This window comes from Triticum aestivum, chromosome 5D (assembly GCF_018294505.1).
Source record: "Triticum aestivum cultivar Chinese Spring chromosome 5D, IWGSC CS RefSeq v2.1, whole genome shotgun sequence".
NCBI classification, from domain to species: Eukaryota; Viridiplantae; Streptophyta; class Magnoliopsida; order Poales; family Poaceae; genus Triticum; species Triticum aestivum.
Window position 1 is genome coordinate 443693561 of NC_057808.1, and position 72067 is coordinate 443765627.

Below are 72067 nucleotides of genomic sequence, written 5' to 3' on the forward strand. Positions count from 1 at the left end.
CGCTATGTGAGTTTCTCAAACATAGTTAATTATTAACTAATCTATATTGTTTATTTCAAAATAGTTGACAACTTATTTCCATTGACAGCTTATTTTGATTGTTCAAAAATGTGCGGAAAATGGTAGACAAAACCCACTACACCGATGGCTCTGAGTTAACTTATCAGGAGAAAAATCATCTGGTCGGATTTTGTACTGATCTTGAGAATTACAATATCTACAATCAAACTCCTCAACATTATGGTCAATACGTGCCACTAGTGCACGTGTTGAACTACGGTAACTATCATGGAGATACCCTGGTAAGATTTTGTACTATTACGACATTCGTGCATCTTTTGCATACTTCTAAAACTAGTACATCATTGCTAACTATGAAGTTATTACTATGTTTTTCAACAGAGAATCCCAGAGGATTGTGTGCCTCATTTGATGTATCAGAATGGCAGCCTTCAAGTTTTGAACTTATATCCAGGTCATCCTACAAATCTCAACTGTCCATACCGGATTTCTAGAAGAAGTGGAGACATGCTAATCAGAGAATGGAAAAATGTATGGGCAGTCGTAAGGAGGTTCTTGGAAGCAAAAGGAAGCGCCGCGCAAGAATTGGAGACAGGATGATCTCCATTCTCCATAATGGAGAGTCAGGGTCTATATTGTTTTATGCTATTTTACCTTAAATAGGGTATTTTAGGTCCTGCCTAATACTGATGATCATGTGCTAAAAACAATTAAGTAGGGTTGGTTCGATGACTATCAGGATGATGATTGTATGACTTGTTATTAATAACGAGTAGAAGTTGTATGATGATGATTAGTATGACTTGTTAGGATTAGTATTAATTTCGACAAAGTCGCTACTCGCGGTCTTGAGACTTGTAATGTTCTATCTTTGTTCGGTCTTTTGATTTCGGAGACTAATATGATGAATTGTATTCGGAGACTAATCTTCTATTGTATTCGATGAATCTGCTGTTGCTGTGTGGTGCTGTTTATATTCTGTCCAATAATATATTTTGTAATCTGTGCAAATATCAGAAAAGAAAAAATCCCTAATATACATACTAATGGCGCATCACCCAGACGTGCGCCATTAGTATGCCAAAGGATACTAATGGCGCATCACCCACCAGTGCGCCATTAGGATGGCAAAGCACATGCCCACTGGGAGGCATACTAATGGCGCACCGAGGCCTATACTAATGGCGCACTGCCTGGTGCGCCATTAGAGTACCAGATACTAATTACTAATGGCGCACCAGCGATGCGCCATTAGTAAAAATTACTAGTGGCGTGATGCTAGTGGCGCACCAGTAGTGCGCCATTAGTAGGCAAAACTGGTGCGCCACTAGTAAGCCTTTTTCTAGTAGTGGTGATTTCTTTTTAAGATAATGAGAACTTTTATTATCCACGTCATCTATGTCATAGATGCATATAATTAAATTTATTACAGATTTACCAAAGGTAATGTTATATGGCATCACATATTGCTAGCTTCAAGAGTACTTTTTTTCCTTTTACTATGCTCCACCAATGTTGCTATGTGCGATCCGGTTGTTTGTCGACAAGACTAGCCTCTCTCTTTAGATGCATCCACGTTGAAGATAGTGTTGCTTCCTTGTTCACATAAATGGGGTGGATACAAGAATGAGTTGATTCGCCTCGATGTACATTATCGAAGAAAGGAGTGTCTGAATACGTGGTTGGTTTATGCATAGTATTACCTTGCAACACAATATCGATGTGTGTGCCCCTTCTTCGTCTTGAAAACATAGCTTTGTAATGACAACTTATTACGAAAGTTGCTTTTTGGTTTGATAATCATTGTTCAGACCATTGTTAAACAGTGTCATATATGTCCGTCACCACTTATTTTGATCGCCTCGTGGTAGGCTACCTTCTCAGTCAATGTTGGTCAATGTGTTCGGCGGGCATTGCCCCTCTCTTTTGGTGCATCAAAGTTGAAGGTAGTGCTACTTTCCCGGGCACGCGGACATGGTGGACACAATTGTAAGATTGCTCGAACTTGTGTGAATGCGCGGTTGGTTTATGCACACAAAATATTATCTTCCAAGGTGTTGCTCTGGACAAAACATGTTTTTTTTGTTTGATAATCACCAACCAGGCCGTTCATCCATTTATGGTCCCCCTTTGTTTTTCGTAGTAGTTGATCCCGCCATCGGTGGCCATACCCCAAATGTTACAAATTGTGGTTGCTTGCATCATGCAGTTGTAGAGGCCACAAATAGTTTTGTCCTTCAAAGTAAAAACACGTGACCTCCAGACGCAATCTGCGCTGTCGATATATAGTAACATGGCGGGCATGCCGATGAGAAGAGATGGTAGGCTTCGTGACCGAACGGTGAAGGTCCTCCAAACCCAATGCCATTATATTTATTTTATAAGTTTTGGCATCGCGACCGAACGGTCAATTTTTTCATTATTTTTATAAAATGTATATATTGTTTTATCTTAACAGGTAATTCAAACATCACTAGTTCATTTTTCTATAGAAACTTTCATTTGTTTTTTAATTCATTTTCATTCTTTTTAAGTGTAATATCAATGCCACTAATTTATTCCTTCTTAGAAAACGTCTTTTGCGAGAATTCCACTATTATATGTTTATTCTTGCATATTGATAAATGTATTTTTGTGTAAATTGTGGGCATTTTCATTATTTATTTGTTTCATTCTTTTTCCCATAAAGTGCAATACCAATGGCACTAATTCATTTCTATCAACACTATTCCTAGAGAGCTAGATTTTTTGTTCATTATTCTTTAAGTCTATAATAGGTTCATTCTTGCATATTATATGTTTATTGTTGCATATTATAAAAGCGTCATTTCCTTGTAAATTGTGTGCAAGATTTTTTTTGTTTTACGTTTTGGCCATGTTCTTTCTTCTTTATGTGTAAAATACCAATGCCACTTATTCATTCTTCTTTGGAAAATTTAATTCTATGATTGTTTCTTGTTTTAACTTCAGTGTTAACATAGTGGGAAGAAGAATGAAGAAGCCAACTAGGCCTTTGGATCTAGATCAAATGGTGGAGACTAATTTTATTGAACGCCAACAAAAATCAGTCACGCGACACACAATCACCCCATTTTTCATTTTCTTTCTTCTTTTAGGTAATATAACTGCGCTTAATTCATTTGTTCTTAAATACTTTTTTTTTACTTTTTAAGAACACGCAAGCTATAGAAAAATCGCGACAATTAAGTGCAGTTATAGGATGAGCGCGCGGGCGGGCATGCAGATGAGAAGAGACATGAGGCATCGCGACCGAACAGTGACGCTCGTCCAGACCCAATGCCGGCAGGACAGCACCAAAGCCCCCGTGCCGCCACCGTCGGCCCCACGTACCACGAATGATGCCCATTTGAGTAGCATTTGACCACCCGGGCATGCAAAGTGCAACGCCGGACGGGGCACCAACTTTCGCTCCGAATCGATTCGAGTGTCCCTTGACCTCTCGTGCCCCGTACCCCCGAAGTACTATTCCTACTCCGGCCCCCGCCGGCGGCAGCCCCGATCAATCCAATCCACGTCGATCCGCCGGTAAATTAAAGAGCAAGCTTTCCTGGCTAACCAGTCAGCAAAGGATGATTTGGGCGTTTGACCATGAAAGGGTTAGATATACAATCTTATCCTGCGCCCTGGGTGGGTGTGGTGTGGGCGATCGATCGGCCCGATCGAGTCGCCACTTAAATTTTTTTTGAAAGATCCGGTTTGGCCGGCTTCATTGATTTAGGAGAAAGCAGTGGGAAATACATGGAGGATCAAGTGATCATGGTTGCAAAAAGGAGATGAAAAAATTGGAAAGGGAAACTAGAGCTCACAAGGAGCGATCGTGGAGATGCTATCTCGCAGGATAGACCCCGAACGGGGGCTCTAGGCAGGCTGCACCGGCGGCGTGCCACTGGTCGCAATCCAGCCTGATGGCGCGGGCGACGTCATTGCGGCATGGTAGCTTCCCCCTGAAGACGTAGGCGTTTCTCTCCTTCCATAAATTCCAGGCAATCAAGATTAGCATCATTCTGAAGCCCTTTCGCGCCCCCGCTGGCGTGCGACGTATCATTTGCAGGTAGTGCTGCATGGAAGAGTGGAGCGGCGATTTGGCGGCGGCCATTTCCTCGCAGCTAGCTCCAACGGAGAAGGTTGCCCAAATTTGGTGGAAGAACGGGCACTCCCAGAAGAGATGGACCGCAGACTCCAGGTTTCGGAGGCACAGGCTGCAGAAATATCCGTTTGGCCAACCTCGCCTTTGCAGCCGATCGTTGCACCAGATCCTGTTCCTGAACATGAGCCAAGAGAACACCTTGGCAGATCCCGGCGCCCAGCTTTTCCAGATCACTTTGTCATTAGTCGTGCTCGGCCTGGACTGAAAGAGCATGCGGTACGCCGCCTTTGCCGAATAGCGATCACCGCCGCCCGCTGTCCACTGAATCCGATCTGGAACGAGACTGTCAAGGATCACTCCAGCTTGTTGAATTTGCCTCCAGAGTTGCAGATACTCGACGACGATAAGCGACGTGTTGCCGTGATGAAGGTCTCTGATCCATTGGTCATTGGCGTGCGCGGCGGCCACTGTGCGGTTCTTGCGCCTGGAGTGGTTGTAGAGGCTCGGGAAGGCGGCAGCCAAAGAGGCCGCACCCAACCAATGGCTCGTCCAAAAGCACGCCTGCTGGCCGTTTCCGACCAGTACTTGCGTGGACTTCTAGAATGCCGTGATGTCCATCTTATCGCAGGGAAGAGGAAAGGCCGCCCATGGCCGCTGTGGGCGTTGCCATGCCAGCCAGAGCCATCTTGTCGCCACTTAATTTACCTCTCCATAATATGAGCTCAGTTCATCTGGCCGGTCTCCTTTGCTCTTTGCTTTACATTGATTGCCCGGCCTTTCGATCCCCATTAGTCTAACCACCATGATTGCCATCTGGGTAGATAACAAGTGGCGGAAAAAGAAACGTGGTCCAGTAGTAGCCAAGGGCCAAAGGCAGAGCAGTGGGGTGTCCGGTGTCCCGACGCTCGCAGAGTGGCCGGGTCGCCGTCCCAACCCCGGCAGCCGGCGTCCGTCCGTCCGTCCATCCATGCATGGCGTCGGGATGGGGCCGCCACTAGCTATGGCATGGCCACTTGTATCGGTCGTGAGTGGCGGTTTTTAGGCCAGCGCCGGAGCACGTGTTGCCGGGCAATTTGCGCCGTGCCGTGTGCTACGCACGCCGGCCGTCCATTCCTCCCCGTCAACGGTTCTTTGCTTAGTTTCCGCTGGACATGGTCCTGTGTTCACCGATGAACCCTCAAGGAAGCATGCATGCATGCATTGAACCAAGACGGTTTCTCTATGTGAACACCGTGGACTATAGGACGCGCTAGTAGTACAGGTGACCAAGTGTACGTCGGTCCTTGGGATCGATCACAAGCTACTCCTGGCAGGCGGGCATGTGCATGCGTACGGCGCCTATGTTATCCGGATCGACTTTTGGTTTTGGTTTGGCTTGACACACGTACCTGACGTGGCGGACCATCCTACACATGGGTCTGCTGACTCTGGTCGGTCTCGTCTCACTCTCACATCACGTTGCTCCTCCTCTATGCTACGTGGGCGCCACGCGCGAGGCTACTTTTCTTCTTTCTCCAGTTGTCCGTCCCTTCGATCATCGGCGTTTTGTTTGTCTTCTGCTCCGGCCTTTGGCCGTGGAATCTCTCCTACTCGTGCCCCTCTTTCAGACGACAGCATATGGTCATTTCCACGTCTGATAGATCGGTTCACTACACTTAAGATGCATGCATGGCTGTCGCATGCACTGTGACTAGGAGCAAAGTGATAGTGAAACTGTAACGTCTGCAGCTCCGCTTGAAGCTGCAGCATTACTGATTCGGTATTATTATACAAAAATTAAGAAAAGAAAGACTAGGAGTGGCATGGATTTATTAGTCCAGACCGGTCGCACCTAATTTGGAAGGTGACATGTGCCCAGTTGTAGCAAAAAAGAGAGCCAGGGAATGAGGCTAGCAATGAAAACATGCCACAAGAAAGTGGTAGTGCCACTAAGCATGAGCTTCATTATGAATCATATCCCTCCACCCTAAGCCACTTGGAGTATGAGCCAATCCCAGACCCTATAAAACGCGGTACCAGCACCCAGCTCTTCCCTCCTCCTCCCACTTCCTACTTCCCACTCCACACAGAGACCTCCCTGCTCTCGTCTTTATCTCCTGTCACACACAGAGAAGAGAACGAACGAGAAAAATGCCGCGCCACCTGCTGCAGCAGTCCGTCGACCGCCTCGCCGCGCTGGCCGCGCCTCCGGCGGCCGCCATGGCACGCGGCGGGACGAGCGTGCATACGGACACGCTGCTCATCCTGGCGGCGGTGCTCTGCTTCCTGCTCTGCGTGCTCGGGCTGGCCATGGTGGCCCGGTGCTCCCGCCTGTGCAACCCCTCCGCCTTCTCCGTGGACGCGCCGGGGCCAGTCGCGGCGCCATGCAAGGGGATCAAGAAGAAGGCGCTGCAAGCGCTGCCGACCGTGTCCTGGCGGCGACAGCAGAGCACGGAGGCGGACGAGGAGGAGGGGGAGCGGGCGGAGTGCGCCATCTGCCTGGCGGAGTTCGCGCCCGGGGACGAGGTGCGCGTGCTCCCGACGTGCGGCCACGGCTTCCACGCCGCCTGCGTCGACGTCTGGCTGCTTTCCAACTCCACCTGCCCCTCCTGCCGCCGCGCCCTCGTCGTCGCGGCTGCCCAATTGCCAGCGGTCACCGAGTCTCCCCCTCCTCAAACGTGCTGTGCGCGCGCCGACGCCGTCGCGGCTGCACAGGCCTCGGTCGTATGGTAGTATGCAGTATGCTCGCAACGTACATATACGACATACGCATGTATATATATGGTCGCACACGTACACCCGTAGAAAATGCAAACTGTACAGCGTGCGACGATGCATCACTTGATTAGTGTCTGTAACATTTTCGTCGATGTGTAAATACTTGTACATCACCTTCAGTTAATTTCGACGGTTTTTATACGGTCTCTGACAAATGCTGGTCAAAGGTACGCCTGTGCTCTTGCATATACAGCGCACGTACGGCACCTACGCTTTTTTGAGCTAAACAAAAATATCATCGTCCGTCGTCACCAAGATGCATGCATGCCGATCCATCGCTTTGGCGCAAGAGGGGTGGGTAAAGTAAAGCGTGGTCAAGTGGAGGGAGGCGTCGATCACGGCGGCGGCGCGGCGGTCGTGCTCACTCCCGTCGCGTCGCGTGGTGGCCGGCATTCGGCAAAAGTGGTGGCGCCGGGTGGGATATTTTAGGCCGTGATTTGATGTGATGTGATGAGTACAGTACGTACGCCGGGCTGCACGGACGCGTGTCCGTGTGCGTACGGACGGAGGACGCCGGGCCGTCGCCATGAACGATCGAGGAAGGGCTCTCGTCCGGTTCATGGCGACGTGCAACAAATGCAACGACCGGTCGGCGTACGCGCCATCAACTATGCGCGTGTTTGCCTTTGTGCATTCGTATCTGGTTGTTTGTGCGGAAAATACATGGATGAACCTGGGTACATATGCATCCATTTTGAAAAAAAAGCCAAAAAAATCTGAAAAAAGTTGCACGGTTACATCTTCACGTTCTATGTAGCCACAAGAAGATTCGTGGAAAAAAAGACTTTTTTTGGCATGTGCTAAAAAGACAAAGAAAATCCCTCGTGGAATGCTATTTTCTAGCACTAAATTTGTCTTTTTTGCAGAGACAAAATAAAAGAATAGCTTTTCACAAAACTTTGTGCCATGCACATATTTTTGCGGAGAAGTATGGATGAATTTTGTTTCAGAATTTGTTGACAATTTTTTTTCGAGAAACTGGCAGGAGCACTGCCTTTCAATTAGAAGAAGAGAGGGTGTTACAAACGGTTTACACAAGGCATTTTCCTATATAAGAGTCGGTAGACGGGGTAGCCTCTCAAACATCAGCGGCATGCGGACTACTCGCGAATGAGAAAGCAACTAGAACTGTGCAAGCAAATATCTGTCAATGCTAGGTGGGCGACTTCTTGGTAGGTCATCCTCGTGCCGATGAAAACCCGACGATTCCTCTCCTTCCAGATGTTCTAGAGCGTGTAGATCATGGCACCTCTAAGCTCCCGCACGTTCCGAGCTGGAACACCGGCAAGGAAGCCCTCCCACCACGTGTTGATGGAGCTTGGATCATCCGATGGGCTCGCGTCAGGTGTTCCATCGGCGGAATTGACTGTCCTCTACACCGCCTGCGAGAAGGGGCAATCTCTGCAGAGATGAGCGACAGTCTCATCGGATGCCATGCAAAGGCGGCACGTCGAACTATGTGGCCAACACGAATTACCATGTTTTCGGCCGTGAGGATTCTTCCATGCAGGACAAGCCTGTCGAAGAGCTTGCATTTGGGGGTGTCCTGTCCTTTCCAAACATTAGTAGAGCGGAAAGGCACCAGACGACCACAGAACTGCATATGGTAGGCAGACTTGGTGGAGTACTCCCCTGAACCCGTCCAGTTCCAGCGGATGGAGTCTCGACGGGAGGGGTCAATATCGGCGGTCTGCAGAAGCTGCCAAATGTCAAGGAATGCACAGAGCTGAACGGTAGTGCTCAACCGGGCAATGGTGGTAATCAACGATCCTGGAAACCCCACGTAGCAAGCAGTGACAGCTCCTGGAAACCCAATGCCGGCAGGACAGCACCAAAGCTCCCGTGCCGTCACCCTCGACCCCACGTACGAATTGAGTAGCATTTGACTACTCGATCGCCATGCAAGTGCAACGCGGGACATGGCACCAACTTCCCCTTGGAATCGATTCGAGCTAGTGTTCCTTGACCTCTCGCGCCCTGTACCCCCTGTAGAGAATGGTTTGATGCTCGATAATTGATTGATCGTGCACTAGGCACATATATATATAGGTACAAGGGGTGCGATCGGTATCTTGTCTCCTAAGATATACGTACATACAGAGGGAGACAGATACTACAGGTACTGCATACAGAACCCGGACCTACGTACATGTACACATGTTCAACCCCCCCCCCCCCCCCCCCCCGCGCAGTCCAAGCGTCGCCGGTGACGCAAAGACTGGACCGAAAGCCCTCGAAAGTCGAGGTGGGTAGTCCCTTCGTCATCACATCGGCGAACTGCTGATCGGTGGGCACATGGAGAACACGAACACGACCAAGTGCGACGTGCTCCCGGACGAAGTGGATGTCGAGCTCAATGTGCTCCGTCCGTCGGTGATGGACAGGGTTGGCAGCGAGGTACACCGCGGAGACGTTATCACAGTAGACGAGCGTCGCCTTGGTGACCTCACATAGCAACTCCTGGAGTAGCTGTCGTAGCCAGGAACACTCCGCGACGGCGTTAGCCACGGCCCGATACTCGGCCTCGACGCTCGATCGTGAGACCGTGGGTTGTCGTTTAGACGACCACGAAATCAGAGAGGGTCCGAGGTAGACGCAGTAGCCGGAAGTGGAGCGTCGAGTGTCGGGACACCCAACCCAGTCGGCGTCGGAGTAGGCGAGGCCGTCAGGGTGAGACCCATGGCTGTGGTGCCACATATGTACCGAAGTATACGTTTCACGAGAGCCCAATTGTCACGAGGAGCATGCATGTGAAGGCACACATGCTGGACAGCATACTGAATGTCCGGACGCGTCAGTGTGAGGTACTGAAGCGCACCGACGATGGAGCGGTAGAAGGGAGCGTCGGACGCCGGAGAGCCCTCGACGGCGGACACCTTAGCCTTCGTATCGACAGGCGTGGAAGCAGGCTTGCAGTTATGCATGCCCGCTCGCTCCAGAAGCTGGTAGGCGTACTTCTGCTGGTGCAGGAAGAAGCCAGTAGCCCGGCGCACTACCTCGATGCCGAGGAAGTAGTGGAGAGCCCCCAAGTCCTTGAGGGCGAACTCTGTGCCGAGGCGAGCTGTGATCTGCTGAAGAAGCGCTGGCGAGGACGCAGTAAGGATGATGTCGTCGACGTACAGTAGGAGGTACGCGGTGGCGGGGCCCTGGTGGTAGACAGACATGGAGGCATCGGACCGTGTGGACCGGAACCCCTGTTGCTGAAGGAAGGCCGCGATCCGCTGGTACCAGGCCCGATGTGCCTGCTTCAACCCGTAAAGAGAACGGGAGAGCAAGCACACGTGGTCCGGATAGTCGGTGTCGACGAAACCAGTCGGTTGCTGACAGAACACCTGCTCGTCGAGATGGCCATGCAAGAAAGCATTAGACACATCGAGCTGGTGGACAGGCCAAGCGCGAGAAACAGCAAGCTGGAGAACAGCGCGAATCGTGCCCGGTTTAACGACCGGGGCGAAGGTGTCGGTGAAGTCCACGCCGGCGCGCTGGCGAAAGCCGCGCACCACCCAACGCGCCTTGTAGCGCTCGAGAGAACCATCGGGGCGAGTCTTGTGGCGGAAGACCCACTTGCCAGTGATGACATTGGCACGGGGTGGCCGCGGGACAAGCTGCCACGTACGGTTGCGCTGCAGGGTGTCAAACTCCTCACGCATCGCAGCTAGCCAGTTCGGATTCCGAAGGGCTGCGCGAGCGGAGGTGGGGAGCGGGGACGGCGTCGAGGTAGAAGCCGCGCATGCGTACTCGTCCGATGAGTAGCGCGTGCTGGGACGCAGGGTCCCAGTCCGAGCCCGAGTGACCACACCGGTGAGGGGTGCGGCCGCGGCGACGGGAGCCGCCGAGGGAGCCACGGCGACGGGGGCCGCGGCGGGGCCGACCGAGGGGGCCACGGCGACGGGGGCCGCGGCGGGGGCGGCCGAGGAGGCCGCTGCAAGGGCGGCAGCGCCAGGGGCCGCCGGCGCGGGGAGCGCGGGCAGGGCCGAACCCGGGGCGCGGCTGGGCGGTCCACCAGAAGACTCCGAAGGTGATGGTACCTGCTGAAACGGAACACGAGCCCATCAAAGTACACATGCCGCGAAGTGAAAACGAGGTGGGAGACTGGATCATAGCACCGGTAACCTTTGATGTTGGGAGGATAGCCAAGGAAGATGCAAGGGAGTGACCGGGGCGCGAGTTTGTGAGGAGCAGTGGACGCGGTGCTAGGATAACAGAGACACCCGAAAATGCGAAGACCATCATAAAATGGAACCACACCGAAGAGGAGTTGGTGAGGGGTGTAGTTCCAGCGGGAACGACATGGGCGAATGTTAATGAGGAGGCTGGCGGTCGCGAGCGCGTCCGGCCAGAACCGAGTAGGCACGTAGGAGTGGAAGAGCAACGTGCAGACACAGTCATTAAGCGTGCGAAGGACACACTCAGCGCGACCATTCTGCTGAGACGTGTAGGGGCAGGTGAGGCGAAAGATGGTGCCGTGGGACGCAAGTAAATTGCGGACGGCAACGTTGACAAACTCCTTGCCGTTGTCAGTTTGCAAGGCGAGAATGGGACGACCGAACTGTGTGGTGACATATGAATAAAAAACGGTGAGTGTGGCAAGAGCGTCGGACTTGCGATGGAGAGGAAAGGTCCACACATAATGAGTAAAATCATCCAATATCACCAAATAGTATAAGTAGCCCGTGTTGCTAGCAACCGGGGACGTCCAAACGTCACTATGCAATAACTGAAACGGAAAGGTGGAAATGTTTATAGACTCGCTAAAGGGAAGACGAACGTGCTTGCCAAGACGGCAAGCCTCAGAAGTGTGATCGTCGACCTTATTACATGAGAAGGAAAAACTCTGAAGAATCTGACGCATAATGGTGGAGTTGGGATGACCGAGACAGGCATGCCAAAGATCGACACTGGCGGCGAAGGCGGCGGGGCGACGGGTGGTGGTGGCGCCGGAGGGATGCACTGGATAAAGCTCGTCCAGGCTATCACATCGGTGGAGCACCATCCGTGTACGGGCGTCCTTCACAGAAAAACCGATATCGTCAAATTCAACAGTTATAGGATTCTCACGAGCAAGGCGACGAACGGAAACAAAATTAGTGACTAAGTCAGGAGACACAAGAACATTAGACATATGCACAGGAGTGGAAGTAGAAGGAAAATATATATGACCGACGTGAGTAATGGGTAGGGAGGAACCGTTACCAACGGTGATACGGGTGGGAGTATGAACAGGAGTGGCAGATGTGAGGTTACCGGGATGAGCAGTCATGTGAGCACTGGCGCCCGAGTCCATGTACCAGTCACCACCGCCACCATAGGAGCTCGGTGACGGGGCGGAGTGCAGTGCAGCGAGCAAGGCCGGGTCCCACGGCGGCGGCACCTGAGGAGGGTAGCACCCTCCGTAGGCCGGCGCGGGAGCAGCCCCAAAGGCCGGAGCGGCGGCGGCGGCGCCGTAGGCGGCCGCGGCCCCATAGGCCGGCGCGGCGGCGGTGCCATAGGCCGGCACGGACCCGTAGGCGGGCGCCGGGGGGGGGGGGGGGCACCATAGCCTCTGTAGGGAGCGGCGTTCTGCGCGGCGAAGAGGGCCTAGTGACCCGCCGGGCGGGGCCCAAGGATGCCCGGAGCCGGAGCCCGAGGGACCGGCATGGAGTACGCTTGGACGACGCCGCTCCACGGGTTAGTGCCGTACGTCCATGGGGGAGTCACCTGCTGGTGCTGCTGACGAGGCCCCCCCCGGCGCCTGTTGCTGCTTGCGGGAGGCGCGGGCGGGAGGCGCGGGCGGGAGGGGGAAGTACCCTGGAGGCGCTGGTGGCGGCGGCTGCTGGCGCGGCGCGGGTGGGGCGGTCAGTGGAGGGACGCCACGGGAAGTGCCGGCGGCGAGGGCGTGGTGCTGCACACGCTTCTTGAGCCCCTTCATCCGGCGCTCCTCCAACCTGAAGTACGCCACAAACTTGGGGAAGGAGGGCTCCGGCATCAAGGTGAGGTTAGAGGCGGCATTGCCGAAGTCCTCGTTGAGGCCGGCGGAGAGCGTGCTGAGGAGGAGGTCGTCGTCCACCTTGGCTCCAATGTCACGGAGCTCATCCGCCAACGTCTACAGGCGGCGGCAGTAGTCATCAATGGACTGTTCATCCTGGTGACAGTCAAAAAATTCCTGCTGCAAAAAAACGCGACGCTGAAGCTTGTTGTCGGTGAAGAGGCCGTTCAGCTTGACCCACAGGGCGCGGGCGTCGTCGCCGGCGCTCACGAAGGTGTGGAATAAGTCCTTGGAGATGGTGGTGAAGAACCACCGGATGATCGTGGCGTCGATCGCGGTCCACTCGGCGTCGTCCACCATGGCGCGGGAGTCCACGGTGCCATCCACGTGATCCACGAGATTGTTCTCGCGGAAGAGCAGCGTGAAGTACGTCTTCCACGCGAAATACGTGGAGTTGGAGGCGTCGAGGATCACGGGGACGCGTGCATGAACGTTGATGTCGCGGATCTCGGCAGGGTCGACGGCGAAGGGGTTGGAGTAGGTGGAGGCGTTGGATGACATGGCGAGGAGATCGTGGGGAGGGAGGCGGCGGCGCGGCTGAGGAGAGGCGGCGCGGCGGCGGGAGGTAGGCGGCGCGGCGGGAAGGGGCGGCGCGGCGTGGAGGGGAAGGCGCGCGGTGGGAAGGCGGCGCGCGGGGAGGAGGGGTGGTGGCGGCGGCTTGGGGCGGCGGCGGCGGTGGCCCGAGGCGGCGGCTAGGGTTAGCGGAAGCTGGAAAATCGACTTGCGATAGATACCATGTAGAGAATGATTTGGTGCTCGATAATTGATTGATCGTGCACTAGGCACATATATAGATATATGTACAAGGGTGCGACCGGTATCTTGTCTCGTAAAATACACGTACATACAGAGGGAGACAGATACTACAGGTATTGCATACAGAACCTGCCCGAAGTACTATTTCTCTCCGGCCCCCGCCGGCGGCAGCGCCACCGATCAAATCCACGTCGATCGTCCGGTAAACTAAAGAGCAAAGCTTTGCTGGCTAACCAGTCAGCAGAGGATGATCTGGGCGACGAACAAATTACGCCAATCATGCCGGCGTTTGACCGTGTATGGTTTAGATAGATATACAATCTTATCCTGCGCCCCGGGTGAGGTGTGGTGCTCGATCGAGTAGACCATTCATTCTCTTTTACGCTTTGCTTTGCCAATTTGCCTGCCTTTCCATCCCGTTGGTTAGTTCTAACCACACATGATTGCCGATTGACATCCAGATAACAAGTGGGGAAAAGGGGCTTGGAGAAAACGTGATCGGTGATCCAGTTAAAAGCCAAAGGGCAAAGGTGGCAGCTGGGGGGAGGGTGTCCCAACTCGCGCGGAGTGGCCGGGCGGGCCGCCGTCCGTCCGCCCGTCCATGCATGGCGTCGGCATGGGGCCGCCACTAGCTACGGCAACACCAATTATCTCGGTCGTGAGTGGCGGTTTTAGGCCAGCGCCGGAGCGCAGCGGAGCACGTGTTGCCGGGCAATTTGCGCCGTGCCGTGTGCTACGCAGGCCGGCCGGCCAATCCTCCCCGTCAAGGGCTCTTTGATTTAGTTTCCGGTGGACATGGCATGGGCCTGTATTTACCAATGAAGTCTCATTGGCATGGCCTGTATTCACCAATGAACTCTCAAAGAAGCACGCATGCACTGAACCAAGACGGTTTCTCTATGTGAACAGAGTGGACTATACTCGGGAATGAAAATGGCAGAGAGAATGGGGCTAGCCAGCAATGAAAACATGCCACAGGAATTTTTCAAGGCAGGACAATGCATGGCTCATTCGAAAGTGATACTCCCACTTAGCATGAGCTTCATTATGGATCATATCTCTCCACCTGATTAAGCCACTTGGAGTATCCCAGACCCTATAAAACCGCAGCACCCAGCTCTTCCCTCCTCCCTCCCTAGCTCCCACTCCACACAGAGACCAGAGGCGCCCCTGCTCTCATCTCATCTTGTCCCACAGAGAACCAACGAGGAAAATGCCGCGCCACCTGCTGCAGCAGTCCGTCGACCGCCTCGCCGCGCTGGCCGCGCCTCCGGCGGCCGCCATGGCGCGCGGCGGGACGAGCGTGCACACGGACACGCTGCTCATCCTGGCGGCGGTGCTCTGCTTCCTGCTCTGCGTGGTCGGGCTGGCCATGGTGGCCCGGTGCTCCCGCCTGTGCAACCCCTCCGCCTTCTCCGTCGACGCGCCGGGGGCAGTCGCCGCGCCGTGCAAGGGGATCAAGAAGAAGGCGCTGCAAGCGCTGCCCACCGTGTCGTGGCGGCCACAGCAGGAGAAGAATGATGAGGAGGCGGGGGAGCGGCCGGAGTGCGCCATCTGCCTGGCGGAGTTCGCGGGCGGCGACGAGGTGCGCGTGCTCCCGACGTGCGGACACGGTTTCCACGCCGCCTGCGTCGACGTCTGGCTGCTCTCCAGCTCCACCTGCCCCTCCTGCCGGCGCGCCCTCGTCGTGTCGCCGGCGCCGTTGGCAACCGAGTCGCCCCCTCCCCAAACATGTTGCGAGCGCGCCGACGTCCTTGCGGCGCAGGCCTCGGCCGCCGTCTCTGGCTCCGGCCGCTGCCGGCCGTTGGCACAGTAGCGTCTCCGCCGCAGCAACTTAGTATGCTCGCAACGTGCATACGACACACACACACGTGACACGTATATAGCCGCTCTTTGTCAATGGATCTTGGCCAGCAGGTAGTACGTACGTATACGTACAAAATGCAACTGTACAGTGTGCGAGATGGCGCATCTCGCTTGACTTGTGTTGGTAACATTATCACCCATCGGTAAATAGTTTCAAATCACCTTCTTTTTTCCGACGGTACTTTCAAATCAATTTCATCAGTTCACAAAAAGAGTAGGAACTCAGAAAAGTGAAAAAGGAATATACAGACGTGGGTGCCGTAGGTCGTGGCATACATAAAGCGCGCGTACGGCAGCTACGCTTTAGGTAAAGATCATCGTCGTCACTCGTCACCAGGACGTGTTCATGTGGACCGACCGGTCGCTTTACCGCAAGAGGGGCGGCGAAGTGTGATCAAGTGCCGATCATGGCGGCGGCGCCGCGGTCGTGCTCACCCCCGTCGCGTCGTGGCCGGCATTCGGCAAGGTGGTGGCGCCGGGCACGCACGCACGCCGGATATTTTAGGCCGTGATGTGATGTGCCGCGATGCGGTGGGCACAGTACGTACTCCGGGCTGCACGGACACGTGTGCGTACGGACGGAGGACGGCGGCCCCATCGCTGGTCGAGGGAGGTGCTCTCGTGCGGTTCATCGCCATCCGTCGACGGTCGACCCCGCCGAGGAATGATGATGGGCTACCCATGCAAGCAGATGCAACAACTCTGCACCTAATTTCCACGTCAAATCAAACCGCTTCGACTGTTTCCTCCACCTCCGGCGCTCCATACCTTGGCTACAATGTTTCTTCTCTGGCCCCGGCGGCGGCGGCATGCATGGATCCACGTCGGCCGGTAGAAGAGCGAGCCTTTTCCGATTACGGCGGCGAGCGAGGAGCTACCAATCAGGAGGGAGGGTTTATGGTAGGAGTAAAATTTTGTGATGGGTCTAGTAGGCACTGCGCTTTACAAATCGGCTTATCGTCTCCTTTTCACGTACGCATTGCTTTGTACGTAGTATTGTTTGTTCCCTTTTCGATGCCATTAGTTCTACTCACCATGATTGTCATCTAGATAACAAGTGGGCAAAGAGTAAAAGAAACGTGACCCAATTAGACCCAAAGCGCAAAGGCAGAGGGGAGGTGGAAACTCGGGGAGGGGGCATGTCCCAACTCCCAACTCGACCGGTAGAACGGGCCGCCGGCCAGCCGGCGGGGGCGTCCATCCATGGCTAGCTGGGGTCGCCTCGCCACTAGGCTACACTAGCTCCACCTGATCGCCGTCGATCGTCAGTGGCGGTTTTAGGCCGCACGCCAATCTCGACGAACCAATTTCTCCCGTCAGCTTTGTTTGCTTGTTTGTAGCTTTTGATTGATTAGAGCATCTCTAGCGGATACTGCAAAATGGCCTCTGGAAAATCCATTTTAAGGCTCTCCCAAAAATGATTTTTCGGTACCACCAAGGCTCTGGCGAAACATATTCGCAAAACCGTTTTCGGGGTTTTAGGCAAATTCATACAATACAATAATCATCTTAATTACAACAAATGTTTAAATGCGAATAAATTAAACAATAACAAATCGGTGGCAAAGCTCTCTCCCCGGAGCTCATTACTGTTCCAGCCTCTTTTCGGGAACGGCCAATCAGATAGCTGCTTTTCGGGAAGTGGTGCAAGATTGTGAACTGCATGACCTTGGTTTTTCTGGGGCACCGTTCACGTTTGATAATAAGAGGAGAGGTGGAGCTAATGTGAAAGTAAGATTGGACAGGGCCTTGGCTGATGAGAGATGGCGAGATATCTTCTCTGGTGCTCACGTGGTACACCTAGTATCGCCGTGCTCGGATCACTTGCCAATTTTAGTGCACATGCAAAGGGAAGAGCGCACCTCGGTGCGTCGGCGAACAAGCCAATACGAGATACTCTGGGAACGTGCTGGAGAGCTACCTGAGCTAGTGGAGAAAATGTGGGAAGCCACCCAGACTAATGGCAATCTAGCATCTGTTACGGCTGGTCTGCATGCGGTCACGCAAAATCTACAAGGTTGGAGCCGAAGGAGATTTGGTAATGTAATGCGTGAGCTTGAGAAAACACGTACGAAACTGGATCATCTGTTGCAAACTGATGGTGACCAACATGAAATAAGAAAATTGTCTGATAACATGAACGAGCTGCTCTACCAGGAAGAACTCCTCTGGCTACAACGTTCACGCATAGATTGGCTAAAAGAGGGGGACCGTAACACCAAGTTCTTCCATAACAGATCGGTTTGGCGAGCACGCAGAAATAAAATCTCAAAACTGAAAAATGACGACGGTGTTTGGCAGTCTACTCCGTCAGTTATGGAACTAATGGCCTCATCCTTTTTTCAGGAATTATTCACGCGTGACCCATCTCTAAATGCTGATGAGATTGTTGGTCTCATAGAGAAGAAGGTGACAGATGAGATGAATGAGACATTATGCAAGGAGTTCTCGGAGACGGAAATCGCAGATGCACTGTTCCAAATAAGACCACTGAAGGCCCCAGGACCAGATGGGTTTCCAGCTAGGTTTTATCAAAGAAATTGGGCTGTTTTGAAGGATTCTGTGGTTGCTGCGGTAAGGTTATTTTTCACAACTGGACACATGCCATCCGAAACAAACGCAACCGCTATTGTCTTGATCCCCAAGTCTGATCAACCAGAGACATTGAAGGACTTCCGACCCATCAGTTTGTGCTCGGTGTTGTACAAGATCGTCGCCAAATGCCTGGTGAACAGACTGCGTCCATTGTTGGGTGTGATTGTCTCCTTAAACCAAAGTGCCTTCGTTCCTGGACGTATGATGACTGATAATGCACTGGTGGCATTTGAATGTTTTCACACTATTGAACACTGCAAGAAACAACAAGACTCTTTCTGTGCGTACAAGCTGGATCTATCAAAGGCGTATGACAGAGTTGACTGGGATTTTCTTAGAAGAACGATGCAAAGCTTGGGTTTTGCTCCCCGATGGGTAGATTGGATCATGTCCTGCGTGACCTCGGTGAGCTATTCCGTAAAATTCAATGGAACCCTGCTTGATTCGTTTTCCCCAACTCGAGGTCTTCGCCAAGGTGATCCACTGTCTCCGTTTTTGTTCTTGTTTATTGCTGATGGTCTCTCTGCACTGATGCAACGTGAAGCAACACAACGCACAATAACTACTCTTAAGGTATGCCGGCGAGCACCAGGTATATCACACTTGCTCCGATGATACACTTTTGTTCTTTAAAGCAGAAGTGGGGCAAGCACATAGAGTGAAGCATGTTCTGGAAGTGTATGCTAAAGGTACGGGACAAATGATAAATCCACAAAAGTGCTCAATCTTGTTCAGCCCGGCATGTCGGCAAGGAATTCAGGAGGGTATTAGGAGTATCTTGCAAGTCACACAAACCGCCTTCGAAGCCAAATATCTTGGCCTACCAACACCCGATGGCAGGATGAGCAAAGGGAAACTAAAGAGCCTACAGGAGAAGCTAGCAAAGAGCCTAATGGAATGGGGTGATAATCATCTATCCATGGCCGGGAAGGAGATAAAAATCAAAGCGGTGGCGCAAGCACTACCGGTGTATATTATGAGTGTCTTCAAACTCCCAGTTGGCCTATGCGATGATTTAACACAGATGATCCATCGGTATTGGTGGGGAGCAGAGAAAGGAAAACGCAAGACCCACTGGGTCAGTTGGGACAGCATGCTACGGCCTAAAGGAAGAGGTGGTATGGGCTTCAAGGATCTTCGGTTGTTTAATCAATCTCTGTTAGCACGTCAAGCATGGCGTCTCATAGAATTTCCGGATAGCCTTTGTGCTCAGGTTCTCCGTGCGAAGTACTACCCGTCTGGCAATATTACAGATACAGTTTTTACAGGTAATGGGTCAAGCACTTGGTTGGCTATTGAACATGGCTTGGAACTGGTAAAGCAAGGGTATATATGGCGTGTCGGAAATGGAGCAAACATCAGAATATGGCGCGACCCCTGGATCCCAAATGGTGCACCTTTCAAACCGATCACGCCTAAGCGCCGCTGCAGACTCAAATGGGTGGCCGAACTTCTGAACGCGGATGGCACATGGAATGTTCCAATCCTCAGGCAACACTTTTTCCCAATAGACGTCGCAAATATACTGAAAATCAAGGCATCTAAGCGGTTGGGGGATGATGTTATCGCATGGCAACCAGACAAACATGGGTGTTTCTCAGTCCGCTCAGCGTATAACATGATCAGAGATAATATCATGGCCCGACAGTGTGTCGGTGAGTCCAGCACAAGACCTGATGGATTCAGACCAGCATGGAACCTCCTGTGGAAATGTGGAGCACCACCTAAAGTACGTATCTTTGCTTGGAAAGCTGTGCGCGAAGCATTAGCCACTCGGAGCAACATGCAGCGTAGGCACATGGAACCTGATGGTATATGTACGATCTGTGGGCTAGAGGAAGAGACGACACACCATGCACTCCTACGATGTCCTCATGCTATGCACCTATGGGATGCAATGAAATCTGTGTGGGATCTCCCATCAGATGAAGCACTATGGAACTCTGAACCTGATTGGTTGCTCATGTTAATCCAGCAGCTCAATGACACACAACGCATGCTCCTTCTCATGGTACTTTGGCGGGTGTGGCATGTGCACAATGAGCTAACACATGACAAGCCATTGATTCCTGTTGAAGCTTCCAAGAAATTCTTGTGTGGGTATGCAGACCACCTACTAATGATCACACACTATCCACACGCTGATTTCACCAAAGGCAAGGTTCCTGCTAACCTCAGTGCAAATACCACAACAGTAGTTCATACCGTGACCCATTCAAAACCTGAAGTTAAATGGGAACCCCCACCAGCAGGACATGTGAAGCTTAATTTTGATGGCTCATTTGTGGCAGAAAATGGTGCTGCGGGTGTCGGAATGATTCTACGGGACCATGAAGGGCAGGTTATCTTTGCTGCCTGCAGATGGCTGTTTGATTGCGAGGGACCCCTAGAAGCAGAACTAGCAGCTTGTGAGGAAGGTCTCCGTCTAGCTCTGCATTGGTCTCAAGCCCCGCTTCAGGTTGAGACGGACTGTGCCGAGATCATCACCCTTGTAAAAGCTGGGCGGGGTGATCGATCCAGAAATATGCACCAAGTTACTGAGATAGTGCATCTGCTCAAGGAACACCACACTGAAATCCATAAAATTAGTCGTGGGCAAAATAAAGCTGGGCATGCAATGGCGGCAATTGGTCGTGGACAACATCGCATAGCTTGTTGGCTTGCAAATGCTCCCCAGGAGATTATCGTTATCATTACCGATGATTGTAAAACTGATATTGCTTAAGTAATGAAATGTTTTCTCCCCGCAAAAAAAAAGATGCCGCCACCTTTTCTTGGGGGCTGATGTGTGAACTGAGGGAGAAAAGGAGGATATATTGGCTAGCAAAGACATTATTAATGGTTCCGATACCTAGCGGCAGAGAATCCATCGTCCATATCTGTGTTGTGATTCGTGTTGGGACCCACCTATTAAATATCAATTGTTGCTATACAAATGAGTTTGCTGCAATATACTCCCTCTGTCTCGAAATACTTTCCGTATAAATGGGTAGAAATTGATGTACTATCTAGAACTAAAAATACGTCTATATACATCCATTTCTACGACAAGTAATTCAGAATGAAGTGAGTACATAGTAATACGGCCGACATGCACAGGCTTTTGTCAGGCAGAGTAGTAGAGTCGAGGGTTGCTTTTGTGAGAAGAGTACCACACACGAGGGATGGGTGGTGGCTAAGATGGCAATGGGGCCATGAAACCCACGCCCTCGCGTTTTTTTTACCCTATTAGGGGACGGTAATGAGCGTGTTTCTAAGCCCATGGGGCTGCTGCTGGGAAAATTATAAAATCTGGCTCATCTCTCAGGTTTAAACCCGTTCCAGCAGTACCCAAACCCGAAACCCGCCATACCCATGAAATTGTTGAGGTATGGACCCTGGAATAGACATGAGCCGGCAAAAACTTAGCAGCCTGCTTTAACCCCCTAATTTTAAATCCATCCCACCTCCAGCAAAACATTAACCATGAATTTCCATCTCGTTGAACTATGTATGGCAGAAATATGCTCATGTTTGTTGCTGAAATATGCTCATATTTGCTGCTGATATATGCTATTGTTTTGTGCTGAAGTACACATGTTTGTTGCTGAAATATGCTATTCTTTTGTGCTGAAAATGCTCGTGTTTTCTTGCTGAAATATGCTCCTTTTTGCTGCTGTTATTGCTGAAATGCTGTTGAAATATACCCATGTTTGCTACTGAAATGCTATTCTTTGTGGCTACTATTGGTCCCATATTTTGCTGCTGAAATGTGCTGATTTTGTTGTTGCTATTTGCCGAAATATACTTTTATTTTCTAGAGAAATGCTGCTATTTTTGCTGACCGTTTGCGGGGATGGGTTCCCGTGGGTACACGAAACTCTACGGGTTTAGGGAATGGGCAAAAAACAGGATCCGTGCATGAGGACGGACACGGGCTTACGGTTTTCTCACGGGAACGAGGATGGGCATGCGAAAACCCGACGGGTTTCGTCCCCAACTCATTGCCACCTTGAGTGGTGGCTGCATGCACGTCGTGTCCTCCTCTCTCTCCAAACAGAAAACTTGCGTCTATTTTCAATATGGCATCTTTAACTGATCATAACTTTTGAATCGAATTTTAGCTTTCCAAACTTTTTACATATTTGAACTCAGGTTGACAAGATATTTAAATAGACAACAATCTTGGATATATTTTGACCAGTTTGAATTTTCAATCACATTTTAATTTCATTACTGGTTACTCCTATAGTTACTGAGCTCAGGCTAAAAAAGAGCACCACCTACTGATGGGACCCGGTCATCAGATTTCTGTTGAAATGGTTGTTCTGATATAATTTGTGTTTTTTTGTTACTGGTTAGTCCTATAGTTGTTGTTCCCTAGAGTTGTGGTTATCAGTTACCCGGGCCCTAAATGTTGTGTATTTGCACAATTCTCATTTTAAAATTAGCATGTACCACTAGTAGAAAAAGGGTCAAATGTGAGATACATTAGTTCGGTTTGCATTTGAGCCGGTACTAATGTGTCCATTAGTGCCGGTTCAAACGGCTAGGCGGGAGGAGATCTTTAGTACCCGTTCAGTGCGAACTTTTAGTACCGGTTTATGCCATGAACCGATACTAAAGAGGCTGGTGCCCGGCCAGCCCCTTTAGTACCGGTTCGTGGCATGAACCGGTAGTAAAGAGGTTGTGGCAGACTGTTTTTAGTCCCACCTCGCTCCCCTAGCAAGATTTTTACCACCTTAAATATGTTACTTCTCAAACTATCACAAGCACTTGGTCTTCATTGAACTCTATGTGTAGAATTTGTGGTCACAATATGAGTCTTCACCGGTTTCTAAACCGTTGAGGACTCATATTAACAATTCAGATTGTACACAAAAAGATCATTGATAATCAATGTTTTTTAAACTTATTTGAACTCCAGCCTATTTTTGCGTTCAGTATGCAGCATTCAAAGCGACGTCATCAATTTCCAACACGTTCTGACATCATTTGCTGTTTTTCAGTCATTTACCGGTTTGTTTAGAGAGCTAAATGACCGTGAAATTGAAAATCACTACAAAATGAACTCTGAAAATGTTGGAACTTGGCACGGTATCATCATTTCACCCGCATAGCATGTGCAAAAGAGTATAGAGGGTCACGGCGAAAACTGGACGCACTTCGTGTATAAACTGGACAATCTCTTTCGGAGTATTAAGGTTTCGGACGAGAACTCATCAGTTACACGGGCACTTCAATGTTTTTTAAACTTATTTGGACTCCAGCCTATTTTTGCGTTCAGTATGCAGCATTCAAAGCGACGTCATCAATTTCCAACATGTTCTGACATCATTTGCTGTTTTTCAGTCATCTACCGATTTGTTTAGAGAGCTAAATGACCGTGAAATTGAAAATCACTACAAAATGTATTCTGAAAATGTTGGCATGGTATCATCATTTCACCCGCATAGCATGTGCAAAAGAGTATAGAGGGTCACGGCGAAAACTGGACGCCCTTCGTGTACAAACTGGACAATCTCTTTCGCAGTATCAGAGTTTCGGACGAGAACTCATCTGTTACACGGGCACTTCAATGTTTTTTAAACTTATTTGAACTCCAGCCTATTTTTGCGTTTAGTATGCAACATTTAAAGTGACGTCATCAATTTCCAACACGTTCTGACATCATTTGCTGTTTTCAGTCATTTACCGATTTGTTTAGAGAGCTAAATGACCGTGAAATTAAAAATCACTACAAAATAAACTATATAAAAAAGTTACTCAAAAATAAATAGAAGAAAATAAATAAAACAGAAAAGAAAAAACTATATAAAAAAGTTACTCCAAAATAAATAGAAGAAAATAAATAATGCAGAAAAGAAAAAAAAACTATATAAAAAATTGTTGGGGCGCTGCCCAGTGGGCCTGCTAGACCTAGGGTGTGCAAATTCAGGCCCAGAAGGGCAAGCAGGCTCACAGGGCAGCGCGCCATAGTTAGGCCCAGAAGCCTGCTATATAGAGAAGTTCGAAGGAGCAGCCGCGGCTGGGTTTATAAACCAGTGCGGCTGCCCTTCGCTCGGCGAGGTGGGACTAAACATTGTGCACCGCGGGTGGCAGCGCACAACCATTAGTACCGGTTGGTGGCTCCAACCGGTACTAATGCATGGGCCTTTAGTACCGGTTCATGCCATGAACCGGTACTAAAGGGGGCCGTTTCCCGCCGCTTGGCCTGGCGAAAGTTGGCCTTTAGTACCGGTCGGTGGCTCCAACCGGTACTAAAGGCCCCTCCTATATATATGACACTTACGAAAAATTCAGTTTCATCGACCACCACTTCTCCAATTTCTTCGCGCGACATCGCCGCCGCCGCCACGCCGTCGCCCATCGCGCGCCGCCCTCGCCGCCGCCGCCGCGCCGTCGCCCATCGCGCGCCGCCCTCGCCAGCCCCGCCGCCCGTCGTCGCCGTCCCCGCCGCCCGCCGCCGCCCGTCGCCGCCGCCCCGTACTACGTCGTCGTCTCGATCGATCGTGCCGTCGCCCCCGGCCCGCCGCCCGTCGTCGCGCCGTCGCCGTCTCGCGCCGCCGCCCGTATGCCGCCGCCCCCCGCTCGTACACACACACACATACACACACACACACAAAGACACACACACATACACACATATTTTTTTTACGTATTTTCTGTTTTCTGTTGTTTAGATTAATGTTAAATGAATTACGTAGATAAGAATGTTAGAATGTTAATGTTAGATGAATAATATGGAAAAGTTGTTAAATATTAATGTCAATTGTTAGATGAATTAGCTAGATATTAATTAGGTATATATATGAGATTTGAACTAGTTTAATTAATATAACTAGTTTATTTTTAGTATGAAAATTAATAGAACAAGTTTATTTTTAGTAAGAAAATTTAGGTATATGAGATTATTATTTGAACTAGTTGAATTAATATAACTAGTTTATTTTTAGTAAATGCTTAGTTGAACTAGTTGAATTAGTAGAACTAGTTTATTTTTAGTAAGAAAATTTAGGTATATGAGATTTGGTGATTTAATTAAAATGTTACTATATATAGCTACTTTATATATTTTAGTAAGAAAATTAATAGAACTAGTTTATTTTTAGTAAATTCTTAGTTGAATTAGTTGAATTAATAGAACTATTTTATTTTTAGTATGAAAATTTAGATATCTAAGATTTGATGATCTAATTAAAATATTACTATATAGAACCAGCTACTTTATTTTAGTAAGAAAATTAATAGAATAAGTTTATTTTTCGTAAATGCTTAGTTGAATTAGTTGAATTAATAGAACTAGTTGAATTAATAGAACTAGTTGAATTAATATAAGTAGTTGAATTAATAGAACTAGTAAGTGTTTAATGTTTCACCTATATGAACATAGGAAATGTCGTCTGACGACGAAAAAAATTTCATTAAGTGCGAATATTGTGAAGACCAGCGCGGCCTGTGCGACAGAAATTTCCTTGTTGATGATAAGCGCTTCAGCATCAAGCTGGATGAGACCTTCGAAGTGGATACAGTAAGTCACAACGACAAGTCTTTTTTCGTAATTAAGCATGACTTATATATGCTTCATTTGCTTCAACTTATAATTTTAAATTTTCACTATTCTACTAGCGCATCCCCTGTCATGCTAGAATTTTTGTCTTGGATAAGATAGGTTTCAGTGTTATGGAAACTATGGAGGTAAAGAGAGTTTAACTGAAGACCGAACATGGTTATACTTTCAACGTCAAATTATACAATGCAGACACGAACACTTATTTTGAATGCAAAACTTGGCAATCACTATGCAAGGCTTATGCATTTGAGTCTAATATGGTTATCACCTTTGATATTCGTCCGGAAGATGATATTGAAGGTAATAGAGACATCTGGGTCGATGTGCAGACGCCTCCAGTTCTACCATTATGTGAGTTTCTCAACCATATTTATATCTTTGATATTGTTTATTCAAAAATAGTTGACAACTAATTTCTATCGACAGCTTATTTCCATTCAAGCAAACATGTCCGGCGCTTGGTAGACAGGACCTACTACTGTCCCGGAGCTGAACTAAACTGCGAGGAGATAAGTCATTACGTTTCATGGCTTGAGGATCTTCATACTGTTAAGACAATTTTTTTCCTGCACTTAGAAATGTTAGTAATCAAAACCTGCAACCAATAGTGATCGTATTGAACTACGGTCACATCTATTTACGAAAGATGGTAAGATTTTTACTATTTGTCCTCAGTGCATCTTTTGCATACATTTTTTTTGCTAAACTTTCATTGTTAAGTATATTAATTACTATACGATGTTCTTCAACAGGGACTCCCGATCACATGTCAATTGTTAGCTTACGGCCAAGATATCCTACAGTGCACATGAGTGCATTCAGGATTTTTAAAAGCGATGAATGCTTAATAGTGAAAGATTGGAGCAAAATTGTTAACGATCCCAGAGAAGTACTAGGGGGCAGCAATGAGAAGCGCAGCCCACGATTAGGAGACAGGTTCATGTGCATGCTCCAGTATGATGAATCAGGAGAGCTATACGTGTTCTATGCTATTTTACCTGAGAGAGAGCAGCAGGAGTGATTTAGCTAGTTCATACTCTTAGTACTTGTCCTCTCATGTCCGTATTTTTCGTCCTGAACTTAATCTCAAAGAGTGATTTGCTTTTGTGGTGTTATGAACGCTTATAATATCATGACCATGTTGAACTCGATGATATCTTTGCTTCTGGTACAAGTGAATGTTTTTTCTTTAAGCTAGTGTTGGTGGTGATTAGATAGCGGTAATGACTATGATGAATAAACAGTGGTAATGACGACTATGATGATTTTTAGCTAGCTAGTATACTGTTGTTGATGATATGATGCAAGAGTTTTTATATTAATATGATGATGATGATGATGAGTTATTATATCATTTATGAAAGAAACCGCAGATTAGTTTCAGCTGGATGGATCCTAGCTAAGTGATCAAGTATATGCCATATCCATATTATACTTGATCATATATCCAAGTATATGCCATATCCATATTATACTTGATCACTTATGATCAAGTATAGTTAGGATTCACATGCATCCAGTCGAAACTAATCTGCGGTACTTTCACCTAATGATTTAACAACTAAAATAATCACTAAATTGAATTGAAAACACAAAATTAAAGGAAAAATAAAAAATAAAACCAAAACACCCCCAAACATTTAGTACCGGTTGGTGTTACCAACCGGTACTAATGTCCTACACGCACCCGGGCCTGGCTCGTGCCACGTGGTGGCACTTTAGCGCTGGTTCGTGATGAACCGGTACTAAAGAGGGACCTTTAGTCCCCACGTGTGGAACCGACACTAAAGGTCCTTACGAACCGGCGCTAAAGTCAGGTTCTGCACTAGTGTACTTGATCACTTAGCTAGTTAGGATTCACATGCATCCAGTCGAAACTAATCTGCGGTACTTTCACCTAATGATTTAACAACTAAAATAATCACTAAATTGAATTGAAAACACAAAATTAAAGGAAAAATAAAAAATAAAACCAAAACACCCCCCAAACATTTAGTACCGGTTGGTGCTACCAACCGGTACTAATGTCCTACACGCACCCGGGCCTGGCTCGTGCCACGTGGTGGCACTTTAGCGCTGGTTCGTGATGAACCGGTACTAAAGGGGGGACCTTTAGTCCCCACGTGTGGAACCGACACTAAAGGTCCTTACGAACCGGCGCTAAAGTCCGGTTCTGCACTAGTGTACTAAAGTAGTGATCTGAACGCTCTTATATTTCTTTACGGAGAGAGATAGAAATAACAATTTCTCTATGGTTGGTTGGTTTGCTTAAATATTCAGATGCGTATGTGCGATCGTATAGTACACTGGTATCATATTTTGTGACTGTGATCAAGTATTCAAACCAGAAAATCTTCAAGGGTCAAAGGTTTTCCGGGAAAGTGCGGGAGATGCTTGTATCTCCATCTCGAGTACAAGATTCTAAATCTTAAATAAATGTGCTCCTAAGTAGCAATGCATAGATTTATTAGCTCAGATACGTCGGACCTAATTTGGAGAGTGACATGTATCCAGTTGTAGCAAAAATGATGAAGGAAAAGGCAGAGAGATTGGAATGTAGCAATGAAAATATTCCATAATAATGGTTCGAAAGTGACACTCCTGCTTAGCATCGCTACGAATCGTATCCCTCTACCTAAGCTTAGCTAATCCTAACATTATAACAAACGCAGCTCAAACACCTAACTCTTGCCTCCTCCGCAATCCCCACCACACACAACACGGTGACGACCTAAAACTGGCCCCTCCATCCCTCCTGCCACAGTGCTCTCAAGTCCGATCTCATCCTGTCCCACCGAGAAAGAACGAGAATGCCGCGCCACCTGATGCAGCAGTCCGTCGACCGCCTGGCCGCGATGGCCGCCCCGCCGGTGGCCGGCGGTGGGACGAGCGTGCACACGGACACGCTGCTCATCCTGTCGGCGGTGCTCTGTTTCCTGCTCTGCGTGGTCGGGTTGGCCATGGTCGCCCGCTGCTCCCGCATGTGCAACCCCTCCGCCTTCTCCGTCGAGTACGTGCCGGGCGCAATGGCCAAGGCGCCGTGCAAGGGGATGAAGAAGAAGGCGCTGGAGTCGCTGCCGACCATGTCGTGGCAGCCGGAGCCGAGGAAGGTGGACGAGGAGCGGCCGGAATGCGCCATATGCCTGGCGGAGTTCACGCGCGGCGACGAGGTGCGCGTGCTTCCGACGTGCGGCCACGGCTTCCACGCCGCCTGCGTCGACGTGTGGCTCCTGTCCAGCTCCACCTGCCCCTCCTGCCGCCGCGCCCTCGTCGTCGCGGCCGCCCCCTCGCCGGCAGCCACCGAGTCGCCCCCTGCTCAGACGTGCTGCGAGCGGGCCGACACCGTCGCGGCTGCGCAGGCCTCGGCCGCCGGCGCTGTAGCCGACGAGACCGGACAGGGCGCGTCCACCTCTGACCTTTCTTCTGTCAGCTAGCTCTTTTGGTTGGTACTTTGTGTAGCTGGTAGGTACACGTACGTACAAAATGCACCTGTACCGCGTGCGATCGTGCATCACTCGGCTAATTTCTGCCTGTAACATATTTCATCTGTAAATACTTGTGTAGATCGGTCACTTTCAGTTGATTGATTACTAACAAAATCTGGCCGGCGATGCGGTCTAGAAAAGAAGAAGAAGAAGACACGGACGTGTGTGCTGCATGTTGCGTATACAAAGCACACGTACGGCCCGGCCGGCACCTACGCTTTCGGTAAAGATCATCCTCGTCACCAAGATGCGTACATGTTCATGTCGACCGATGGCTTCAGTCTGGTCAAGTGTCAATCATGGCGGCGGTTGTGCTCACTCCCGTCGCGTCGGCGACGTGGTGGCGCCGGCCGGGCACGCGGGATATTTTAGGCCGCCGTGATGATTGTGGTGCGTACGCCCGCCTGCACCTGCACGGACGGACACCGGGCCATCCATCGCCATGAATGATCGAGGGATGTCTCTCTCTCTCCCCCTCGTGCGGTTCATGGCAACCCGTCGACCTCACGTATACAAATGATCGATGCCCATTCCGACCACCCAAGCTACCCAGAGCATGCAAGTGCAATGCAACAACCAGTCGACGCGCCACCAACTCTCTTCGAATTGCTTCCATGGATTCGATTCGAGGGTTCTTTGACCTCTCGCGCTCCGTACCCTCAAGTACTATTTCTACCCTGGCCCCGGCACCGGCGGCCGGCGGCACGGCGAAGCAGCAAGCAGCATCGGTCTATCCACGTAGACCGGTAAAAAGAGGATGCTTTCTCCAGTCAAGTGCATGGCAACCACCAACCACGTCCAGGTCGGTGTTGACAATGGGATTATTGTCATGTATACAATCTTATCTTGCGCCCTGCGTGGGTGCGGGTGATCGATCGATCGATCTAGTAGGCACTCATCTCCTTTATTTACGGCATCGATCGGGTTATCCCGTCGGTCGGTCGGGCCTCCTTTACGCTTTGCTTTGCTTTGCTTTGTTTCGCCCCCTTTCGATCCTATTCTAACCACTACTAGATTAGATCACAAGTGGCAGCAAAAGGAGAGCAGCTAAAAGAAAAGAAAACGTGATCGGCCGATCCAATAGAATCCAAAAGGGCATGCAGAGTGTCCCAAGTTGCATGCGCAGAGCGGGCCGCACCAATTCGTGCTGCCGGCGTCCATGCCGTCCGTCGGGCTCGGGTCGCCACTGCACTACCCTAGGCCCATAGGCCATAGTGGTAGACTAGCTCCACCTGATCACTTCCTTATCGCGTCCCGAGTCCCGACTCGGAGTGAGCCACGGTTTTAGGGCCTGTTTGGTTTCATTAAGTCACCTGAACACATCTTTCCATCTTGTTTTTTTACGTAAAGCTGATGGAACCCATGCAAAAGGGGGTGACTTATAAGTTTTAAGTTGGGGTGGAGCAACTTATGACTTATAAGTTGGGGTGACTTATAAGTTGGATCTGTTTGGCAAAATAAGTCACTTTTTTCACTTTCCGACTTATAAGTTGGTGATTTATTTGGAACCAAACATGCCCTTAGGCCCCGCGCACGTACGTGTTGCCGCGCAATTTGACCGATGACAACGTTCTTCTCCACGTTCATGCATTGAATCAAGACGGGTTTGGGTTTTGCATCACCATGTGGCGCTTGTAGTAGTAGCAACCAGCGCCAAAAGTGAGTGTACAAGTGGGTGTGTGTGTGTGCATATTTTCCTTGCCTGGAAGAAAAGGTTGGTGCATAGAGTAGCGTAGGTACGGCGCGCGGCGGATATGTTATCCGGATAGATAGATCTTGGCTTTGCTTTGGCACACGTATCTGACGTGCCGGACGACAATACACACATGGGTCTGGTCGGTCACGCTCTCACCTCTCGTTATTCCTGTCCTACTCCTAGCTAGTCCATGCAGTAGGAGTTGTTGCTTTTCATCGTACGTACGCGCTCCATTTTTTTCATGATAATACGTGTTTCATTCATATCATAAAGAATAAAGTACAAGTCATGTAAAGATCGACATGACAAAACTGAAAAGATAGTAGAACATTTCTGAGCTTGACACCAACACCCGTCATCTGCCCCACCGAAAAAAAGAGTGACGAATCACCTCCTCACCCGAGCTCGACGCGGCTTCATCGCTGATATACAGCTTTGCGGACCTCCAAGGTGGCTCACCAAAAGTGAAGCCCTTACCGTTAAACGAATCAGACCAGGGCAACACCCCGCACACGCAATCAAACTCCAGATCTGGCACTCCCACACGACTAAGACGCCGGAGGAGGAAATCATACCTGCCATCCACGAACCACGAGTCCAACACATGTTTCGTCTTCCCGATGTCGTCGATGTAGACCCCAATCTGCATCCGCTCTTGGACTACCTCCCAAGCTCCGTGCCGACGCTGGAGCAAACGTCGTCGCAACGACGGAGCCCGAGGACACAGGTCCACCACGAGGATGCCGTCGCCGGTACGCCACCCTTGATTGAACAGACTGATTTCCAAATCCATCACCAACCATAGGACCGATGGCCTCGTCAGGGAAGGATCCGAAAAATCTTTATTCAACGCAGTCATCGTCGCTACCGAAGCAAAGACGATGAACAACCTAAAAACCTAGACTACAAGGGGGTAAAAACGATCCACACACGTGGATCTAGCGACCCCCCTCGCCACCGACAACCAAGCTCGACGCCGGAAGATCGGCCACTCCTGGCGGCGGCTAGGATTACAGCCGCCAGGGGCGAGGAAAACAGCACGCGCTCGATCGGTCGGCTCACTTGAGATAGCCTGTTCATTCTGATACGTACGTACGTACTTGTACACCACTTTGACCCTGACCAAGCACTAGCAAAGTTGTCCCACTCGAGTACAATTCTCTAGGTTTCGCTCTTATATTATGAGACGGAGGAAGTATATCTTACAAACAAGAAGACGGGAAGTAAGAATAGATCAATCACTTAATTAGTCCAGATCGGTCGCACCTAACTTTTGAGAGTGACATGTACCCAGTTGCAGCTAAAAAGGCGAAGAAAAATGCAGGGAGTGTAGCAATGAAGACATTTTTCAACGAGTATTCAAACAAGAATTGGTCGAGAGTGACACTCCCACTTATACCAGCTTAATTATCAATCATATCCCTACTACCTAAGCTTAGCAACCCACTTTCTACTACCGTATGACCCGGCTAATCCTGACACTAGCTATAAAAACCGCTGCAGGAGCACCCAACTCTTCCCTCCTTCGCAACTCGCACTACACAGTGAGCACACTGAGAGACGACCTAAATTGGCCCCGCGCGCTCGTTGGCACGGTGCTCATCTCCTCATCCTGTCGGCCCGTCGACCCACCGGCCACCGAGAACGAACCAGGCAATGCCGCGCCACCTGCTGCAGCAGTCCGTCGACCGCCTGGCCGCGATGGCCGCGCCGCCGGCGGCCGCCATGGCCGGCGGTGGGACGAGCGCGCACACGGACACGGTCCTGATCGTGATTGCGGTGCTCTGCTTCCTGCTGTGCGTGGTCGGGCTGGCCATGGTCGCGCGCTGCTCCCTGCTCTGCAACCCCTCCGCCTTCTCCGTCGACGGGCCGGCGGCCAAGGCGCCTTGCGGTGGCCTCGAGAAGAAGGCGCTGCAGTCGCTGCCGACCGTGTCGTGGAGGCCGCAACAGAGGGAGGTGGACGAGGAGGAGGGGGAGCGGCCGGAGTGCGCCATCTGCCTGGCGGAGTTCGCGCGCGGCGACGAGGTGCGCGTGCTCCCGCACTGCGGCCACGGCTTCCACGCCGCCTGCGTCGACGTGTGGCTCCTCTCCAGCTCCACCTGCCCGTCCTGCCGCCGCGCCCTCGTCGTCGTGTCGCCGGCGCCGCCAACCACCCATCCTCCCGCGGGTACGACGACGTGCTGTGCCGTGGCAGGCCGCTGCCGGCCGTCGTCATCGTAGGCGACCGACCGGCCGTCTACATACATATCCTGGTCTGTTCCCGCAGCTGCTGCAGAGTACAGATTATGTTCAGACGTAGTCGCTCACGTACGTACATACGCGCCATTTGATTAGTTGTTTACATACATTTCCCATGTGTCATGTCATCCGAACACATCAGTATACCGTATACTGTATACGCGTACGTGCAACTGGACGGTGTGCATGCCATGGGTCGATGATGCACCGCTTGGTATGTTTCGGGAGCGGCTACGGGTCAGTTGACTGACTTCTTTTTGGGTTAGTCGACTGACCCAAACTCGTTTCAGTTGAATGATTGACGTGTTTGCTGAATCCCAAGGTCACCGGTGGACTCCCTGGCCCGTGTATTACCCTTGAAGAAGAACGAATATAAAAAAACTGAACATTGACAATACCCTTTAAGAAGAAAGGCGATAAAAACCAGGTAAGGTAAAATCTGCAAGCAATTTACACATAAATTGCGTTTTGTTATAATATGCAAAAATAAAGGTATTACCATTAAAGAGATAAAATGAAATAAATTAAAATTAAAATGAAAACAAAATAATGAAGTTTTCTAGGGAAGAATGAAACCCTTTAAGAAAAAAGAAAATAAAAAAATAAAACAAATACAAAACAATGAAGTTTTCTATGAAAGAATGAAACCCTTTAAGAAAACAAAATGCGAAAACTAAAACTAAACAAAACAATGAAGTTTTCAATGTAATAATAAAACCCTTTAAGAAGAAATAAAATATAAAAACAAAAACAAAAATAAACTAATGAAGTTTTGGGAAAATGAAACCCTTTAAGAAGAAATAAAATTAAAAAATAACTTGCATAGAAGTATGCCCTGAAATTGCACTTTTCAAATATGCCAAAAATAAGCATATACAGTGCAATTTTTGCTTCTACTATAATTTACACACATTTTTTTTAGAAGATCTATAATTTACACACATGGTGTATCATACCTGCGTGTATAGTTACTTACAAACACAAAAAATATTTTTTAAGAAGAAATGAAATATAGTGGCATTGGTACCACCCTTTAAGAAGAAAGAAATTCAAAAAAAAAAGATACAATTTGCACACAATTTACACATAACTTGCACTTTTTAGTTATGTAAGAATAAACATATTATAGTGAATGTTACATAAAAACAAAAAATTTAAACAGGGAACGAATAAGTGGCATTGGTATCGTCCTTAAAAACATGAAATGAATTAAAAACTAAACATAATAAAAACAAATAGAGTTTTCTAAGAGAGAATAAATTAGCGACATTGGAATTACTCTTAAGAGGAAAGAAAATAAAGAAAAAACTTGCACACACCTTTGCACTGAAATTGCACTTTTTATAAAATGCAGAGAATACACATATAATAATGCAACTTTAGCAGTCTAGTACAATTTACACACACATATTGTATTGTGCTTTCATGCATACATACACATAATAATAGAAAAATGTATTTAATTAGCCAAAAAATTGCACAAAACAATTAGCATTGGTATTACCCTTAAAGAATAAAGAAAAAAAAAACCAAAAGTTTCCACACAATTAGCACAAAAATTGCACTTTTTATAATATGCAAACTAAATATATAAGAATGAAGTTTCTATACTCTGATGTAATTTGTACATGTAGTACTTGCATGTATACATTTTCACGCACTCAACATCCAAAAATACACGTAAAGAAGAAGAAAAAACTCAACAGAAAAATAAAAAATAAAAGCATACACGTGCAGAATACAAAAGTAAACACATGAAAAAAAAGCATACACACCAAAATCCAGCCCAAGAAGGAAATCGACTGAACCAAAATAGGTGTCAATCGAATCCAAACAACCCAATACCACCAACAAAAATTGACAGAAAAAAGAAAAGTTACACAAATCTTAAAGCACAATCCAAGGGTCAGAAAATCGATTGACCACAAAACTAAAATTCAGCTGACTGAAATCTAGCTAGAGTGTCTGTAAAAACATTTTTCCTCGTTAAAGCCCGTGAATACATACATCTAGATCAGCCCCTCTAATAATTTTTATTTCTGGTGTTCGTTGTACTACCATGATTGAAGCAGGGCCGTCTCCAGAAATTCGAGGCCCCGGTGCGAAATGCAAAATGGGGCCCAAAATTTAAAGAAGACCATGTAACTAAAACCTAATGTAGCTAAGCTTACTCTCTTCGGACTTTCTTGAATTCTTATATCTTTGAAAGTTATTTTCTTCAAGACATCATTTCCACTGTTATTGTCATCAAAACATTGGGTCTTTCTTGAAGTGAAATATGCTAGTATGGCTAGCTAGCACATGGGTATGAAGAATTAGTACTGCTGGAATATGGAGTACTAGAATTAGAAATTGGATTACGAGCCGCGTATCACATTCTAATCCTATTAATTGGATTAGAACCACGTGCAATCTTAACTGAGGAGTAATACAATACTAGTAGGGATTGCGTTTGATTTGGCATGAAAGTACCAAAAGAATAAGAGAGGAAGATTGTATAAACATATAACCTAATGCAGTGTTCATCGCCCATTGATTTTGATTAAGAGCTTATGACTTACTGCTTACCTGAGATATATTTGGGAATGACTGGACGAGGTGTTGCAGTAGCAAAGCCGCCGGCGGCGGCGGCGAGATGCACGGTGGATCGCGATCGATCTCATCACCGAAGGAGTCAAGGCAGCGCCTCGCTATTCTCGCTCACCAAATCGTAGCGACGCGCAAATCGTGAGAGCAACTAGTTAACGATCGCTCCTTCGGGAGCCTCACAACGATCAGCGCCACTTGGCGCGCTCTCAGTTATTCGCCACGTGTCGCGCTCTGGGCGCTCCCTTCAGATTTTGTTTTTATTTTATTTTTCCGCACGTGTTTTCGGCTTTTTAAACGGTTTTTTCGCGGGGTTTTTCGACGTTTTGGTTTTCCACCGGTCTTCAGCTTTTCAATCAAAAAACTTGAAAAAAAAATTTTGCGTGAAAAAACACGTTCTTTTTCTTTCGCGAGAGTCACGGTTTTGCTTCTGCGAGAGGCACGGCCGTGCCTCTCGAAAACGAAAAAAAAATGCATTTTCCGTTTTTTTTTCTTTCACGAGAGTCAAGGTTTTGCTTCCAAGAGAGGCACGGGTGTGCTTTTGCGAGAGTCACGGCCCTCTCAAAAACGAAAAAAAACGCGTTTTCTGTTTTTTTTTCGCGAGTCACGGTTTTGCTTTTGCGAAAGTCACGACCGTGCCTCTCGGAAAGAAAAAAACGCGTTTTCTGTTTTTTTCCTTTTGCGAGAGTCACGGTTTTGCTTCCGCAAGAGGCACGGTTGTGCTTTCACGAGAGTCATGGCCGTGCCTCCTCGAAAATGGAAAAAAACGCGTTTTTTTCTTTTTTTTTTTCTTCCGCGAGAGTCACGGTTTTGCTTCCGCGAGAAGCACGGTTGTGATTTCGTGAGAGGCATGGGCGTGCCTCTTTCGGAAGGGAAAAACCCGTGCTCCCGGTTCGTTTTTTTCTTTCGGTTTTTTTCGTGAAAAAAATTCATCAACACCTATCAACGTGGGATCTAGTTTTGAAGATCTCAACGCAAGGAATCCAACGGTGAAAGCGGTTCGAGATTTGGACGCACGGTTTGAGAGATAAAACGTTTTGAATAAACGGATCTACGAAAAAAAGGAAAACTGCTAGGTTGCGTCAAGTGGCGTGCTGGATGTGCGCCACTTATCGCAAATGATCTTTGCAACGAGTACTCTTCAATTAGCGATTTCGGCAGATCGTAGCGAGGAGTCCGGCGTTGTTTCCTTTATCTGATTTCTACAAGGCCTTTCTACAAATAGGCCCAAACGGAGTGGGGCATTGGATTGGGCTAACATGGGTTCTGCTGTCTTTTTTGTTGGAACGACCGGCCACAGTTTTTTCTCTGGATCATGAACCAGGCAGGGGCAACGCAGCCGGCAGGCGACGAACCGGGACGATTTTACCGATTTTCACTTCATTCGGGGCCCCTCAATTTTGGGGGCTATGCCATCGCACTACTCATACATCCTTGTCAACGGGCCTGGATTGAAGATGAATAGATTGAAAGTCTTTTTAAAAAAAAGATCTGCCCCTCTACAAATTGGCTCGTGCCGTCATGCATGCATGCGTCTGCCTTTCTTTCATAAGTTGCGTGTGTAACATAAAGCACACGTACGGCACGGTACGTACGCTTTACAAAGAAAAGAAGGAGCGTCGTCAAGAAGAAGACGCGCACATTGCACATGTTGTATAGTAAAAGCGTGGTGGAGTGGAGGGATCGAATCGATCACGGCGATGGCGCGGGGGTCGCGTTCGCCCCCGTCGCGTCGCGTGGTGGCCGGCACGCACGCGTGATATTTTTGAGACACTGGAGCTGCACACCTGTACCAGAGATTTATTAGGCCGTGATGGGACGCCTGCACAGGAACTTCTATACAGCGACCTGCGCGCTGGACACTATTGTTTGCGTTCTTATTTTTAATGGTGGTTTTAAGCAGAATTTCTTCATTTCTATTTTTTGCGGGAAAGAATTTATTCATTTCACCCTGCTTTCTACTAATATACTTCAAAAAATTTAAGAAAATGTTCGCAATTTTTTTTAAATTGTCGTCAAATTGAACATTTAGCGAATTCAGAAAATACGCACAGTACAAGACTGTTTGTGAAATAAAAAAAGTTCATGAATTTTTTAAAATCACGAATACAAAAAATTCTAAGCAACTTTTTTCGTAAGTTTGAATATTTTTTACAAATTGCAGAAGTAGTTCACGGATCAAAAAAATCTTCGCGAACTTGAAAACATATTATAAACTTAAAAATGTTCACGATTTTTTAAACATATTCATGGATTCATAAAATTTTCATGCATTTCAAATATATTCATGAATTCAGAAAACATGTATGCGATTTTAAAAAATGCCATGAATTTCAGAAAATATATCATGAGTTTGAAAAAGTTCGCAATTAAAAAATATTCGCAAAGTAGTTATATATTTAAAATTTTGCAAAAATATTCGTGAGTTCCAAATTGTTCATGAATTTCGAAAAACATCACAAATCAGAGAGGTCATTTATAATCCATCTCTTTCTATATATGGAAAGTCAAGAAATTATCATCGTAACATCGAGAACTTGTGCATATAGAAAACTCTAGAGAAAGAAAAAAGAGAGACCCATCCCATGAGTTTTAAATATTTTTTATTTAGTAGTCTATGTTTCTCGATGAGGATAATTAATTCGGTCGTTGTGGTCGGACTCTATTATGGATTTCTGACTACATTCTCCATATGTCCCTCTTAGATCTTGTTTCTCCAATCTTAGAGTAGGGAAAAGAAAGAGATATTCGCGACTGCTAGAGGTTTCATTATGGGGCAGCTCATCATGTTTATATCAATCTATTATACACTTTTGTGTTTATTCTTTCTTAGCTAAATAGGTGGAATATCTATTCAGTTTGGTTGTATTATATCATGGACTCGAAAAAGGGATCTGAATATGACTGAAATGCACAATCTTCAAACGTATCACTTTTCACGATACCTAAAAGGTGGAATGACGATTTTTGAACCATTTCTTATAAGAGAATTGTTTGCATTACTTTGAGAAATGTATTCTTATATCAAACTATAGCTATTACATTAAAGAAAAGAAAAAGAAACAAATAGAAGTGAAAGATGTGGAATGATAGTGAATAGAGAGAAAGATTCTTCTGATTTTCTTGTTCCTAAAAATAATCTATCTATCTACTAGATGCCATAGAGAACTGAGAAATTTCATGTCTTTCAATTATCGTACTCGTAATTGGAAGTTATGGGAGGAGACCCATCATTGCAATATTTTTTGTGAGTTTGAAAATTGTTTACATATTTTAAAAAGTGCAAAGATTGGAAAATGTTCAAAAATATGAAAATTATTCATGATTATAAAAAATAGTTTATGAATTGAAAAAATTCATGATGTAGAAAATTATTAATTTCGAAATTATTTGGGATTTCAAAAAGTTTGTACATGTAAAAAAAGAAATGAAAATAGTTTTAAAAAAGAGAGAAAGACAAAATCGAAAGAAAACCAAAATAAAAACAAATAAATCGGCTCAGTAGAGGTTCCCAAAACCGGAAGAAACACACAATGAAAACCACAAAATGGGTCGACCCATGTATCGTCGGTGCCGCTACATGGGTGCGCTTTTGCGTGCTAACCGCCACAGTACACGGCAAATAGGAATCGCCGCCTGCACGGGCACGTGTATGGAGTATGGACACATCTGCAGTTTATGGCGAGCCACAAAGGAAAGCAAGAGCATACACCATATTTTTCTTCTCGAAAACTATATATTTGTCAACTGTAACGGAAGTGCAAAAGACATTGATGTAACTTTATTATGTTTGAGGTGCTTTATAATTTGATAAACTTTAATAATACATGCTAACCGCCACAGTACGCGGTAAATAGGAATTGCTGCCTACAAGGGCGCGTGTATGGAGTACGGGAACATCTGCAGTTTATGGCGAGCCACAAAGGAAACACGAGCATACAACATATTTTTCAAACTGCAATACAGTACTCCTGCAGTAATCATACGGAGTAGTGAGGAGCTGGAGTTATTTTGAACTGCAATAAAGTACTCCAGGAGTAATTTTTAACTGCAATACAGTACTCATGGAGTAATCGAACTGGAGTAATCATAAACTATAGTAGGAGATCAATACAGGAGATCATACAGCCATCATAATTTTTTAGAAATATACAGTAATTGTTGGGGTAGATGCAACTGTCAAAACCAGCAAACAGTATATCCATGCAACTGTTCTACTAGTTCAAGTGAACATGGAGTATATTTCTACTCCAGAAGTACAATCCATGCAACTTCACTCTGTAGATGCAACAGCAAGTGAACATGGAGTATATTTGTACAATCATGTTGACTTGAAGTGAATTATGAGGATTGTTGCATGTACACTTGAAGTTGCATGGATAGGGCAAGCAATATACTCCATGCTGAATATTATTATGGGTAGATGCATCTGTTGGAGTACAAATTCAGCAACTGTTGGAGTAGAAATCTACTTTAACTGTTGTCAGTTATTGTTGAAATCTACTCCTGCAGTATGAGTAGATACAGCTATCAAAATTCACTCATTTGTTGAAATTCAGTAAACGGTACAGTTACTGTTGAAATTCTGCAAACAGTATAGTTACTGTTGAAATTCAGTGATTTGTCTACGTTAAGTATGCAAAATAGTAACAGTATAGCTACTGTTGAAAATTCAGTAATTTTATGAAATTCAGCAAACAGTACAGTTACTACTGAAAATCATCGAATTCAGCAAACGTATCACGAAATATGCAAAATCTGCAGCAATTTGTTGTACACATTTATCTATCAGTAAGTATGCATATTTCTGCAGTATGAGTAGTCTATCACTAAGTGTGCATATTTAGTCTATCACTAAGTATGCAACTGTTGATCTAATGCTAGCCCAGATTGTGAACTTAAGTGAAATGATTGTGCTCCAATTAGGAGTATATGATGCAACATCACATAAAGATAGGAGTAACCCAAGTTACTTCTTACCTGCAAGACATTACCACTACTCCAAGCAGATCAAGAGCAGTAGAGTACTTTTGGAGTCCTTGGAGTACTTGCTGAGCAGTGCCAATTCAATAAGAAAAAGTTCAGAACAATACCTGCAGTATGGTGCTCTGAGACCTCAATAGCACTCCACCTGAAGAAGAAGAAGCACCTGGCGGAGAAGAAGCACAAGAGGACGTCAATAACATTTCAGGAGGAAAAGAAGTAGGTACTCCAAGTAAATATGCATTAGAACCTGCTAGAGTAGCAGTCAATTTCAGTAAATAGACCAAATTTTAGTAAAGAAAATAAATTTCGAGTTTAATTTCAGTAAATTAAACTTGCTGGAGTAGTAGTTGCTGTACCCCTGTTATGTGCATGCCTATCAGCAAGATACTCGTAATATTGCACTGAATTTAAAGTTAAACTGGAGAAGAGCCTGGTTAACTACTTGTAGGAGTACTCGCAGTTTTAGTTGAACTTGTTTCATTGAATTTGCATTAGTGCCCCGTGTTCATTTTTCATTTTCATTGAACTTGCATTAGTGCCCCATGTTCACTTTTCATTTTCATTGAACTTGCATTTGTAATCCATATGTTTGTAAGAATGTTGTAATCCATATGTTTGTGATGGAAGGCTTTGCAAAGGCTTGATTACTCCATATGTTTGCAAGAATTAACAAGATGTCCATTGAGCATTTGTATGATCATTTTTACTCCATATGTTCGCAAAGCTTGTGTGGAGTGGAATTTTTTTCTCCATAGTTTTACTCCGTTTGTATGATCATTTTTTATTCCATATGTTTGTAAAGGAGTACTTCAAAGCACAGTGATCATTGTCTAACATGGAGTACTTTGGAGCATCCCTACGACTACTCTAGTAGCACACACATACTGCATCCACATCCTGCAGTGCAAGCATCCAACATCTACTTCCCTCTGGAAGCATCAATTTAAACAGCACTGCAACATCAGTGTACTTAACTACTCCTTCAAAACCATGTCCTAGTTCAATACCCAAGCATCAATTGAAACGAATTCAATACCCCTAATTAAACAGATCGTCCACTAATTAAACAGATCATCCACTAATTGATAGCATGCCCACAAATCCATGCATAAAATCCACCAGCATGCCCACAATCCATGCAGAGGGAGTACAAACACTTGCACTTAACTGTAATGCAGATGTTCAAAAGGAGCTATTAGTTGCTCGCCTAGGCACTCTTAAGCTTTGGCCGTTGGCGAGTAAATTGCAAGAAACCGCCACTTTGAGGGCTAGGTTTGCAGAAAACACTACGTTACAATTTTTTGACAGAAACCACCATGTCCACGGTAATCTTTTGGCAAATAACACTGATCGGTGGATTAAGCTCGTTTGAGCGCGTTTATGATAGGTGGGTACCCAGTTTTTGCTTACATGGCATAACGGTTTGACAAAACGGTGTTAGATGGGGTTTAAAGCAAAAATACCCCCAACATTCTTCCGCGTGCCACCCAGGCCCTCCACACGCCACCACGGAGCTCACAGCCTCCACCGCCGCGCTTCAAATTGGATCTGGCGACATCTGCATCCACCGCTCGAACATTTTTGCCGAAATAGGCTTTCGCCCCGCTATATTGATATAGCAACCACCCGATACAACATTCCGATTAACGCTGGGGCAAACAGCACAAGCACGCCCAAAAGAAATAACAAGAGAAAATAAGAGAAGAAATGCCAACAACGCTGGATCAACGAAAGCTACGGCACACCGCGACCGCTGCGCCCACCGAAGATAACCACCACGCTCCAAAGCCACCGAGTTGCCGTGTACCAAGCACCACCTTCAAGAAGGAATGCGACGATGACGACGCTGCTGCCCCGACGAATCCTAGGATTTCTCCCGGTACACGACATCTGCATCCACCGCTCGAACATCGCCGCACACCACCGCCATCTCTCGCCCCCAGTAGCGGCGGCGGCAGCAACAGGTGCGCCGCAAGGGAGAGAAGCCTACCCGTCACTCCGCACGGCAGGCCGCCGCAACCTCCACATAATGGCGCGGGACAGGCACAGCTGGTGCGGTGGAGAACTGCTCGGCATCGCCCTCGGTGCGGCCCACTCGTGCGAGCGAGGCAACGCTCCGGACACCATTGCAACGCTCTGGTAGCAGGACGAGGCCGCGGCGAGCAGCAACACAGGGCAGCGGCGAGCAGCGGTCCTTGAGTGGCGACGGCGAGTAGGCGGAAAAGGAGCAGCAACACCGAAGATCCTGGTCGTCACCGAGATCCAGATCAGGCTCGACGCCGGCGAGGTCCGTCCACCGCCCAAGCCACCAGAGAGAAGAGGAGGTGCTCTACCTCGACGCCGGCGAGGTCCATCCGCCGCCCAAGCCGCCATGGGCGCTGCCCCAAGTGAGCGACCAGAGCCATGGGCGCCATGCTACCGGTTCTATGCACACAGGGGGCCTAATTGCGTTTTTTACTTTTTAATTCAGTGGTATTTATGTAAAATTTCAGGGACTCATTTTTAACTTTAGATCAAAACCCATTTGGCACGAAACGTTATGCCACGTAAGCAAAAAAATGGACCCACCTGTCATAAACGTGCTCAAACGAGCTTAATCCGCCGATCAGTGTTATTTGCAAAAAGATTACCGTAGACATGGTGATTTCTGTCAAAAAATGTAGCATAGTGCTTTCTGCAAACCTGGCCCTCAAAGTGGTGGTTTCTTGCAAATTACTCGCCGTTGGCATAGCGCTTCGCTTTGGCCCTAGGCGTTCAAAAAAGCGGCCGGCGAGGTCCTCTAGTAAGAAATTAGCATTTCCGGCAAGGAATCACGTTTGTTAGGTGAGGAATCAATCTCCCCGGCGAGGATTTGAGCTCCCCTGCGAGGATTCATACTCGCCGACGAGGATTCAACCACTCCGATGAAAAATCGACTGATTCTGGCGAGGAACGAGATTCTCCGGCAAGATATTGAGCTTCACTGGCTGGTTCACATCGGTCTAAGCAAGGGACAGAGGAAGAGGGGGAGAGGCGACATTATGCAGCAAGGGAAAGAGGCGGCGTGAGGAGGAAACCTAGATTTTCTGTCAGTGTGTGCCATATGAAAGCTTTAGTAGGAGAATAGGAAGATGGGCCCGTTGTTTAATGGGCTAGGCCGGCCCATCTAGCTTATCCCTTCAAACTACAGCACAAACGCCTAATTGCACCTAATTTCGCCTAATCACGCCTAAGCTAGAAAAGCGGAAGTAGGTGGCCAAATACACAATTAACGCCTAGTGCTTTTTTAAAATTTGGTTTGTAATGGAGTACTTCAAACCACAGTGCTATGTGTCTAACATGGAGTACTCTAGAGCATCCCTATGACTACTCTAGCAACACATCACATACTGCATCCACATCGTGCGGTGCAAGCATCCAACATCTGCTTTCCTCTGGAACCATCAATTTCAACAACAATGCAACATCCGAGTACTTGACTACTCCTTCAAACCATGCACTAGTTCAATACCCAAGCATCAATTGTAACGAATTCAGTACCCCTAATTAAACAGATCACCCATTAATTAAACAGATCATCCACTAATTGATAGCATGCCCACAAATCCATGCATAACATCCACCAGCATTCCCACAAATCCATGCACAGGGAGTACAACACTTGCACTTAACTGTAATGCAAATGTTCAAAAAGGCGCTATTAGGCGCTCTCCTAGGCGCGCTTAAGCCTTGGGCGTTGACATAGCGCCTCGCTTTGGCCCTAGGTGCTCAAAAAAGCGTCCGGCGAGGTCCTCCAGTGAGACATTAGCATTTCCGATAAGGAATCACATTTCTCAGGCAAGAAATCAATCTCTCCAACGAGGATTCAACCACACCGACGACAAATCTACTGATTCCGGCGAGGAACAAGATTCTTCGGCAAGATATTGAGCTTCACTGGATGGTTCCCATCGGTGTAAGCAAGGGATAAAGGAAGAGGGAGAGAGGCGGCATCATGTAGCAAGGGAGAGTGACGGCGTGAGAAGGAAACCTAGATTTTCTATTGACTGTGCGCCATATGGAAGCTTTAGTAGGAGAATAGGAAGATGGGCCTGTTGTTTAATGGGCTAGGCCAACCCATCTAGCTTATCCCTTCAAGCTACAGTGATGTTTACTACGCAACCTTCTTCTTGTAGACGTTGTTGGCCTCCAAGTGCAGAGGTTTGTAGGACAGTAGCAAATTTCCCTCAAGTGGATGACCTAAGGTTTATCAATCCGTGGGAGGCGTAGGTTGAAGATGGTCTCTCTCAAACAACCCTGCAACCAAATAACAAAGAGTTTCTTGTGTCCCCAACACACCCAATACAATGGTAAATTGTATAGGTGCACTAGTTCGGCGAAGAGATGGTGATACAAGTGCAATATGGATGGTAGATATAGGTTTTTGTAATCTGAAAATATAAAAACAGCAAGGTAACTAATGATAAAAGTGAGCACAAACGGTATTGCAATGCTAGGAAACAAGGCCTAAGGTTCATACTTTCACTAGTGCAAGTTCTCTCAACAATAATAACATAATTGGATCATATAACTATCCCTCAACATGCAACAAAGAGTTACTCCAAAGTCACTAATAGCGGAGAACAAACAAACAGATTATTGTAGGGTACGAAACCAACTCAAAGTTATCCTTTTTGATCAATCTATTCAAGAGTCCGTAGTAAAATAACACGAAGCTATTCTTTCCGTTCGATCTATCCTAGAGTTCGTACTAGAATAACACCCTAAGACACAAATCAAGCAAAACCCTAATGGCACCTAGATACTCCAATGTCACCTCAAGTATCCGTGGGTATGATTATACGATATGCATCACACAATCTCAGATTCATCTATTCAACCAACACAAATAACTTCAAAGAGTGCCCCAAAGTTTCTACCGGAGAGTCAAGACGGAAACGTGTGCCAACCCCTATGCATAGATTCCCAAGGTCACGGAACCCGCAAGTTGATCACCAAAACATACATCAAGTGAATCAATAGAATACCCCATTGTCACCACGGGTATCCCATGCAAGACATACATCAAGTGTTCTCAAATCCTTAAAGACTCAATCCGATAAGATAACTTCAAAGGGAAAACTCAATCCATTACAAGAGAGTAGAGGGGGAGAAACATCATAAGATCCAACTATAATAGCAAAGCTCGTGATACATCAAGATCGTGCCGAATCAAGAACACGAGAGAGAGAGAGAGAGAGATCAAACACATAGCTACTGGTACATACCCTCAGCCCTGAGGGTGAACTACTCCCTCCTCGTCATGGAGAGCGTCGGGATGATGGAGATGGCCAACGGTGAGGGATCCTCCCTCCGGCAGGGTGCCGGAATAGGGTCACGATTGGTTTTTGGTGGCTACGGAGGCTTGCGGCAGCGGAACTCTCGATCTAGGTTTCTTTCTGGAAGTTTGGGTATATATGAGAGGTATTGGCGTCGGGAACAAGTCAGGGGGGTCTCCGGGCTGTCCACGAGGCAGGGGGCGCGCTCCCTACCCTCATGGGCAGCCCGGGACTCTTCTGGTCCGTCTCCAATGCTCTGTGGGCTTCTTCCGGTCCAAAAATAATCTCCGTCAAATTTCAGGTCAATTGGACTCCGTTTGGTTTTCCTTTTCTGCGATACTCAAAAACAAGGAAAAAACAGAAATTGGCACTGGGCTCTAGGTTAATAGGTTAGTCCCAAAAATCATATAAAATAGCATATAAAACATCCAAGGTTGATAATATAATAGCATGGAACAATCAAAATTATAAATACGTTGGAGACGTATCATACAGTACAGACGCCTAACTATGCCTAATTTCGCCCAATCACACCTAAGCTAGAAAAGCACAAGTAGGTGGCCAAACGCATAATTTGTTGGAAATATGAGCAATTTACCATATGATTTTATTACTAGAAATACTAGATAAAACATGACTATTATACTAGAGAAACTAGTCATGCAGTCTGACAGTGAGAAGGTAAATAGCATCTACAAATATGAACTTTAACCAAACATGTCTAAAGCAGACAATAGAACAGGTTGCATATATGAAGTAGAACCTAACATATGTAGGACAGACACTAGAACAAAGAACTGCGACAGGACCTTTAACAGAAAGAGCAAGAACACGTACGGGACAACAGCGGCAGTAGAAGCACTGGACTTGGGGTCGACATCCCCGCCAGCCATGTCGTCGAAGATGTTGTCAACGTCGGGGAAGAAGTCATCGTCGGGGAAGTAGTCGTCGGAGTCCGGGGCGTCGATGACGAAGAAGTCAGTAGTCGCGCGGAGCGCTCCCCAAAAATCATATCACCCTTCTCCCGTATAGGACTCGAAGAGGTGAGGTTTCGGAGGCCTACTATCCCGACATGCGGTGCACGCCGCAAGCCGAGATGGGGAAGATCGTGGCAGTAGTGCAGTGCTCAGGAACTCGCTAGCGAGAGGAAGAGAGTCTTCTGATACGTCTCTCTGAGAGGAGCGACCTCCCTTTTATAGGCGCAAGAGAAGGAGGCAAGAGGCTGCGCCGGGAGCTGAAGAGAACGAGGGAGACGAAACGAACAGACTTCAGCTGAAGAGGCGGGCCGTTCGGATTCAGTGTCCACTACAGAAAAAAGTTTCATCTCCCGTGCGACCTTTCGTATACCCGTCGTGCGTGGCAAAAATTTAGACATCGGCTCGGCTCATTCCCACAACCCGCAGCGCGTCGTGACGAGGCGAGGCGAGGCGTGGCGAAGTGGGCGGCGGAGGAGGAGCGCGCGTGGATGTCCATCTTGTTCTCATCCTCATACATGTGGGGAAAGAACCTCCCTTATAAAGAGGTCCAACTCCCTCTAAACTAGCAATGTGGGACTAAACTTTAGTTCCACCTCTTGTCTTGCACGAATGGGCTGCGTGGGCCTCTAGGATTTATTAGGAATTTCTGAAACTGCTATTGGGCTGGCCTATAAATAGATAAAATTCCAGCAATCCCCCACCAGATCCTAGAGGCACATAGAGTTTGCCTTTAGTTCCAAAACACTGTTTTATATACCGGTACTGCAGTGGAGACTGTTAAGTTGAACTTCCAACTAGAACTCTATGCTACACTAGTAAGCAACTTGAACAGTGGACTGTGTTGGGGAACGTAGTAATTTCAAAAAAAAAAATCCTACGCACACACAGGATCATGGTGACGCATAGCAACGAGAGGGGAGAGTGTGTCCACATACCCTCGTAGACCGAAAGCGGAAGCGTTAGCACAACGCGGTTGATGTAGTCATACATCTTCACGATCCGACCGATCCAAGTACCGAACGTACGGCACCTCCGAGTTCAGCACATGTTCAGCTCGATGACGTCCCTCGAACTCCGATCCAGCCGAGCTTTGAGGGAGAGTTCCGTCAGCACAACGGCGTGGTGACGGTGATGATGATGCTACCGACGCAGGGCTTCGCCTAAGCACCGCTACGATATGATCGAGGTGGAATATGGTGGAGGGGGCACCGCACATGGCTAAGAGATCAAGAGATCAATTGTTGTGTCTAGAGGTGCCCCCCTGCCCCCGTATATAAAGGACCAGGGGGAGGGGGCGGCCGGCCAGGAGTAGGGCACGCCAGGGAGGAGTCCTACTCCCACCGGGAGTAGGACTCCCTCTTTTCCTAGTTGGAGTAGGAGGGGGAAAGGAAGGGAAGGAGAGAGGGGGAAGGAAAGGGGGCGTCGCCCCCCTCCTTGTCCAATTCGGAATAGAGGGGGAGGGGGCGCGCGGCCAGCCCTAGCCGCCCCTCCTCTTCTCCACTAAGGCCCATCTTGGCCCATTAAACTCCCCGGGGGGTTCCGGTAACCCCCCGGTACTCCGGTATGTGTCCGAAACTCCCCGAAACCATTCCGGTGTCCGAACATAGTCATCCAATATATTGATCTTTATGTCTCGACCATTTCGAGACTCCTCATCATGTCCGTGATCATATCCGGGACTCCGAACTACCTTCGGTACATCAAAACACAAAACTCATAATACCGATCGTCATCTAACTTTAAGCGTGCTGACCCTACGGGTTCGAGAACTATGTAGACATGACCGAGACACGTCTCCAGTCAATAACCAATAGTGGAACCTGGATGCTCATATTGGCTCCTACATATTCTACGAAGATCTTTATCGGTCAAACCGCATAACAACATACGTTGTTCCCTTTGTCATCGGTATGTTACTTGCCCGAGATTTGATCGTCGGTATCTCAATACCTAGTTCAATCTCGTTACCGGCAAGTCTCTTTACTCGTTCCGTAATACATAATCTTGCAACTAACTCATTAGTCACAATGCTTGCAAGGCTTATGTTCATGTGCATTACCGAGAGGGCCCAGAGATACCTCTCCGACAATCGGAGTGACAAATCCTAATCTTGAAATACGCCAACCCAACAAGTACCTTCGGAGACACCTGTAGAGTACCTTTATAATCACCCAGTTACGTTGTGACGTTTGGTAGCACACAAAGTGTTCCTTTGGTAAACGGGAGTTGCCTAATCTCATAGTCATAGGAACATGTATAAGTCATGAAGAAAGTAATAGCAACATACTAAACGATCAAGTGCTAAGCTAACGGAATGGGTCAAGTAAATCACATCATTCTCCTAATGATGTGATCCCGTTAATTAAATGACAACTCATGTCCATGGCTAGGAAACTCAACCATCTTCGATTAACGAGCTAGTCAAGTAGAGGCATACTAGTGACACTATGTTTGTCTATGTATTCACACATGTATTATGTTTCCGGTTAATACAATTCTAGCATGAATAATAAACATTTATCATGATATGAGGAAATAAATAATAACTTTATTATTGCCTCTAGGGCATATTTCCTTCAGTCTCCCACTTGCACTAGAGTCCATAATCTAGTTCACATCGCCATGTGATTTAACATCAATAGTTCACATCTTTATGTGGTTAACACCCATAGTTCACATCGATATGTGACCAACACCCAAAGGGTTTACTAGAGTCAGTAATCTAGTTCACATCGCTATGTGATTAACACCCAAAGAGTACTAAGGTGTGATCATGTTTTGCTTGTGAGATAATTTTAGTCAACGGGTCTGTCACATTCAGATCCGTAAGTATTTTGCAAATTTCCATGTCTACAATGCTCTGCACGGAGCTACTCTAGCTAATTGCTCCCACTTTCAATATGTATCCAGATTGAGACTTAGAGTCATCTGGATCAGTGCCAAAACTTGCATCGACGGAACCCTTTACGATGAATCTTTTGTCACCTCCATAATCGAGAAACATATCTTATTCCACTAAGGATAATTTTGACTGCTGTCAAGTGATCTACTCCTAGATCACTATTGTACTCTCTTGCTAAACTCAGTGTAGGGTATACAATAGGTCTGGTACACAGCATGGCATACTTTATAGAACCTATGGCTGAGGCATAGGGGATGGCTTTCATTCTCTTTCTATCTTCTGCTGTGGTCGGGCTTTGAGTCTTACTCAATTTCACACCTTGTAACACAGGCAAGAATTCTTTCTTTGACTGTTCCATTTTGAACTACTTCAAAATCTTGTCAAGGTATGTACTCATTGAAAAAACTTACCAAGCGTCTTGATCTATCTCTATACATCTTGATGCTCAATATGTAAGCAGCTTCACCGAGGTCTTTCTTTGAAAAAACTCCTTTCAAATACTCCTTTATGCTTTCCAGAAAATTCTACATTATTTCTGATCAACAATATGTCATTCACATATATACTTATCAGAAATGTTGTAGTGCTCCCACTCACTTTCTTGTAAATACAGGCTTCACCGCAAATCTGTATAAAACTATATGCTTTGATCAACTCATCAAAGCGTATATTCCAACTCCGAGATGCTTGCACCGGTCCATAGATGGATCACTGGAGCTTGCACATTTTGTTAGCATCTTTAGGATCGACAAAACCTTCTGGTTGCATCATATACAACTCTTCTTTAAGAAATCCATTAAGGAGTGTAGTTCTGACATCCATTTGCCAGATTTCATAAAATGTGGCAATTTGCTAACATGATTCGGATAGACTTAAGCATCGCTACGAGTGAGAAAATCTCATCGTAGTCAACACCTTGAACTTTGTCAAAAACTTTTTTCGACAAGTCTAGCTTTGTAGATAGTAACACTACTATCAGCATTCGTCTTCCTCATGAAAATCCATTTATTTTCTATGGCTTGCCGATCATTGGGCAAGTCAACCAAAGTCCATACTTTGTTCTCATACATGGATCCCATCTCAGATTTTATGGCTCAAGGCATTTCGCGGAATCTGGGCTCATCATCGCTTCCTCATAGTTCGTAGGTTCGTCATGGTCAAGTAACATGAACTCCAGAATAGGATTACCGTACCACTCTGGTGCGGAACGTACTCTGGTTGACCTATGAGGTTCGGTAGTAACTTGATCCGAAGCTTCATGATCATCATCATTAACTTCCTCACTAATTGGTGTAAGCATCATTGGAACTGATTTCAGTGATGAACTACTTTCCAATTTGGGAGAAGGTACAATTACCTTATCAAGTTCTACTTTCCTCCCACTCACTTCTTTCGAGAAAAACTCTTTCTCCAGAAAGGATCATTCTTAGCAACGAATACCTTGCCTTCGGATCTATGATAGAATGTGTACCCAGCTGTCTCATTTGGGTATCCTATGAAGACACATTTCTCCGATTAGGGTTTGAGCTTATCAGGATGAAACTTTTTCACATAAGCATCGCAACCCCAAACTTTAAGACACGACAGCTTAGGTTTCTTGTTAAACCACAGTTCATACGGTGTCGTCTCAACAGATTTAGATGGTGCCCCTTTTTAACGTGAATGCAGCTGTCTCTAATGCATAACCCCAAAACGATAGTGGTAAATCGGTAAGAGACATCATAGATCGCACCATATCTAGTAAAGTACGACTACGACGTTCGGACACACCATTATGCTGTGGTGTTCCAGGTGTCGTGAGTTGCGAAACTATTTCACATTGTTTAAAATGAAGACCAAACTCGTAACTCAAATATTTGTCTCCACGATCAGATCGTAGAAACTTTATTTTCTTGTTACGATGATTTTACACTTCACTCTGAAATTCTTTTGAACTTTTCAAATGTTTCAGACTTATGTTTCATCAAGTAGATATACCCTTATCTGCTCAGATCATCTGTGAAGGTCAGAAAATAACGATACCCGCCGCGAGCCTCAACACTCATCGGATCGCATACATTAGTATATATTATTTCCAATAAGTCAGTCGCTCGCTCCATTGTTCCGGAGAACGGAGTCTTAGTCATCTTGCCCATGAGGCATGGTTCGCAAGCATCAAGTGATTCATAATCAAGTGATTCCAAAAGCCCATCTGCATGGAGTTTCTTCATGCGCTTTACACCAATATGACCTAAACGGCAGTGCCACAAATAAGTTGCACTATCATTATTAACTTTGCATCTTTTGAGTTCAATATTATGAATATGTGTATCACTACGATTGAGATCCAACAAACCATTTTCATTGAGTGTATGACCATAGAAGGTTTTATTCATGTAAATAGCACAACAATTATTCTTTGACTTAAATGAATAACTGTATTGCAATAAACATGATCAAATCATATTCATGCTCAACGCAAACACCAAATAACATTTATTTAGGTTCAACACTAATCCCGAAAGTATAGGGAGTGTGCGATGATGATCATATCAATCTTGGAACCACTGCCAACACACATCGTCACTTCACCCTTAACTAGTCTCTGTTTATTTTGCAACTCCCGTTTTGAGTTACTACTCTTAGCAACTGAACCAGCATCAAATACCGAGGGGTTGCTATAAACACTAGTAAAGTACACATCAATAACATGTATATCAAATATACTTTTGTTCACTTTGCCATCCTTCTTATCCGCCAAATACTTGGGGCAATTCCGTTTCCAGTGACCAGTCCCTTTGCAGTAGAAGCACTCAGTTTCAGGCTTAGGTCCAGACTTGGGCTTCTTCACTTGAGCAGCAACTTGCTTGCCATTCTTCTTGAAGTTCCCCTTCTATCCCTTTGCCCTTTTCTTGAAACTAGTGGTCTTGTTAACCATCAACACTTGATGCTCTTTCTTGATTTCTACCTTCGTCGATTTCAGCATCACGAAGAGCTTGGGAATCGTTTCCGTTATCCCTTGCATATTATAGTTCATCACGAAGTTCTAGTAACTTGGTGATAGTGACTAGAGAATTCTGTCAATCACCCACTTGATTCAAGTGATTGTAGTACTCAGACATTCTGAGCACATGCTCACTAGCTGAGCTATTCTCCTCCATCTTGTAGGCAAAGTACTTGTCAAAGGTCTCATACCTTTCGACATGGGCATGAGTCTGAATACTAATTTCAACTATTGGAACATCTCATATGCTCCGTGGCGTTCAAAACGTCTTTGAAGCCCTGATTTTTAGTCGTAAAGCATGGTGCACTAAACTATCAAGTAGTCATCATACCGAGCTTTGCCAAACGTTCATAACGTCTGCATATGCTCCCGCAATAGGTCCGTCACCTAGCGGTGCATCAAGGACATAATTCTTATGTGCAGCAATGAGGATAATCCTCAGATCACGGACCAAGTCCGCATCATTGCTACCAACATCTTTCAACATAGTTTTTCTCTAGGAACATATCAAAATAAAACAGGAGAGCAACATCGCGAGCTATTGATCTACAACATAGTTATGCAAATACTATCAGGACTAAGTTCATGATAAATTTAAGTTCAATTAATCATATTACTTAAGAACTCCCACTTAGATAGACATCCCTCTAATCATCTAAGTGATCACGTGATCCAAATCAACTAAACCATGTCCGATCATCACGTGAGATGGAGTAGTTTTCAATGGTGAACATTACTATGTTGATCATATCTACTATATGATTCACGCTCGACCTTTCGGTCTCAGTGTTCCGAGGCCATATCTGCATATGCTAGGCTCGTCAAGTTTAACCCAAGTATTCTGCGTGTGCAAAACTGGCTTGCACCCGTTGTAGATGAACGTAGAGCTTATCACACCCGATCATCACGTGGTGTCTCGGCACGACGAACTTTGGCAACGGTCCATACTCAGGGAGAACACTTGTACCTTGAAATTTAGTGAGAGATCATCTTATAAAGCTACCGTCGAACTAAGCAAAATAAGATGTATAAAAGATAAACATCACATGCAATCAAAATATGTGACATGATATGGCCATCATCATCTTGTGCTTTTGATCTCCATCTCCAAAGTACTGTTATGATCTCCATTGTTACCGACATGACACCATGATCTCCATCATCTTGATCTTTTATCAACGTGTCGTCACATGGTCGTCTCACCAGCTATTGCTTTTGCAACTATTGCTATCGCATAGCGATAAAGTAAAGCAATTACATGACACTTGCATCTTATGCAATAAAGAGGCAACCATAAGGCTCTTGCCAGTTGCCGATAACTTTAACAAAACATGATCATCTCATACAACAATTTATATCTCGTCACGTCTTGACCATATCACATCACAACATGCCCTGCAAAAACAAGTTAGACGTCCTCTACTTTGTTGTTGCAAGTTCTACGTGGCTGCTACGGGCTGAGCAAGAACCGTTCTTACCTACGCATCAAAACCAGAACCATATTTCGTCAAGTTAGTGCTGTTTTAACCTCCACAAGGACCGGGCGTAGCCACACTCGGTTCAATTAAAGTTGGAGAAACTGACACCCGCCAGCCACCTGTGTGCAAAGCACGTCGGTAGAACCAGTCTCGCGTAAGCGTACGCGTAATGTCGGTCCGGGGCGCTTCATCCAACAATACCGCCGAACCAAAGTATGACATTCTGGTAAGCAGTATGACTTGTATCGCCCACAACTCACTTGTGTTCTACTCGTGCATATAACATCTACGCATAAAACCAGGCTCGGATGCCACTGTTGGGGAACGTAGTAATTTCAAAAAAAATTCCTACGCACACACAAAATCATGGTGATGCATAGCAACGAGAGGGGAGAGTGTGTCCACGCCCTCGTAGACCGAAAGCGGAAGCATTAGCACAACGCGGTTGATGTAGTCGTACGTCTTCACGATCCGACCGATCCAAGTACCGAACGTACGGCACCTCCGAGTTCAGCACATGTTCAGCTCGATGACGTCCCTCAAACTCCGATCCAGCCGAGCTTTGAGGGAGAGTTTCGTCAGCACGACGGCGTGGTGACGGTGATGATGATGCTACCGTCGTGGGGCTTCGCCTAAGCACCGCTACGATATGATCGAGGTGGAATATGGTGGAGGGGGGCACCGCACACGGCTAAGAGATCAAGAGATCAATTGTTGTGTCTAGAGGTGCCCCCTGCCCCCGTATATAAAGGACCAGGGGGAGGGGGCGGCCGGCCAGGAGGAGGGCGCGCCAGGGAGGAGTCCTACTCCCACCGGGAGTAGGACTCCCTCTTTTCCTAGTTGGAGTAGGAGGGGGAAAGGAAGGGAAGGAGAGAGGGGGAAGGAAAGGGGGCGCCGCCCCCCTCCTTGTCCAATTCGGACTAGAGGGGGAGGGGGCGCGCGGCCAGCCCTAGCCGCCCCTCCTCTTCTCCACTAAGGCCCATCTTGGCCCATTAAACTCCCCGAGGGGTTCCGGTAACCCCCCGGTACTCCGGTATGTGTCCGAAACTCCCCGAAACCATTCCGGTGTCCGAACATAGTCGTCCAATATATCGATATTTATGTCTCGACCATTTCGAGACTCCTCGTCATGTCCGTGATCATATCCGGGACTCCGAAGTACCTTCGGTACATCAAAACACAAAAATCATAATACCGATCGTCATCTAACTTTAAGCGTGCGGACCCTACGGGTTCGAGAACTATGTAGACATGACCGAGACACGTCTCCGGTCAATAACCAATAGCGGAACCTGGATGCTCATATTGGCTCCTATATATTCTATGAAGATCTTTATCGGTCAAACCGCATAACAACATACGTTGTTCCCTTTGTCATTGGTATGTTAGTTGCCCGAGATTTGATCGTCGGTACCTCAATACCTAGTTCAATCTCATTACTGGCAAGTCTCTTTACTCGTTCCGTAATACATCATCTCGCAACTAACTCATTAGTCACAATGCTTGCAAGGCTTATGTTGATGTGCATTACCGAGAGGGCCCAGAGATACCTCTCCGACAATCGGAGTGACAAATCCTAATCTCGAAATACGCCAACCCAACAAGTACCTTCGGAGACACCTGTAGAGTACCTTTATAATCACCCAGTTACGATGTGACGTTTGGTAGCACACAAAGTGTTCCTCCGGTAAACGGGAGTTGCATAATCTCATAGTCATAGGAACATGTATAAGTCATGAAGAAAGCAATAGCAACATACTAAACGATCAAGTGCTAAGCTAACGGAATGGGTCAAGTCAATCACATCATTCTCCTAATGATGTGATCCCGTTAATCAAATGACAACTCATGTCCATGGCTAGGAAACTCAACCATCTTCGATTAACGAGCTAGTCAAGTAGAGGCATACTAGTGACACTATGTTTGTCTTATGTATTCACACATGTATTATGTTTCCGGTTAATACAATTCTAGCATGAATAATAAACACTTATCATGATATGAGGAAATAAATAATAACTTTATTATTGCCTCTAGGGCATATTTCCTTCAGACTGAGCCTTGAACTGCAAGTTTTCTACGAATATAGCTTCACACAAAGCCTTGACCGATACGTGGCTACCGTGGGTCTTCCCCACGGGTGGAGCTTATGCGTCATACTCCGAGACCTTTCATGAGTTTACTAGAGAGAACCCTACTCTCATAGATTGTGACGTTTAACAATCAGACTCATATAGGTGCGTTCTTCAAAAGATGTTCTGCAGGACAACATCTTTGCTTCAATGAGCCACTTAGAAAAAATTAAGATATACATCAACCTGCCATGCAGATTTAGGAGAGTATTGCATCTTCATGGAGTGGTATTGTTAACGGTAAGGATACTCTCCTCTGAGATCCAGTATGAGTCATTATACCCTTCCAGTACCTTTGGGTACCCAATGTAGTGAATTCCATAATTCGCAGTGCCTTTCAAATAACGCAAAACTCTCTCTAGAGCTTTCCAATGCACATCTCCTGGTTTTGAGACAAACCGACTCAGTTTGCTAACAGCAAAAGAGATGTCAGGTCTTGTAGCACTGGCTAAGTACATAAGCGAACCAATAATCTGAGAATGTTTCAATTGATCTCTAGCAATTCTTTGATTCTTTCGAAGCAACACACTTGCATCATATGGTGTTGGAGAGGGCTTGTAGTCACTATAACCAAAGCGACTCAAGATATTTTCCACATAGTGAGATTGAAGCAATGTAATCCCACCATCATCGTCTCTCAACAACTTGATGTTCAGAATGACATCAGCCACTCCTAAATCCTTCATCTTAAAGCAATGAGATAGGAAATCCTTGACCTCCTTAATAACATTCAGATTTGTTCCGAAAATCAGTATGTCATCAACATACAAGCAAAGAATAACTCCTTCGCCCCCACCATGGCGATAGTACACACATTTATCAGCTTCGTTTACAATGAAGCCTGCAGCTGTTAAAGTTCTTTCAAACTTCTCATGCCACTGCTTGGGTGCTTGCTTAAGTCCATACAAAGACTTCAGCAACTTGCACACTTTGCCTTCCTGACCATCTAGTACAGACCCATCTGGTTGTTCCATGTAAATTTCCTCATCCAACTCTCCATTTAGGAAAGCAGTCTTAACATCCATTTGATGGACGAGAAGACCGTGTGAGGCAGCTAGTGAAAGTAGAACTCGAATAGTGGTCAGTCGAGCCACGGCTAATTAGGTATCAAAGAAGTCTTCACCTTCCTTTTTGGTATAACCCTTGGCCACGAGACGTGCCTTGTACTTTTTGGTAGTACCATCAGGCCTAAGCTTCTTCTTGAATACCCATTTGCACCCTATAGGTTTGCACCCATAAGGACGTTGAGTTATCTCCCAAGTTTCATTTGCCAAGATGGAATCCATCTCACTACGGACCGTTTCCTTCCAGTAGTCAGCATCTTCAGATGCATAGGCCTCTGAAATAGAACTGGGAGTGTCATCTATGAGATACACAAGAAAATCATCACCAAAGGACTTTGCAGTCCTCTGTCTCTTGCTCCTAGTAGGAACTTCATTGTTCTGCTCCATAGGATTTTCAAAGTGTTCCATCGAAATGGCAGGTTTAGTAATTGTAACTGGTTCCTGATTCGATGAACTAGGCATCTCCTGATTAGATGAGGTAGCCATATCCTTCATGGGAAAGATATCTTCAAAGAAAGTCGCATCATTCGACTCCATGATCGTACCGACATGCATGTCAGGTACCTGAGATTTTACAACCAAGAATCTATAACCAATGCTATGAAAAGCATATCCCAGGAAAACACAATCCACAGTCTTTGGTCCAATGCAAGCTTGCGCTTCTTTGGAATTGGCACATTGACTTTCGCCAAACAACCCCAGGTTCATAAATAAGAGAGCTTTAACCTTTTCTTCTCCCATTCCTCGAATGGAGTTATCTCTTTGTTCTTTGCGGGAACTTGGTTTAGGACATGACATGCTGTCAATATCGCCTCCCCCACCATGCCTTGGAGAGACCTGATACGTCCATTTTGCATCATGCTTTTATATCGATATTTATTGCATTATGGGCTGTTATTACACATTATGTCACAATACTTATGCCTTTTCTCTCTTATTTTACAAGGTTTACATGAAGAGGGAGAATGCCGGCAGCTGGAATTCTGGGCTGGAAAAGGAGCAAATATTAGAGACCTATTCTGCACAACTCCAAAAGTCCTGAAACTCCACGAAAGTCAGTTTTGGAATATATTAAAAATATTGGGTGAAGAAAGCACCAGAGGGGGGCCACCCACTGTCCACGAGGGTGGAGGGCGCGCCCTACCCCCCTGGGCGCGCGCCCTACCTCGTGGGCCACCTGGAAGCCCCCCGATGTCCATCTTCTGTTATAAGGTGTCTTTTGCCCTGGAAAAAATAAAAGAAAGCTTTCGGGACGAAGCACCGCCGTCTCGAGGCGGAACCTTGGCGGAACCAATCTAGGGCTCCAGCGAAGCTGTTCTGCCGGGGTAACATCCCTCCGGGAGGGGGAAATCGCCACCATCAATCCTCTCATCGGGAGGGGGTCAATCTCCGTCAACATCTTCACCAGCACTATCTCATCTCAAACCCTAGTTCATCTCTTGTATCCGATCTTTGTCTCAAAACCTCAAATTGGTACCTGTGGGTTGCTAGTAGTGTTGATTACTCCTTGTAGTTGATGCTAGTTGGTTTATTCGGTGGAAGGTTATATGTTCAGATCCTTTATGCACATTAATACCCCTCTGATTATGAACATGAATATGATTTGTGAGTAGTTACGTTTGTTCCTGAGGACATGGGAGAAGTCTTGTTATAAGTAGTCATGTGAATTTGGTATTCGTTCGATATTTTGATGAGATGTATGTTGTCTTTCCTCTAGTGGTGTTATGTGAACGTCGACTACAAGACACTTCACCATTGTTTGGGCCTAGGGGAAGGCATTGGGAAGTAATAAGTAGATGATGGGTTGCTAGAGTGACAGAAGCTTAAACCCTGATTTATGCATTGCTTCGTAAGGGGCTGATTTGGATCCATATGTTTCATGCTATGGTTAGGTTTACCTTAATTCTTCTTTCGTAGTTGCGGATGCTTGCGAGGGGGGTTAATCATAAGTGGGATGCTTGTCCAAGGAAGGGCAGTACCTAAGCACCGGTCCACCCACATATCAAATTATCAAAGTAACGAACGCGAATCATATGAGCATGATGAAAACTAGCTTGACGATAATTCCCATGTGTCCTCGGGAGCGCTTTCCTTTATATAAGAGGTTGTCCAGGCTTGTCCTTTGCTACAAAAAGGATTGGGCCACCTTGCTGCACCTTGTTTACTTTTGTTACTTGTTACCCGTTATGAATTACCTTATCACAAAACTATCTGTTACCGATAATTTCAGTGCTTGCAGAGAATACCTTACTGAAAACTGCTTGTCATTTCCTTCTGCTCATCGTTGAGTTCGACACTCTTACTTACCGAAAGGACTACGATAGATCCCCTATACTTGTGGGACATCAAGACTCTTTTCTGGCGCCGTTGCCGGGGAGTGAAGCGCATTTGGTAAGTGGAATTTGGTAAGGAAAAATTTATATAGTGTGCTGAAATTTACTGTCACTTGTTACTATGGAAAATAATCCTTTGAGGGGCTTGTTCGGGGTATCTTCACCCTGACCAGTAGAGCAAAGAGTTTCTCCTCAACCTACTGAACCTACTTAAAATGTTTACTTTGAAATTCCTTCGGGTATGATAGAGAAACTGCTAGCTAATCCTTTTACAGGAGATGGAACATTACATCCCGATATGCACCTAATCTATGTGGATGAAGTTTGTGGATTATTTAAGCTTGCAGGTATGCCCGAGGATGTTATCAAGAAGAAGGTCTTCCCTTTATCTTTGAAGGGAAAGGCATTGACATGGTTTAGGCTATGTGATAATATTGGATCATGGAACTACAACCGATTGAAATTGGAATTTCATCAGAAGTTTTATCCTATGCATCTCCTTCATCATGATCGTAATTCTATATATAATTTTTGGCCTCGCGAAGGAGAAAGTATCGCTCAAGCTTGGGGAGGCTTAAGTCAATGTTATATTCATGCCCCAATCATGAGCTCTCAAGAGAAATTATTATTCAAAACATTTATGCTCGGCTTTCTCTCAATAATCGCTCCATGCTCGATACTTCTTGTACTGGTTCCTTTATGATGAAGACCATTGAATTCAGATGGGATTTATTGGAAAGAATTAAATGCAACTCTGAAGATTGGGAACTCGACGAAGGTAAGGAGTCAGGTATAACACCTAAGTTTGATTGTGTTAAATCTTTTATGGATACCGATGCTTTTCGTGAATTTAGCACTAAATATGGACTTGACTCTGAGATAGTAGCTTCTTTCTGTGAATCATTTGCTACTCATGTTGATCTCCCTAAGGAGAAGTGGTTTAAATATCATCCTCCCATTGAAGTAAAAGTAGTTGAACCTGTTAAAGTTGAAGAAAAGACTATCACTTATAATGTTGATCCTATTGTTCCTACCGCTTATATTGAAAAACCACCTTTCCCTGTTAGAATAAAGGATCATGCTAAAGCTTCAACTGTGGTTCGTAAGAGTAAGGCTAGAACACCTACACCCCCTATGCAAATTAAAGTTGAACCTAGTATTTCTATGGTTAAGAATCTCTTGGTCGATAATATTGATGGGCATGTTATTTACTTCTGTGATGAAGCTACTAGAATTGCTAGACCCGATACTAAAAATAAACATAGACCTGTTGTTGGCATGCCTGCTGTTTCTGTTAAAATAGGACATCATTGTTATCATGGCTTATGTGATATGGGTGCTAGCGCGAGTGCAATACCTCATTCCTTATACGAAGAAATTATGCATGATATTGCACCTGCTGAGATAGAAGATATTGATGTTACAATTAAGCTTGCCAATAGAGATACTGTTTCACCAATTGGGATTGTTAGAGATGTTGAAGTCTTGTGTGGGAAAGTTAAATATCCTACTGATTTTCTTGTTCTTGGTTCCCCACAAGATGACTTCTGTCCCATTATATTTGGTAGACCCTTCTTGAATATTGTTACTGCTAAGACAGACTGCAAAAAGATATTGTTACTGTTGGTTTAGGGGATATGTCTCATGATTTTAATTTTGCTAAATTTCATAGACAACCCCATGATAAAGAATTGCCTAGTAAAGATGAAATTATTGGTCTTGCTTCTATTATCGTGCCTCCTAATGATCCTTTAGAATAATATTTGCTAGACCATGAAAATGATATGTTTATGAATGAAAGAAGGGAAATAGATGAAGTATTCTTTAAACAGGGACCTATTTTGAAACACAACTTGCCTATTAAAATTCTAGGGGATCCTCCTCCACCCAAGGGTGATCCCGTGTTTGAGCTTAAACCATTACCTGATACTTTTAAATATGCTTATCTTGATGAAAAAAAGATATATCCTGTTATTATTAGTGCTAACCTTTCAAAGCAGGAAGAAGAGAAATTATTGAAAACTCTGAAGAAGCACCGTGCTGCTATTGGATATACTCTTGATGATCTTAAGGGCATTAGTCCCACTCTATGCCAGCACAAAATAAAATTGGAGAAAGACGCTAAACTGGTTGTTGATCACCAATGACGGTTAAATCCTAAGATGAAAGAAGTGGTAAGAAATGAAATACTAAATCTTCTGGAGGCAGGTATAATTTATCCTGTTGTTGATAGTCAGTGGGTAAGTCATGTCCATTGTGTCCCTAAGAAGTGAGGTATTACTGTTGTTCCTAATGATAAAGACGAATTGGTCCCACAAAGAATTGTTACAGGTTATAGAATGGTAATTGATTTCCGCAAATTAAATAAAGCTACTAGAAAGAATCATTACCCTTTACCTTTTATTGATCAAATGCTAGAAAGATTATCCAAACATACACATTATTGCTTTCTAAACGGTTATTCTGGTTTCTCTCAAATATCTGTGTCAAAGAAGGATCAAGAAAAAACCACTTTTACTTGCCCTTTCGGTACCTTTGCTTATAGACGTATGCCTTTTGGTTTATGTAATGCACCTGCTACCTTTCAAAGATGTATGACTGCTATATTCTCTGACTTTTGTGAAAAGATTGTTGAGGTTTTCATGGATGATTTCTCCGTGTATGGAACTTCTTTTGATGATTGCTTAAGCAACCTTGATCGAGTTTTGTGGAGATGTGAAGAAACTAATCTTGTCTTGAATTGGGAGAAGTGCCACTTTATGGTTAATGAAGGCATTGTCTTGGGGCATATAATTTCTGAAAGAGGTATTGAAGTTGATAAAGCTAAAGTTGATGCTATTGAAAAGATGCTTGTCCTAAGGACATTAAAGGTATAAGAAGTTTCCTTGGTCATGCCGGTTTTTATAGGAGGCTCATTAAAGACTTCTCAAAAATTTCTAGGCCTCTGACTAATCTCTTACAAAAAGATGTTCCTTTTGTCTTTGATGATGATTGTGTAGAAGCATTTGAAATACTTAAGAAAGCCTTGATTTCTGCACCTATTGTTCAGCACCTGATTGGAATTTACCCTTTGAAATTATGTGTGATCCTAGTGATTATGTTGTAGGTGTTGTTCTAGGACAAAGAGTTGGTAAGAAATTAAATGTTATCCAATATGCTAGTAAAACTCTAGACAGTGCCCAGAGAAATTATGCTACTACTGAAAAAGAATTTTTAGCAGTTGTATTTGCTTGTGATAAGTTCAAACCTTATATTGTTGATTCTAAAGTAACTGTTCACACTGATCATGCTGCTATTGGATACATTATGGAAAAGAAAGATGCTAAACCTAGACTTATTAGATGGGTTCTCTTGCTACAAGAATTTGATTTGCATATTATTGATAGGAAGGGAGCTGAGAACCCCGTTGCAGACAACTTGTCTAGGTTAGAAAATGTTCTTGATGACCCACTCCCTATTGATGATAGTTTTCCTGATGAACAATTAGCTGTCATAAATGCTTCTCGTACTGCTCCATGGTATGCTGATTATGCTAATTACATTGTTGCTAAATTTATACCACCTAGTTTCACATACGAGCAAAAGAAAAAGTTTTCTATGATTTAAGACATTACTTCTGGGATGACCCACACCTTTATAAAGAAGGAGTAGATGGTGTTATTATACGTTGTGTACCTGGGCATGAACATGAACAGATCCTACGCAAGTGTCACTCCAAGGCTTATGGAGGACACCACGCTGGAGATAGAACTGCACAAGGTATTGCAATCCGGTTTTTATTGGCCTACTCTTTTCAAAGACGCCCGTAAGTTTGTCTTGTCTTGTGATGAATGTCAAAGAATTGGTAATATTAGTAGGCGTCAAGAAATGCCTATGAACTATTCACTTGTTATTGAACCATTTGATGTTTGGGGCTTTGATTATATTGGACTGTTTCCTTCCTCTAATGGGTATACACATATTTTAGTTGTTGTTGATTACGTAACTAAGTGGGTAGAAGTTATTCCAACTAGTAGTGCTGATCATAACACCTCTATTAAGATGCTTAAAGAAGTTATTTTTTCGAGGTTTGGAGTCCCTAGATACTTAATGACTGATGGTGGTTCACATTTTATTCATGGTGCTTTTCGTAAAATGCTTTCTAAGTATGATGTTAATCATAGAATTGCATCTCCATACCACCCACAGTCTAGTGGTCAAGTAGAACTGAGTAATAGAGAGATTAAATTAATTTTGCAAAAGATTGTTAATAGATCTAGAAAGAATTGGTCCAAGAAACTTGATGATGCATTATGGGCCTATAGAACTGCATATAAAAATCCTATGGATATGTCTCCGTATAAAATGGTTTATGGAAAAGCATGTCACTTACCTCTCGAACTAGAACATAAGGCATATTGGGCCATTAAAGAGCTCAATTATGATGTCAAACTTGCCGGTGAGAAGAGACTATTTGACATTAGCTCACTTGATGAGTGGAGAACCCAGGCCTATGAGAATGCCAAACTGTTTAAAGAAAAAGTTAAAAGATGGCATGACAAAACGATACAAAAGCGTGAGTTTAATGTAGGTGATTATGTTTTGTTATACAACTCCCGTTTAAGATTTTTTGCAGGAAGACTCCTCTCTAAATGGGAAGGTCCTTACGTTATCGAGGTCTATCATTCCAGTGCCATAAAATCAACAACTTTGAAGGCACAAATTCGAAGGTGAACGGTCAAAGAATCAAACATTATATCTCAGGTAATCCCATAAATGTTGAAACCAATGTTATTGACACCGTAACCCCGGAGGAGTACATAAGGGACACTTTCCAGAACGTTTCAGACTCTAAAAAGAAATAGGTATGTGGTACGGTAAGTAAACCGACCCCAAAACAGTTCTAACAACATTTTTTTCTCCGTTTTGGAATACTTCAGAAAATAGGAAAATAAGAAGTAGTCCGGAAAGGACACGAGGCATCCATGAGGGTGGAGGGCGCGCCCTACCCCCCTGGGCGCGTCCCCCTGCCTCGTGGGCACCTCATGTGCCCTCCGGACTCCGTTTTCTTGTACGATACTTTTTTTGGTCGGTAAAAATTCATTATATAATCTCCCGAAGGTTTTGACCACGGTACCACGACAAAATCCTCTGCTTTTATTTCAAGCTGTTTTTCTGACAGATCTAGATCACCATGACGTCTTCAAGCGCCCCAAGGACAAGTTTTTCGAGAAGGTCATCAACCCCTACCTCGCGGAGGTGCTGCAACACCCTGAAACCATTGAGATGCGTGAGGGGGTGCTGCACATCCGCGATGTTGAGGGACCAAAGAGGACCAGAAGCGTGGAGACAAGACTCGAAGCAATGGAGCAACAAGTTTTCAAGTGCCAGGGGATGGTTGATAACCCACAAGTATAGGGGATCAATTGTAGCCTCTTTCGATAAGTAAGAGTGTCGAACCCAACGAGGAGCTAAAGGTAGAACAATTATTCTCTCAAGTTCTATCGACCACCGATACAACTCTACGCACGCTTAACGTTCGCTTTACCTAGAATAAGTATGAAACTAGAAGTACTTTGTAGGTGTTGTTGGAAAGGTTTGCAAGAATATAAAGAGCGCGTAAATAAAAAGTAGGGGCTGTTTAGATAAAGAAGCAATAAAGTTAGTATAGCGAGGGTGGAAAAGTGGCGGTACGAGTTGTGAAATTGTCCCTAAGCAATTGACTACTTTACTAGACCGATAGCAAGTTTTATGTGGGAGAGGCCACTGCTAGCATGTCATCCCTGACTTGGAATTCTATGCACTTATGATTGGAACTATTAGCAAGCATCCGCAACTACTAACATTCATTAAGGTAAAACCTAACCACAGCATTAAGTTATATTGGTCCCCCTTCAATCCCGTATGCATCAATTTCTATGCTAGGTTGAAGCTTCTGTCACTCTTTCCCTCCAGTACATAGTCCTATCAACATACAACTAACCCTATGGTGTGATCCTCGCGCGCGCTCATATGATGGGCACCAAAGGACAGCAACATAACCACAAGCAAATTAAATCAATCATAGCAATTCATCAACCACCGATAGGACAACGAAAATCTACTCAGACATCATAGGATGGCAACACATCATTGGATAATAATATGAAGCATAAAGCACCATGTTCAAGTAGAGGGTACAGCGGGTTGCGGGAGAGTGGACCGCTGTAGATAGAGGGGGGAAGGTGATAGAGATGTTGGTGAAGATGGCGTAGGTGTTGGTGAAGATCGCGGTGATGATGATGGCCCCCGGCGGCGTTCCGGCGCCACCGGAAGCGAGGGGGAGAGAGGCCCCCTCCTTGTTCTTCTTCCTTGACCTTCTCCCTAGGTGGGAGAAGGGTTTCCCCTCTGGTCCTTGGCCTCCATGGCATGGGAGGGGTGAGAGCCCCTCCGAGATTGGATCTGTCTCTCTCTGTTTCTGCGTTCTCCTGGTCTGCCCTTTCCGTTTTGTATATATATGGAGATCCATAACTCCGATTGGATTGAAACCTTCGCCCAGATTTTTATCAGAAAATTAGCTTTCTTGCGGCCGAAGAAGAGCAGCAACCGCCTTACGGGTGGCCCACGAGGGTCAGGGGCGCACCCAGGGGCAGGCGCGCCTCCCTGCCTCATGGCCACCTCGGGCACCGTCTCGCGTTGATTCTTCTTCCCATATTCTCCAACTATTCCAAAAATATTCTCCGTCCGTTTTTATCCCGTTTGGATTCCGTTTGATATGGGGTTTCTGCAAAACATAAAACATGCAACAAACAGGAACTGGCACTGGGCACTGGATCAATATGTTAGTCCCAAAAATAATATAAAAAGTTGCCAAAAGTATATGAAAGTTGAATAATATTGGCATGGAACAATCAAAAATTATAGATACGACGGAGACGTATCAGCATCCCCAAGCTTAATTTCTGCTCGTCCTCGAGTAGGTAAATGATAAAAAAGATAATTTTTGATGTGGAATGCTACCTAGCATAATCTTGATCATGTATCAAATCATGGCATGAATATTAAGACACGAGTGATTCAAAGCAATAGTCTATCATTTGACATTAAGACAATAATACTTCAAGCATAGCAACCAAGCAATTATGTCTTGTTGAAATAACATAGCCAAAGAAAGCTCATCCCTACAAAATCATATAGTATGGCTATGCTCCATCTTCACCACACAAAGCATTCAAATCGTGCACAACCCCGATGAAAAGCCGAGCAATTGGTTCATACTTTTAACGCGCTTCAGCCTTTTCAACCCTCACGCAATACATGAGCGCAAGCCATGGATATAGCACTATAGGTGGAATAGCATATGATGATGGAGGTTTGTGTGGAGAAGACAAAAAGGAGAAAGTCTCACATCGACGCGGCTAATCAACGGTCTATGGAGATGCCCATCAATTGATGTCAATGTGAGGAGTAGGGATTGCCATGCAATGGATGCACTAGAGCTATAAGTGTATGAAAGCTCAAACTGAAACTAAGTGGGTGTGCATCCAACTTGCTTGCTCATGAAGACCTAGGGCATTTGAGGAAGCCCATCATTGGAATATACAAGCCAAGTTCTATAATGAAAATTCCCACTAGTATATGAAAGTGATAACTCAAGAGACTCTCTATATGAAGAACATGGTGCTACTCTGAAGCACAAGTGTGGTAAAAGGATAGTAACATTGCCCCTTCTCTCTTTTTCTCTCATTTTTTTTATTTTCTTCTTTTTTTATTTTTATTTTGGTGGGCTTCTTAGGCCTCTTTTATTTATTTTTAAAGTCCGGAGTCGCATCCCGACTTGTGGGGGAATCATAGTCTCCATCATCCTTTCCTCACTGGGGCAATGCTCTAATAATGATGATCATCACACTTTTATTTACTTACAACTCAATATTACAACTCGATACTAGAACAAAGATATGACTCTATATGAATGCCTTCGGCAGTGTACCGGGATGTGCAATGATCTAGCGTAGCAATGACATCAAAAAAACGGACAAGCCATGAAAACATCATGCTAGCTATCTTACGATCATGCAAAGCAATATGACAATAAATGCTCAAGTCATGTATATGATGGTGATGGAAGTTGCATGGCAATATATCTCGGAATGGCTATGGAAATGCCATGATAGGTAGGTATGGTGGCTGTTTTGAGGAAGATATAATGAGGCTTATGTGTGACAGAGCGTATCATATCACGGGGTTTGGATGCACCGGCGAAGTTTGCACCAACTCTCGAGGTGAGAAAGGGCAATGCACGGTACCGAAGAGGCTAGCAATGATGGAAGGGTGAGAGTGCGTATAATCCATGGACTCACATTAGTCATAAATAACTCATATACTTGTTGCAAAAGTTTATTAGCCCTCGAAGCAAAGTACTACTACGCATGCCCCTAGGGGGATAGATTGGTAGGAAAAGACCATCGCTCGTCCCCGACCGCCACTCATAAGGAAAGCAATCAAAGAACACCTCATGCTCCAACTTCGTTACATAACGGTTCACCATACGTGCATGCTACGGGACTTGCAAACCTCAACACAAGTATTTCTCAATTTCACAATTACTCAACTAGCACGACTCTAATATCACCACCTTTATATCGCAAAACTATTGCAAGGAATCAAACATATCATATTCAGTGATCTACAAGTTTTATGTAGGATTTTATGACTAACCATGTGAATGACCAATTCCTGTCATCTCTCTAAATAGATATAAGTGAAGCAAGAGAGTTTAATTCTTTCTACAAAAGCTATGCCCACGCTCTAACAAGTATAAGTGAAGCAAAACAGCATTCTGCAAATGGCGGTTTTCTATGTGAAGAGAAACAAGCAATCCAAACTTCAAATGATATAAGCGAAGCACATGAAGCATTCTATAAAGCCATACTCAAAAGATATAAGTGAAGTGCAATGAGCATTCTATAAATCAACCAAGGACTATCTCATACCAGCATGGTGCATAAAAGAAAAGTTAAAACTAAATGCAAAAGACGCTCCAGGATTGCACATATCGCATGAACAAAACGAATCCGAAAACATACCGATACTTGTTGAAGAAAGAGGGGATGCCTTCCGGGGCATCCCCAAGCTTAGACGCTTGAGTCTCCTTGAATATTTACTTGGGGTGCCTTGGGAATCCCCAAACTTGAGCTCTTGCCTCTCCTCCTTTTCCTCATATCGAGACCTTCTCGATCATCGAACACTTCATCCACACAAAACTTCAACAGAAAACTCGGTAAGATCCGTTAGTATAATAAAGCAAATCACTACTCTAAGTACTATTGCAAACCAATTCATATTTTGTTTTTGCATTATGTCTACTGTAATAACTTTTCATGGCTTAATCCACTGATATAAATCGATGGTTTCATCAAAACAAGCAAACTATGCATCAAAAACAGAATCTGTCTAAAACAGAACAATATGTAATAATCTGAACATTCACCATACTTCTGATACTTGAAAACTTCTGCCAAAATTACGAAAAATAAACAATTTGTATAGCAAGACAGTGCAAAAAGAATCAGAACCGTTTGACGTTCCAGTAAAAAAATTAAAAATCGCGCACTACAGCCAAAGTTTCTGTCCCGCACCGTACAAACCAACAAGCATTGTAAACATCCTAAAGGCAAACCTTGGCACATTATTTTTATTTTTAATCTTTATAAAAGCACACAACAGAAATAAATAACTCTCTAAAACTTCCGGGTTGTCTCCCTGGCAGCGCTTTCTTTAAAGCCATTAAGCTAGGCATAAAGTGCTCAAGTAATGGATCCACCCAGATCCCAAGGTATATCAAAGCCAATTTTAATTAACAATGATTTGTGATTTAGTAGTGAGCACAAAGTAACATATATCATGTAATGATGAAGTCTAACTCTCTTCCTATGCATCGGCATGTCATAAAAGAACAATTCATGCACACAAAGTAAAGGCCAATGCATAGTATAAACAGTTTCTTGCAATTTTTTCGTGTTGGAAACATAAAGAGGCGGAGATGTAGTTCCTCTCTCATAATAATTGCAAGTAGGAGCAGCAAGCACATGCATATTATACTCATCAAAATCATCATGTGTAGTAGTAAAAGGCAACCCATCAACATAATCCTTAATAAAAGCAAACTTCTCTGATATAGTGTAATTTGGAGAATTCAAAAAGATAATAGGACTATCATGCGTTGGTGCAATAGCAACAATTTCATGTTTAACATAAGGAACTATAGCAAGTTCATCTCCATAAGCATAATTCATATTGGCATCTTGGCCACAAGCATAGCAAGCATCATCAAAAAGGGAAGAATCAACGAGATCATAACAATCATCATAGCAATCATCCTTCGGTAAGTACGAAGGGGAATTAAACAATGTATAAGTTGAAGAGTTACTCTCATTAGAAGGTGGGCACGGGTAGCTAATCCGCTCTTCCTCCTTTTGTTCTTCGCTCTCCTCCTCATCTTTTTCATCCAATGAGCTCACAGTTTCATCAATTTCCTCTTCCATAGACTCCTGCAAAATATTAGTCTCTTCTTGGACAGCGGAGTAGTCCTCAATATATGGTTCAACATAGGCATTAGAAGCATAATTATCATAGCAATATTGAAGTATGGCAAAATTTTCAGATTTGTAAAGAGTAGCATCATACATTTCAATCAAAGAAGCAATTTCGTAAGCACCCTTAAAAGCAACAAATTCTTCAATTTGTTGAATATCATAGTAATTATAAACACCCTTAGCATACGAAGATAGGATTCCATTATCAATAAACTCACATTGGTAGGGGAGGTGTTTCTTAGGGTTTTCAGAACAATAAGTAACATCATATATTTCACATAAATTCCAAGCATAGCATTGCAAACGATGAATTTGACCCAATAGAATTTCCCCTTTTTCAAATATTCGGTGTTGTGCATAACAAGCATGCTCATCTAAAGATTTCCCTCAACTAAGCTAGTTGGGGTTTCAACACGAGCACAAAGGGATCGAAGATGATCCAAGTAAAAAGCTTCAGGAGTGTGATAGATTTTGAGTGGTTCTTCAACCATTGGTTCAGTAGGTACAACTAATTTTTTTGGTATTTTGTGTTTCCTACCCATAACTAAAGATAGAAAACAACTAAGAACAGCAAATAAAAATTACTTAGTGATAAAGCAAATAAGCACACACGAGAATATTCACCCCACGCTATTGCTCCCCGGCAACGACGCTAGAAAAAGGTCTTGATAACCCACAAGTATAGGAGATCAATTCTAGCCTCTTTCGATAAGTAAGAGTGTCGAACCCAACGAGGAGCTAAAGGTAGAACAAATATTCCCTCAAGTTCTATCGACGACCGATACAACTCTACGCACGCTTAACGTTTACTTTACCTAGAACAAGTATGAAACTAGAAGTACTTTGTAGGTGTTGTTAGAAAGGTTTGCAAGAATATAAAGAGCGCGTAAATAAAAAGTAGGGGCTGTTTAGATAAAGAAGCAATAAAGTTAGTATAGCGAGTGTGGAAAAGTGGTGGTACGAGTTGTGAAATTGTCCCTAAGCAATTGACTACTTTACTAGACCGATAGCAAGTTTTATGTGGGAGAGGCCACTGCTAGCATGTCATCCCTGACTTGGAATTCTATGCACTTATGATTGGAACTATTATCAAGCATCCGCAACTACTAACGTTCATTAAGGTAAAACCTAACCATAGCATTAAGTTATATTGGTCCCCCTTCATTAATATAAAAAGTTGCCAAAAGTATACGAAAGTTGAATAATATTGGCATGGAACAATAAAAAATTATAGATACGACGGAGACGTATCAATGGTGGAACGCGGACTCAACGCCAACCACATAATGATCGCGGAGTTCACCAACAACCACAAGCTGGATGCCAAGAACATTGGGGAGACCATCTTCAAGCTTTACGAGAAAATCGAGCACCTCCAAGCCTAGATCTATGACCTACAAAACCAAAACTGTGAGTATGAATATAGATTCAAGAGGATGAGTTTGGCTGCAGATTTGAGGATACCGGAGACTCGATCATCCTTCTATGATGGTGAGCCTATGCCTTGGAAGATGGACGGCAAGCCTACATCATCAACAACTCCATCATCACCACCTCCGAAGAAAGAGACATAAATACATGGGTATGGGCACTCCCCTTGGCAACTGCCAAGCTTGGGGGAGGTGCGCCGGTATCGTATCACCATCACACTTCTATCTTTATCTTTTTCTTAGTTCG

General features: G+C 45.5%; 4 protein-coding genes across 4 annotated transcripts; all 4 read left to right on the forward strand.

Annotated features, from left to right (window-relative positions):
* The first annotated feature begins 6169 nt into the window (after positions 1-6169).
* LOC123122550 (RING-H2 finger protein ATL80) lies at positions 6170-7037 on the forward strand. The gene has a single exon (XM_044542754.1). It carries the CDS (start codon positions 6260-6262, stop codon positions 6839-6841), a length of 582 nt encoding a protein of 193 aa, XP_044398689.1. The 5' UTR covers positions 6170-6259; the 3' UTR covers positions 6842-7037.
* A 7769-nt stretch (positions 7038-14806) lies between these two features.
* On the forward strand, positions 14807-15850 carry LOC123122551 (RING-H2 finger protein ATL80). The gene has a single exon (XM_044542755.1). It carries the CDS (start codon positions 14881-14883, stop codon positions 15481-15483), a length of 603 nt encoding a protein of 200 aa, XP_044398690.1. The 5' UTR covers positions 14807-14880; the 3' UTR covers positions 15484-15850.
* Positions 15851-28286: 12436 nt separating this feature from the next.
* Positions 28287-29284, forward strand: LOC123122552 (RING-H2 finger protein ATL80-like). The gene has a single exon (XM_044542756.1). The coding sequence runs from the start codon at positions 28491-28493 to the stop codon at positions 29112-29114; it is 624 nt and encodes a 207-aa protein (XP_044398691.1). The 5' UTR covers positions 28287-28490; the 3' UTR covers positions 29115-29284.
* A 3110-nt stretch (positions 29285-32394) lies between these two features.
* Positions 32395-34884, forward strand: LOC123122553 (probable E3 ubiquitin-protein ligase ATL44). The gene has a single exon (XM_044542757.1). The coding sequence runs from the start codon at positions 32518-32520 to the stop codon at positions 33079-33081; it is 564 nt and encodes a 187-aa protein (XP_044398692.1). The 5' UTR covers positions 32395-32517; the 3' UTR covers positions 33082-34884.
* Positions 34885-72067: the final 37183 nt, after the last annotated feature.

What these genes read in the sequence shown, in the direction of transcription:
- LOC123122550 (XM_044542754.1), top strand. Translation starts at nt 6,260, where the DNA reads ATGCCGCGCCACCTGCTGCAGCAGTCCGTCGACCGCCTCGCCGCGCTG.
- LOC123122551 (XM_044542755.1), top strand. Translation starts at nt 14,881, where the DNA reads ATGCCGCGCCACCTGCTGCAGCAGTCCGTCGACCGCCTCGCCGCGCTG.
- LOC123122552 (XM_044542756.1), top strand. Translation starts at nt 28,491, where the DNA reads ATGCCGCGCCACCTGATGCAGCAGTCCGTCGACCGCCTGGCCGCGATG.
- LOC123122553 (XM_044542757.1), top strand. Translation starts at nt 32,518, where the DNA reads ATGCCGCGCCACCTGCTGCAGCAGTCCGTCGACCGCCTGGCCGCGATG.